The following is a 66106-nucleotide window of genomic DNA, read 5'->3' on the forward strand; positions in this document are numbered from 1 at the left end:
TCTTGCACAGGTGTGTGACCTCTGCCTTCTAGTCTGGTCAAGGTCACAGCTTGGAGAAGCAGGTACCTGCTACCTGAAATGAAGCCCTGAATGAAAACTAAAAGATTTGGGTTCTAATACTGTGCCTTTCTGACAGTGACGTCTTTTCAGGGGCAATTAAATGCTAAGCATCGGTCTGTTAAATTTAGTGGCAATTTCAGTTGTATGTGGCACCAAGCCAAGGACAATTTCAGTTTCAGGGCAGTTTGTTTTGAAACTGCAAGTGCTTTTTATTCAAGAGCAGCTTTTGTTTGAAATACTATAGCCTAGCTGTTTCTCTGTGGTCCTGAGCCTGCATCTCAGAAAGGACCTTTCTCGCAGCCAGAATCCTACTGATAATCAGGTATTTTCAGCAGGGAAACTGACGTGCCCAAAGCAAGGGCTGGGCCTGCTGTGCATGTCTGTCTTAGTGTGGGGTGGGTTTTTAAGATCCAGGTGTTTTCTTCCTCTAAGGTCCCCAACCCACCTGTTGACTCTTTGGGAGAAGAGTCACACGAAGGATTTGACTTCAGATGAAGACCCAAATCAGAGGTTTGCAAAGGCATTTCATTCAGGCATGTCATTGGGTTCCCTGTATGAGAGGGTTTGTGTATCCACTCATTCATGCCTGCATAGCCATACTTCATCTGTCTATAGGCAACAGTTTCCCTGAGTTGCCTTCCTTAAGACTCAGGTTTTATATTACCAGGTAAATTTCCTTTCAGTTTTATTTGCATGGAGCAAGAGTGACATTCTGTGGCCAGTTAGATTTATGGCAGTATTTCCTCACTGTTTTTCCCATCCCATAAATACCTCGGGGTATAAACCATCCTCTTTTGTTTCATTTGTGGCTTCTATCACAGTTTGTGAGAAATAAATATAGAGGAATCCTCAAACACATTTCTGTGGCATATAATCCTTAGGGACTGCTTTACCATGAATTCCTGACAAATTCAGATGTCTATGTACTGATTACTATTTTATGAGAGCAATGCCCGATTATAATGTAAGAAACCAGAAGCATGAGGAGACTATGACATGCTCCTCGGGCTCCACTCTATCTGGCTCAGCCTGTTGTACTTGGAAGGGATGAGGAAACCATGTTCCAAAACCCATAAAAAAATAAAGCAGAGTGCTGTTAAAAACAAAGCAGTGGGCTTTTTAGGTACTTATGTGCTCCAGATAATAGACCAATGACACTAAATTGAACTCATTTAGCTGTAAACATGATATTACATTTGACAGCTTCCAGTGGTAAAATACCAGACAGTCCATGCTGAGGAGAAAAGAAACAATATGGAAGGAGAAAAACTCATCAAAAAAGAAGCCACAAAAGGGCCAAGAGGGGAAAAAAATACCCAACAAAACCCCAGCATTTTTCAGTGGTTACAGTCATAACTCAGCACAGACACACATGGTACCAAATGCAACCTGCCCAGTTTAAACAGCGGAGAGCAGGCGCTGGAGTTGATGTTGTTCCCCTGTTTATTAAAAACGGATGGGAGCACTTGACAGAAAAATCAAACTTCTGGTCACAGCTCATTAATCTCTGTTGTATCTGTCAGATATGTGTGTCTAGAGTTTCAACAAGGCTCTAGAATCAAGATTGCTGCTGAGCTCTGTTGTTTTCTCTAATTTTGAATGAGGGGAAATGCTGCCAATCACCCTAGGCAAGAGGCGAGCGCAGGGCCATGGCTGCAACCCTTTGCAGCCGGCATCTCCCTGCCCAGTGGTTTGGATCTGATTTCAGAGGCAGCAACTCCTCTTTCCCTTCCTCACCACAGCCAGTTTTGGCTGGCTGCCTCCTCTCCCTTTCCCCTGAAAACCAGACTCATCACCCACCACCAAAGCACATGGCTGTCAGTGTTAAGGTGATGACGAGGTTGATCTGAGGCAGGGTGGATGCTCCTTCATCCCTGAATTCTGCTCTCATACACAAAAGTGTTAATCCCATTAATCCACTGAAGACAGTGGAGCTCCTCCTGCGTAAAACCAGGGTAAGTGATGGGCTCAGCAGGCTTAGAGTGGGCTCAGCAGGCCTGAGACAAATATGGTATGAAACAATTAGCTGCAGATGGTATAGGAATCTCGTTTTCTGGAAATACAGATTTTGCCTGGAGATTTTTCTATATATATTGGATTTGTCAAACTGATAATGACTTGAACATTTGGAGGGAGAGGATAACCCACCGCAGGGCCAGATGCAGCTGTGATGGGGAGGATGGAGGATGTATATTAGCCTCAAAATGTGTCTGTCTCCCCATCACATTCCCTTGCCAATCTATGGCAGTGGGAGGATGGATGAGGCCCTGAGCAGAGCAGGGCAGAGGAGCTCACCCGCTGCCTCCCCTTATGCCGTTACTTTCCTTATTTGTTTTGGACATTGCTCATTTCTTCACTCATTCTTTTCTTCCCCCCCTTTCCTCCTCTTCAAATCGTCAGTGTTGCTGTTTCCAGAGACAGAAAAACTGATGGGCACTGAGAAGATGAGGCACAAGATTTAGCTGCGGCTTCGCTTAAGCGCAAAACACAGGCAGTTGTTAGAGGAGGCTTCCAGCTCTGCCTGCCAGAGGACAGGCTGGGGATTCCTTTCAATCTTGATACCACAAGCACTGTTCTTCAGGCAGGAACAGTGGAATCACATAACACAAGCATAGACACAGACAGAAAAATAGCAAAGAAAATATGATGTTTTATGACTGCAGGTACACCACAAGCAGGCAGCCTGACCCTCACTGCTCACCAACTGTAAATGGCAGTAACAACACTGTGCAAAATCCATGCTTGCCAGCTCTCTTCTCAATGAAACACATGGAGGTTTCCTCCAGGGGATGTCTCTCCTGCCTGCCAAAGTCTGCCCTCAAGATCAGCCCTGCCTGCTGCGCCAACTGCAGGATTGCAGGCACGGCTGCCGCATGGTGTTTCAGATCATATGGAAAGCCATATTCCTGGGGATGTTCAGACATGCCAGAGAGCCTGTCTGCATGGCAGTCAGCTGGATTGGGAGTGGGCAGTAGGTAAATGGCAAAGAGCAGCACTTACTGCTGTGCTGCAGCTCGCTGTTTTGACAAGCACAGGCATAGCCCTGTGTTTGTTTCAGCCTTAGGAGAGATTGCCTGTGCAGAACACTTCCCAAGACCATTTTGAAGATCAGATTTAGAAAGTTAGACCTACTAAGAAACAGAATGTCTTATTAGATCTCAACAGACAGGATGAATCCAGTGGCCTGCTAACCTGCCTGCAATGTGGTGGACCCTTATAATCCCAAGAGCAAATTCCCATTGTTTTAATGTTAGGTCCTACCACTTAAAATACTTTTCCAGTGGGTTTTTAGGAATCTGGGTTATTGGGCCAAGAAATCTGGGCCTCCTGACCTGTTTATTCTTGCAGACATATGAGTGGCTATACTAGGTGGTATAACTTTTGTTGTTGCTCGGACAAGACTGTGCTTCTCTGTCTCTCTCTATACATATATATGTGTTTTCAGCATTTCTGAAGCTTCTCTGTATTTAACACTTAATTGTTACACTCCTATGATGTAGGAGTCATTTTTAACAGTGACATCAGCAATTAAGCCTGGATCATTTAAGCTATTCAAGTACTTATACATATATATACATATATCTTATATATATACATATATATCTTATATATATATATCTTATATATATATATAAGATATATATATAAGATATACGTATAAGATATATATATATATATATGTGTGTGTGTATATATATACACACCTATATCTCTTGGTGGAAGTGTTTCAGACATCTCAGTGAGTTAGATGAGTAGCTTCCAATGAAATCTGCCCCCAGTTCCAGCTTCTCCTCAGTTGCTTAAGTTGTTTTTTTGGATTTAGACACTGAGATGATAGGCACCTAAAATATACAATAACTGCATGACATGCATAAGGTAAAGATGGGTGTTTGAACACTGTAGGATGCAGGATCATCTTTAGCTGAGGGACAGCTCAGGAAAAGGCCACATGGCCCTCCTAGGTATCCCCTGGTCACCAATAGCCCTAGAGTAAAATTGTCAGGCAGCATGTGCTGACAGGTATCTTGCTACATGCTTGGGTATGTGAAATTTCTTGTGCAGATACAGAAGGCACAGCACAGGGAAAATCTCCTTGCTAGGCAGCTTATTGGGAGCCAAGTCATAGTAGTGAACCTCTATTGAGAGCAGTGCAGGTCAGCTCAGGTGTAACTGAGAGCAGAGAAGGTTGCCACACATCAACCTGGCCGAAATAAGGGCTGGTTTCATTGAAATAGTGGGGACATTTTTAACGGCAGCCTGTCAGGAAGCTATACTGTATTCTTCAAAGAGCAGTTGCAAGGGCTGCAGGTAGGCAATAGCTGAGTGGGCTTGCTGGGTCTTATTTCTTCCTGACTTTGTGCATTGTTCATGAAAAGTCACTAACTATGAACCCAGCATGTGTTATCTTCTTCCATCCTTTCGAGTATTAATTTTTTTTCTAGGAGACAAAGAGAAACCTGAGCTAACAGACCTGCTCCAACTCTACTCCTCTCTCCAGGATATAGACATTACAGGAGTCCTTGGTGTCCTTTACTGCATGGTGTGACAGCAGCATTCCCTTGATGTGACAGCAGCATTCCCTTTATTCTCAAAAAGACTTTGTGTCTCCTTGGACAGAATCACAGAATCTTAGAAGGGTTTGGTTGCAAAGGACCTTTAACAGTCATCTAGTTCAATCCCCTGCAATGAGAAGTCAGGAGGTTCCTTTGGGTGGTGTAATTTGGTACTGCTGTGTACCAAGAATGACATTTTAAGCAGCCATCATGTCCTTTGTCTTCGCCATTTCCTTTCTCCTCTCTATTGCTGGTAATTTTTTTGCATGCATCTGTTATTTGAACAAAATAAAATGTTTTCAAGTGAGTAAGTCTATAAAATCAAGTTACTTGTAGTTTGCTAGAAAGGTTAGTGGAAGGCAATTACAAATGTTTTAATGCTTAGTAAAATATAGCTGAAGATGTTATTTGCTTTGAACTGCAAAATCAGAAAGCACAAACCCTTTTTCTATTTGAGATGCGTCACTAAATAAAAAATCTTTTTATGAAGGGAAAGCTAAAAAACCCAATGATATTCTATTCAGTTACTCTAAAACTGCAACTTTTCCCTCTGAATCTCTGTTTCTACCATCAGCCATAAAAAGCCCTTCTTCTTAGCACAGAATATATCAACTGCAGGTCTCCAGTTAACTCATGTGTGAAATGTGCTTGATACTAAATGAATGGATGATCATAAAAACAGTGTTCCTTTTCCTGGAAACAAAAAGCAGTGGTGATACATATTGCTTCTGATTTCAGCCAAAGACTATAGTACCAGATGGCTAACACAACCGTAACAGCTAGCTGCATCTGGATTAAAAAGTTTGAAGGGTGTGAGTTAATCTTTAAAAAATGCCAGATAACTTTTGCCTCTTTAAATCATGCTACTGCTCACACCATCCTAGGACTGCTCAAACATGCCTTAGTCATGTTCATTCAGCATAATTAAATTGAACAAAAGGCTAGTAACTATCTTGGTCAAGTCAGAGGCCGTCTTTTGGGATATGATCCAAGATCCACTGAAGGCAAAGGAAGATGTCGCACTGGTTTTTGTGGCTCTGAAGTAGGAGCGTAGTGGTTATTTCTGCTTGTCCACATTGATTACGGCTGCAGATGAAACTTATACTAGTTAAGGTTCTTTTCCAACTTTTTTCTCTGTATGACATGACTTGGTTTTTCAAACTCAAATGTACTTTTTCCCATAAAAGCAATATGTTTGGGTAACAAAGGCTGTAACCCAAATACTGACCGCCTAGGAAAGAAATATATCTTTTTGCTTGATATGATTATGAGATACCTGAAACTTGTAGTAAAGTCCTAGGCTTAGCTACAGGTACTTACATTGCAACAGTCAGGTACCATTTCAAATTACTTTTATTTCAATGTCTTTCATAATCAGCTAGGAATGAAATTAATACACTGTTGTACAGGAGACTTTGCAGGGGCTTTAAGGGAAAAAAGCATTTTTATTTTGTGAACACCAAGGCTGAAATGTGTGGATACAGACTAGATACAGAGCAGCAGTTCTTTTTTTCCATTGACTGTGCCAGGCTACCAAAGTTCTGAGGGCTAGCTCTTGGGTTGGTTTTGCTTTTCTTCCCTCTTTCATTTTCTTTCCTGTAATGGTAGCAGCATACCTTAAAATTCCACAATTTCCCACCCTAATCTTTGCTATATTGTCAGACAGTCAATGGGAAGAGTTTCACAATTGCTCAGTGTTTCATGGTGTTAAAATGTCATAACCATTCCAGTGTTTTTTCATGTGAGAACATCTACAAAACTTCTTGAGAACATCTACAAAACTTCATGACTCACCCTACCAGGACAGAGAAAGAGAACAGCCTTGCAATACCTTATGCCATTTCTAAAATGTTTGCTATCTTAATGGGGTCAGCACTGACATTTGTCTTGAAAGCCACCCAGCAATAGCAGGAAGTTCTCACACAGTCTTCCTCACAGATGGTGAGACGTGCCAGCAGTTTTATGGCTCGGCAGTGAATGGCTCTGCAGCTGTACGGGCATACCTGCTGGAAGGCTGCCCGAGTGATGCAGGCAACACGAGCAGCAACACCCCCAGCGCCACTGGTGGCTTCCTTTGTTTAATCTTCCTCCAGCAAACAAAAAGTGACGTGGCTTCAAAACAATGGGAGGGAGCGAGAAAAATAAGGGGAGAGGGTGCTACTGAAAGATTTAGTTAAAGTCTATTCTTCTCTGGTATTTCTCAGAGTAGGGGTCAATGGTTTAAGCACAACAGGCTTGATTCACTGCCTGGGTGAAGCAGATGGGGCAGATCACCAGGCCGCGGCTTCCGAATAAAAGCCATGGAAGGCAGCTTTAACTTTCCCTGCAGACCAAAGGGCCATTGTAACAGTGAGAATGTGGGACCTGACCTGACTCAGCCTTCACTGCCATCTGCTCCTGAGAATCCTTCATACAGCAGTTTGGGTCAGAAGGACCACCTGGACCATCCCTTTCCTCATCCACCAGCATCTTGGAGATCCAGTAGAGGAATTGAGAGACAATCTGCACAGGAGAATACAGGGATTGCCTAAGACAATCAGCCCCAGTGTGTTGATTTATACTCTCACCTGGAGCCCACAGCTCACTGCAAGCAAAGGTGCTGCACCAGCAACTCACAAAAGGTCCTCTTGCCTGGAAGATGAGAAAGTCTAAGAATGAAACTAGAGATAGAATTGGGAACACAGACACTTAGAGAGAAGTACAAAGAGAGAGCTGACATTGTTCAGCATCATGGCCAGCAGCCTGACTGTTGTTGTAGGGGTTGCAGGCCTTGAGATCCTTTTAAAGCAGAGAATGAGGTAAGCTTGCAGACATTTGCTGGGAATTCTTCCCAAGAGAAAGATGAGCAAAAGGGTAAAAGTACTTATTTGGAAGTGAAATAAGTGGGTAATAACTGTGGTTTTATGGGACAAGGATGCAAGATTCAAAACAATACTAGGCAGTGAAGATCCAAGAAACTGGAAACAAATAGTTTATATCAAGAACCAAGATGGAAACCAGAAGAGAGAAGCAAAAATATTAAGTAAATATGCCGTCTAGAAGAATTATTTTTTTCAGTAGAAGTCAAAATATGTTTTTGTGACATTCAGCTTTCCATGATGTAGCTATGATGCCTATAGCTGTTTTCCAAGGCCCCTTTCCCTTCTTAAACCTGGAATAGACCCTAGGAAATCCTTCAGGGACCTGATAGAGGAGTACCTGGAACTAAGACACACAGACAGTTACTTCTTTTTGAGGTTTTCATCATTGGTGGTCCAAGTGTCACCCTCTACCGAGGAGTCTCCATTGTATACCTTTTCTAGGTTTTTTGAGACCCTGACTTTGAGCTACTAGCACCCATGTTGTTTTCCAAGCTTTTGGGAAGCTTGAGTTATGAGTGTGCATGGTGATACACAGCTCTGATGAAAGGGTATTGTACACATTCCTATCCCATGTATGGAAATGTGTGGATAAATCTTTCCATGTCTCTTTGGGCTCATGTATTATTAGCAGATAGTCTGAAAGACAAATAGTTAAAGCATTCAACACGTTGTGTCCCCAGAATATTCCACTGTCAGTAAAGTAACACATATTTCTATAATATCTTTTTTTCATTTGTTGATTCATAATTTTTTCACTTCTTTCACACCAACCTCTGCTTGTTTCTCGAGTCTCTAAACACGCACCACATAATTGGCTTTGAAATGTCCAATATCTACCACTGCCTTTGCTTTCAGCCACAAAGTTTCCTAGACACCAAAACAAAGCATTCTTCAGTACATGCTCAGGAGCTTTGCTCTCATACATCACTAGCTGGGCATCTAGTTCCCACATAGTTCAGTGCTCTACTAATCGTGAAGAAAACTACTCTTGCCCAACTCCAAAAGGATTTTAATTTGGAATTCCTGTTTTCCATGGGAGTTATGTATGGATCAGGATACAGATATTCAGCCACAATGAAGAGAAATGTGCAAACTACATCTACAGGAGAAGAAAACAATGATGGTTTGATTCCATAGTCCTGGGACAACAGGAATACTAGAACTAGGTAAAGTCACAATTTCTGCCTTCTGCCCTGTCCCTGTGCCTTATCATTAGCATGTAATTCTTCAATTACCTATGTATTGCAGTGATGAAAACTTGACTGTTTTGACTTCAATGGATTTTGAAGAACTGGGTCAGAATGTGTGTATGACAGATAATAAGCCTTAACTATTAAAGCAATAAAAACGCAAGAGGTGCTATCTGTGTAATACAGTTCCATTAACATATCACACTTGAAATCTTAATTTTGGAATTTCCTGAGGTAATTTTAACTATGCAGTCTTCACTTTACATTAAGAGTCCTCCTTGTATAACACCCAGGGTGGCACAGCAAGTGTAGCAGGAGCTGAAACGTGGGTTTCTGAGCTTAGTGACTTTAACCTCTGCTGCCTGAGCTTAAAGTTGGCAGACAGGAGCGACACAGAGTGCCAGCGTGGGTTACAGTAGCATATTCTTTCATTTTCTGCTACTCACACCCTTGTTTTCACAGCAGAAAAGGAAGATCAACAGGCCTGAAGGAAATTGGATGGAAGTGTTCCTAGACTCAAAATAAAATAGTAAGACTTATTTTGAGTATTAAGACACATATGCATAGATGGGGGTTGGGAGTGAGGAAAAGAAAAATACTCAGCATGGGTGTTAAGGAGAGAAAAACAGTGTCTGCTTTGACAGTTAGTATTTGGTGCCCTCTTCTGCACCCATCCGTATTTCTGAAGTTGTGTAGAATGAGGAGAAGAGCATCTGTCTGTCGTCCATTTCTGCATAGCAGCGCTTTGCTGCGAGGGGCAGGGGGTCAGCCTAGCAGATGTCAGCCATCGTGGTGATGGGAAAAGTAGAATCTTTTTTTAGGTGAGAGGAATGAGTGTGTTAATAGAGAATAAAAGGCTGTGAATAGAAATTAAAAAATATTTAACTGAGATCTCAGTTATGACATCTAAATTATTATATTAATAAAAGAAGGTGGTATTTTGATTGTGACTGAAAAAGAATCACACCATGTATATAAGGTATATAATCAGTTTAATCATATGCTGATCCCAGGACAATCTCATTCCGACATTTTATGAAACTACAAATAATATATAGCACACACAATTCTTCATAGTAATTTAAATGTCACTTTGCTAAATGAACTTGAAGACAGATTTGCACTTCTTGAATGCAGAATCATTTCAATATTAATTTCTATTTTTTCCATTACTGAAAGATAATTTTATGCTAGAATTTCAAATACTTAAAACCAAATGGTTCACTAATTCTGGTCTCAGCTTTTGAGTCTCAGTTTGAGTTTCAAATTCAATTGGAAAGTTTCCTGACTACCTTTTTCTGTCTTCCTTGAACGTCACTTTATCCACAGATGCACGAAGCATTGCAAACATATTCTTACAGCATTCTCTACCAGTCTGCCACAGCCTGGGCAGCTCTTGTTTCCTGCAAGATTATTCATTTATTTTGAAGAGGAATGGTAAGGAGGTTATAATTGTGCCAGCTCACAGCTCCTCCACTCAGAACTGAAGAGAGCAGTATCTAAATTATAGATGCTGTTATGAAAATGACAAGCCTCAGGTTCCTGTACAACAGTCCACCTGAGCCCCTGACCCTGGACAGAGTTACTCAGAAACATCATATGAGCAAGAAACAGCAAACTGAGGTCTAGTTTTACCCTTCCAGGTATGGTTCTGTTCCTGTTTATTGCTGGTTGACTTCATGAGAAGAAATCCATTTGACATTTTAAGATTTTCTTTCTTGGATACATAGGTTTGAGCAGCTGCTGCTAACCTCCCCTACAGTTTTGAAGCCAGTTTGTTTTCAGTCAAGTTAAACCTTAGAGCCAAAACTGTCAAACTTGGGTGACTACATTCCACAGAGAGACATGAAAGCAATTGGCCAGATTTTTGAGGATGGAAAACATTCTGAATTTGGATCAACTTAGCACCTCCAAAAGTCAGGCCATTCATTTAAGTGAGCAAATATGTATTTAGATTCCCAAATAGATTTTTTTATTTGGAATAGCTGGCTATTGTTTTCAATTGAACTGTCATTCTCAGTAACCTGTCCTGAAAACTGTTACCTTCTTTCTTATTTTCAAACTTTGGAGTAGAGAAGATATGTCTTTAGTGCAATGACTAAGTTTTATACATATGTCAGAGGATAGATAAAATGGGGTATATCACAGGAAAAGGCTCAGGAAAATATGAAGACTATTACTGTAAGCAGGCACCTGACCTCAAAAGCAGCAGTCACAGTGCACCCAGGCAAGCTCATCCTGATCTGACATATTATTGTCACTAAGCAGATCTGAGCAATATAAGGAAATCTTGTTATACTAGATCTACGTCTTACTGTGCAGGAGTGCAAATTCCAAATGCAAGAACATCTCTGCAAAGCTAATTTTAGCCTGAATGTTGCCCAAGTTTAACCAGGATCCCAACTTCAGTGTGGTGAAGCCTGTGGCTCTAACTGGCTGGCCCAGTAATGGATGCAGTCTAACAATTGATCTCCCTGTAGCAGGGACATATGTTTGCTCCATGGGAAAACTTCAAGGATATACAGTCCTTCAGTGCCTTCTGCTCATCTAAAGAGGTCAGCCTTTTCTTATAAACAATTAACTGGGGATGTTTTGTTTTGTTTTGTTTGGCAGCCTGCTCCAGTAAAGAAATCCATAGGATGCCCATCCACAACTGTTAGTATTACATACAAGCATAGCGCGGACAAAACAAACTCTAGTGTTATTTCACAGTGTGGTTGCTTTCATGCAAACAGAGCTTATACAAACAGAGTAACTCAAGCACGGATAATTCATGTTAACTCTTCACTGAAGACACATCCATCAGTGGTGCATAGGAAGTGATTTTACCCTTGCTTTGTTTTCACTTGGGTTGCTAATTAAGAGAAGTTAATCTAAACAAGTTTGAACTGGATTCAAAGTGTCAGCCTCATGGATTTTTTTTTCTAGTTTACATAGATCAAATAAAATTAATTAATGTAAACTTTTGGAACTTTTCTACTGAGGACAAGATCCTGTGTAATAGAAAATATTAGCACAGACTGCAAAGATAGATTCCAGAGCTTACAGCACCTCTTTTTCTGATGTGTTATACTTTTATATCATATGACTGTCTGCAGCTAAGTGGAGCTGGCCATTTAACAATGGGACTAGTCAGGTCACTGAAATATGGAGTTGCCCTTTGCTTGTATTTGGATAACTCAGATGGATAAAACATTGCTGAACATTATTCAGGAATGACACCAAACATTTTGCCTCTGTATACAAAAAAATAGCAGTCTAGACTGAGAGGAGACATTCAGCATTCTTATTTTCTACTCAACTTTGCAAAAAAATTTTTTTTAATTAATTATTAAATGAAGGCATTTAAAAATAATAAACCAAAGCTGCATTAAATTTCAAACAAGGATGAAGTACCTGTGGAAAGAGGAAGGACATTTTCCTCCTTTTACCGTGGTACCTTAAAGTTTTTGAAGGTGATTAACTATTGAATGCTCTAATATTAAAAGGATTCTTAAAAGGCATTTTATTGTGAGGATTTCTGATTTAAAGAGGTGCTTCAGGAAGTAATCAGCTGTTTTACTATCCTGTTGAGATAGCTATCCCTGACACTGTAAGCTCAAGTAGTATTCATATCAATGTAAGCAATGTTATGGCATACAATCTCAGATTAAACTGTGTGGAAAGCAGTTTCTAACATTGCATCATCTACATAGCAAAAATATATGCCATTAATAGAATCTACTTACAAAGGCAACAAACAAATATAATAGGTAGGCTGTTTAGGAGAAAAAAGCTTCATCACTATGTCATCACCATATTCCTCTAACCTAACAAAACAAAATAACTTTGATGAGTTAAGAACATGATTTCAGAATAAAACCACTTGAGTTTTCTTTTTCTATGTCAGTCTGCGCACATCAGATCAACTGCCTTGGCATTTAAACTGCTTGCCTCGTGTCACACTGCATCCACCAAGACAGGCAGAGGGACTTGTGCTAGAAATCTCTTCTTTGAAAAGGAGAAGCCTTTAAGGGGGTGAATTTCAGAGGAGCTACCCTGATTTTGGAAACCATTCCCTGTACCAGCTGGTTTATCTAGGATATTTTTGAGTCTGTCCTTACAGATTTCAGAAGCTAGTTGTTCTACTAGACCTGACAACAAGGCTCTAAAAAAGCCCCTTTTTAACTCAAAACCTCATCTAGAACAACCAGAATCCAAAAGCTAGTGCAATATTCTCAGCCCAAAACTCATGAGGAAAACAATCTGACCTGCTACCTAAGGTGACTCAGCACTGATCAAAAAACATAGGCTCCTGAGGAGAAACAGTTTAATTGACCTAATTCTAAATCTATAGTATTCTGCTTACATATTCAGATAAAAGGATTGAGCCCAAGATCAAGTGTCTAGTAGCTGCATATTCTGAAATTAGCTTGGATCTCATCTGGAACTCATCTCATCTGAGCTCTGGAAGTGTGTGCTGTCACACAGTTCCCCACAGCTCAGGGTAACTAACACCTTATTTAGTGTAAACGACCTCAGATCTTCAAGGGAGACTGGCATCCCCCTTCCAAGCCCAGCCCACCCAGCTTGCAGCATGGGGACAATATCTCCAAGCAGAGGCAACACCTGTGCACAGGGACCTCGGTGTCATCATGAGTCTTAAAGTCAGCAGAGATTTTCTCCTAAATGTCGTAGAGCCAGGGCATAGAAATCAGATTCCTTGGCCTATGTCTATGTGACTCTTGGTACTCTCTTACTGATCCAATATCTAGGGTTATATACTGTTAAGTTAAACAGTGTCAGGCAAAGTTCTTGGGTAGGGGAAGTCCATCAGCTATACTGTAAAATTACAGTTAGAATAGTTGCAACAGTTGCAATAGTTGCAAGCACAGCTTTGGTCTTGCCATATAGGACTTCCCCAGCCATAGTTCAAGAATTAGTACAGCCCTGGCACCACTCCAAGAGGTGGCATGGATGTGGATGCCCTTTGCTGAAGGGTAAGACTTTATTAGTGCAGTTGCAAGCCACTCTGTGACAGCTGGCCCTAGTGCCAGAACAGGGCCCCAGGATGCTTTGCTTAACACCAAACACAGTTTAAGCATTTGCCAGGTGAAGACATACTTGCCCTCTTCACAAAATCAGGACCAGGTGTGAGGCATTCTCCAAAGGTCTGGAGACACTGAGAGAGCAGATGATGAAGTGGACCACTTCAGTCACCCTCAGTACTCCAGGCAGTCTCTGACACACCTCTGGAGATCAATACCTTTTCATGGCTATCAGAAATGGAAGTGGAAGTACCACAAAGCACAGGTTTGCTTCTGTTATAGGCAATATAAAAATGAAAAGGGTTATACATCTTCCCACTAGGTGCTCATTTCCATATTTGTAATTTTCAGATGAAAGGGTATGTCCTGTTGCAGTCTTACCTTCCAGTAAACAGAGATATGGTTTTTAATAGATGCATACTGTGGCCCATGGAAAGTACAAATCATGTCCCTTGCTACTATGCAATAAACCTTCTGGATAACTTTTATTTAATTAATCAATGCATAGTGAGAATTTTATTTTAACATCAAGTCACTCCTTAACTATTAGAGTTCACTCCCGGGAGAGAAATGCCCCCAATTATCATAATTATCATATAGTTCAGCTCCTGCAAATTTTATATTATGCATTTAACTTCTGGCATCATAAAATGTGAAGTGCAAAGTACACATGATGTGCCTTCCTTCACAGCTTAAGTGTAGCATCACCTACTTCCTAGATCTGTGCACTTTTTGTACTTTTGACAGGGAATTACATTAACATTAGCCATTCTTCTCTGTTGCTAAAGTAAAAAACATTTCTTTGCTTCAAAACTACTTGCTATAAACCTTTCCTTCATGATAGCAAACATTCAAAAACTGTATATTGAATTTTTAGAAAAATTCCTGGAGAAAATTCTGAAATCATCATAACAGGCTAGTTTGTAAACTTTTATTTTGGAGATTACATGTATAGAAATTTCTCAAACAAGTTTCCTATCTACAGACACATTTGTTCAACCTGCCTGATTTTCTCCTCACTTATTTTTAAGAGGTAGGAGCCGTCTCTGTTACAGTGGCACTGACATACCAGGGCTACTCCCAGCAATGGTGATGTATTAAATGCTCCCCAAGAAAGAATGTTCTCTCTGCAGTAGTAGCCTACTTACCTGATAAATTATCCCAGAAATTCAAAATGTTAATATGCTTAATCTTCAGGGATTTCTTCAGAAGTTTTTCAAGATATTTACTTGAGGAAAGATCAAGATAGATCATAGTTGGAAATTTTAAAAAAATCTCACCACATGAAATTACAAATTGTTGAGTTGCATTTGTAATTAAAAATAATTCATCTGCATTTGGTACTTTTTATAGTATATGCTTTGAATCCTCGGATAAGCAACCTAAGGATGTATTTAAGATTTTTTTCCTTTGCATTTAAGAATAAGAGCTTTTATTCTCAGTCTTGTTTATTTAGGTGCTTTGGACACATTCTATAGCTTCCTTTCTGCCACAGGCTTCTATCCCACCATCATCATCCATTTATTTTTACTCCTAAATGATCATTTGGAGTTGTCACTTAAGAGAAAGCACATTTTGTCAACGTCCTTCTTTGTTCTACTTTACTCAGTTCTGTTTATTTTCTTGTCATATCTTCACTTACATTTCTTTAAATATTGACTTAGAAATTCTTTAAATCTTAACTAAGAAAAAAGGCAGACTTCTTTATTGGTTTGTGTTAGAATTGCTCATAATGTACTATATATGCCCATGCAATAAAATAAATTTTAAAAAACAGATTTTGTTCTAAATCAAGAAAATCTACCACAAATAGAACCATAACAGCTTGTTAGCAGACAGTGAGAATATTGCTGTGACACAAAGGTTTCTAGATTTTTCCAAAGACAAGTAAAACAATGAGATAGTGGTGTGAAAAGGAAGAATCTTCAGACATGGATTATGGAAGAAAGCTCAAGACTGTAGGTTCACTTGGAGCTACTAAAAATATTATCATATTCCAACAGTAATGTTTTTATACATTAAAATCAAAAAGATAACTGGCATTTTAAGGAAAAGTTATTTTGAAAAGATGAACCATCTCATTATAAAATTAGTTTTGATTCTTTAAAAACATTTGGCTTCCATCTGCTACAAATTATAAGCAAACAGAATATAGGTACAGAAGAGAGAATATTAATTACTCTTTTTATCCTTTTCTCTGATTTATGGATATGATCTTGTTTTAGTACAAACAAACACTATATATTTTGGTATAAGGAGAAAATTTTCAAGAAAGACGATATTTCCCTGCCCACTCCCTTTTAGAGCTCCTCTTTTGGGTCAGCTTGTTCAGACATCTTCAGCAGAGTTTAAAAAGGCTGCAAGCTGCAGGTACATAACTTCATGTTCTAACCCAACTGTGTATTGGCCAGCACCCACAAAAGGTAGCTAGATTTAACACTCAATCACTGTTGTGCTTGCCATCCTGACAAAGCACCTGATGACCTTCTGCTGGCAAAGCAGGCATCAGACACAGGGGAAAGGCCAATCTCCAGGGCTCCTGAGGATGGTCCCTCAGCATGGCAGAGCTGCCATCTTCTACCACAAGCTGAAAGCCCCTGGCCTGAAAAAATTCTATTAATTGATCATGAAAATTTTTAGGACCTTATTTTGAAATTCATTCTTCTGGTTCATGGCACTGAATGGGGTGCCATTAATGGCAACAGCTTTGTCCACCAGGTAAGAAGTTCTTTAAAGACATATGGCACCAGAATCCTGGCCTTGGCTCAGTTCTAAAATGAATTTCAAGAGAGTGGAATCCTCCCATTTTTGCAAATATGTCCAGGTTCAAAAAATGCAGTGCTATTTACATTCAATTTTCTTATAATCTTCCAGCCTAGATTCCCATTATTTTGCTTCACTGACCTTAACTTCTGAGGATTCCTAAATTTTACATTTTTCTGAATACCATGCCCCTGACCAGTCACAGCACTGCCACTACTTAGTGGTAGTTATAAGCTGTTCTCTGCATTCTATCAGTTAAATCTAGAATTAAACCTTAACTGGGAGATTAACTGAATATTGAATAGAAGGTTTGAGAATTTGTGAAAGTCCTCTAATATCTGAAAGCAGAAAATTAATTCATAGACATTGATTTATTTTGTTAGGTTTGTTCTACTACTGGAGTAAAGAAGCAAAACATCCTCTAATTTTCAGCGTGAACATAAGAAGAAAAAAAAATTTATTTTTCTCAAAAATTTCAAACTATTCCAACTTTGTACATCAAATATTTCCACTAATCTGAGAAAAAATCTGAAGACCAATGTGTGTTTGCAAACATTCTCAATATAATTAGAAGGTGCTTAACAATCATATGCTATTAGAGTACAAAAACCTCTTTCAATAAACATAAATAGGCAATTTAAAGAAATAAACTACATATAATTTGCAGAAAATTTAAACCAGAAAAAGGCAAAACAAATTCTGTTTCCCCAAGCCTGTTCTTTATTGCAACACCAATTTTCAGGCTCCAATAAGGTGTTTAAAATTTGATCTGAGCACTATCCCGAATGTACTTTACCAAATAATTACACGTTTAATTTCATGCAACAGAAGAATTACATATAGTTGACTCATCTGCCCTTTTATTTTTAATGTTTGAAACTGTAGTATTTATTTTGAATAGTATAACATTTCCCCTGACAACTTCACTCAGAAATAGACCTTCTTCTGAAGGCTTCTTGCATTAAAAAATCTGTATTTGCTCAGAACCTCTATATTCCAACAGAAACTCTACTGAAATTCCAGTCTGATTAACTTTTTTTCATGTATTCTGAAGAGTGGAAAACTAGCAGTCATATCCCAGGGGATAGTGAAGTCCTTTCCCAAGAGATATTTAACAAGCTTATTCATTTTGCTGTGCTTTAAAAAAATATTTATTTTTTAAGTAAATGGAAATAATGTAATCTGGTTAAATCATATTGTATCTATAAGTAGAGATTGACCTTTCCATGTAACTTTATAAATGACTGAGAAGCCTTGGCCAAAGAGACAAAATGTCTGGCATCTTTAAAATATGCTGGAGCCTACTTACCTCCACAAGGTTCAGCATAATTTGCTGCCAGCCAACCATGTCCAGCTGGATTGTGGCAGCACATTATAAATGACACATGACTTATGTCATCAATAAGTAAGTAAATCAGTCAGCTTGTGACTATAATCACAGAAGCTGGAGTTTCCTTCTCTTTTCCCCCCTCAAAATCTGCAAACTTTCTCTTCTGTCTCACCTCCCATTTAGAAACAGATTATCAGAATATGAGAAATACAGTTGCTAGCTGCAGATGTTCAGATTTAGGCTGACATGCAGTATTAGATTCTCACATGCAAAGAGGTGATGATTCAGACAGTTTCTACTGATACTTATAGTAATCACAATTACATGTGCTATTTCATGAGTGAGCTCCAGACTGTATCTTAAATGATTTCTTTGATGCCAAAAGATGGCAGAGCAAGAGATGTCAAAACAGGAACTGCCTTTCTACCTGTAGGTCAGGTTGAGAAGGGCAAGTATTCATTAGTGCTTCCTACTCTTCTCAGCATTATTTCCCACAGTTGGAACTTGGCTCAAAGTGGTCACTGTCTGACAGGTTCTCCAGAGGCAGGCAGAAAACACCTGTAAGTAAAACTACTTTCCAGGTGCTGCTTAGCTCTCCAAGAGCAGACTACTATTTCTGCATTTGGGTTACCTCTTGCACTGATGTGGTATACTAAAGAAGCTTTGCATGCTTACTTCCCTCTCCAACCACATTCACACAAGATTATTGTGGATTAAGATCTTTACTTGTGCAGCAGAACAACTTCCAGGAGTCACATTGACTGGGTTTTCAGTACTGGCACCCACAGGGCAGACTGTAGGTAGTGCCTTGTTGCTGCAGTAAGAAAGCAGCAAAAAATGACCAGTTTCATACTCAGAACATCTGGGAAAGACATCTGCAATATGTTAGATAGGTGGTTTTGCTGGGCACTTTATGTCTTGACATAGATTCAATACAGGCACATGATTTGCTTGTTTTGGTAAGAAGTTTTACAGCAGACAACTGCAAATTATTTTCTTTGTTATTTGAATATAATGGTCAGAAAGTAAGAACAGTGATTTGTGGTGGTTTTGAGGTTTTTTTTTCCTTAATCCAGATCCAATTTGTCATTTTCTTTCCTTGTTATTTCTGGTAAAGATGCATTGTATTTATTTTTTTAGATTTTTCTGTGGAAGCCCTGCTGACTCAGAAGCTTCTGCTGCTACAGCTGTTTTAAAACCTGAAATAATTTAGGTCATAATTTCTTGTATTTCATTATTTCAGAGTTTAGTTCAAAGCTTATTAATGTAAAGTTAAAGCTTCCTTTTCAGCTCCGAATTGGATGGTATTTTAGTCATTAGTTTCATTTTGAGGGGATAAAAAATTTCCTTCTGAATAACCACTTGGTTCTCTTCAGAGCATCTCCAAGAAGCATGGAAAAGTGCACAGTGCTGGATCTGCCATTTCCAGAACTCCAAAGACACTGAGAGGACCACTTCTATTCTCTAACTGTTCAGCCCCCATCCAATTCTCAGAAGGTGAATGCAGTTTTCTGTTAGACTAGTTTGTGGCCAAGGTGACCACAGCTTCCACAACCTGGCATGCTCAGCAGGATCAGCTGAGTGTCTGGAACCACAGCACTTTCTGGGACAGTTCCTGCTCATTGACCATCATGCACCTGCATGAATTTTAATCCAGCAGGAAAGATGCGAGACCACAGGAAGAACACGTGCCAACCTTCAAAAGAAATGAGAGCTTGCAGTCTGACAAAGATTCAGATGGAGCTCACAACCCCCAGCAGCATCCATAAACTGCAGAATGGCCAATTCCTCATGTTGTCCCAGGAGGATGGGATGTGCTCTGAGATGTATTTTCTGGTTATCTGGTGGGGCAGACAGGACCTACAATGTCTACTCCCTGCCTACAAATGAATCTCAAGAAGCACACACAATCTGAAAAACTACTGTTTTCACATATTTATTCTGAATATATGTTTGTACCTAGCCCTTAAAAGAATCAATAATGAAAACTTTATAAATCTGAACTGGTTCAGTAATGGGAATAGCAATATATTTCCTTCTGTGGGATGAAGGGATAAAACTACCACTGCTCTGTGTCCAGATAAGGGAGATTATTTATATTTTTGATTCTATTTTGGGGTCTTCCAAGCAGCTGTGCTCTACAGGTAAGGTGGCCCTAGTCAATGCTGATGTGACTTGATCGTGGTCACTTTGTCTCTGGGCCAGACCTTAGGCCTCTTTTATTTAGAAGCACAGGCACGGCTTCTGGATATAATGTCAGCTCTGACTCAAAAGATGCTGCTAGGATCAACAATGACTTTCGTCTAATTATATTGAGACAGAAAAGTCTGATGCAAACCCTAGGCTAAAGAACAGCTCCAAATGAGTCTATTATTGAAATACTGAATCAGCAATAGCAACAGTGATAAACATACGGAGGCAAAGTGTATGGTAGACAAATGACAAAGACACACTACATAGTCTAAAAGCACTTGCCAGCTAAAAATAGGCATAGACACTGCATTTATATATCTTTTGGGCTGACTCTGGCATTCATGTGGGATTAAACTGTCTTCAGATGCCTCTTAATTACATCAATATAAGTTCTCTTTCTTTCTTGGAACTGTTTGTAAATTCAGTGGGGTCTACCCAAGCACATAAATTAGGGCAGAGCTGGAACATCATACTGCAGAAAAGAATGTTCCCCAAAATTCCTTGCAGTGCTCAATGATACCCATAAACTGTAGGGGGAAAAACCCCAACCAGCAACCTTCAGACCATGAAGAAAAGACAAAACAGATGCAGGACTGTGATCCAGAGAGCAATGAAAATCTGGGTAACACCTTCTTCCATGGAGAAAGAAAGTTGTGGTAAGGAACAAAACAGGGGACACTGCTTTACAAGTAAAGATTTCTGGCTACTCTTGATTCATTTTTACTAATTCTATGCTCAGTCCAAACCACTTTCACTATAAAATGAAATAGGATGCCTCTGTATTTGGTGTTGTCAGGTAAATTAGCTTTATTTTTATATTTGATAGTGTTGGAATAAGATTCTTGAAATCTCTCTCACTACAGAGTTGACTGACAGCCCCCTAAGTGCTGTGCCTTTTATAGCGTAACATAATTGACAACCCTTAGGTAGCTGGCATATGCAGTCTATGAAATGAAATGTGCTCGTTCCACATCTGAAGAAAAGTAGGTGCAATGAAATAGCTGTTGTTATTATTAGCCTTTTAAAATAGAATTTATGTGTTTGCATTAAAGAAAGCATGACTTCTGGATATATCAGCCTCAAGTCTTTCAATAGTGATGAGGAAGATCAATGCAAAACAATTTCTGTGTCAAAAAGCACACACATGTCATAAAATATCTGGAAATTACTTAACTGGAACAGAGTTAAAATACTGCTGAATTGTCTGCATTTTTAACATTCATTTTGGTTTTTTTTCAAACACATACTGATCAGCTGAAACACAAAGCTTTCAGTCAAGATACTCTTCTCCAGTGCTCTCCCTAGAGAAAAACTCCCAATTTTTTGTTCAATGCTGGACCTGGGTGTTCCTAAACTTCCCTGGGCACAAAGGCAATCCAGCAAGTGCTCCTAGTTAGGCTCTGGGAAATATTCTATGCATAAGGACATTGTAACATCCTGAGATTCTGTCACCCAGTCAGCCCCTGTTGATTGCTGTCCCTTTTGGCTCATCTGCCCCAGAACTTCAGCTAAAGTACTTACAGCTTAAGGAAGAAAGGCACAGGGGAAAGGGAACAGAAAACAATTTATAAGAAGAATAACTTTAGTTCAGAATTCCAAAAGAAATCTACTCTTTTTTTTTTCTGTTTATGAAAAACATAAAATTTTAGGCATCTCTGCAGAAAGGGGTTTAGATTAGGGCATCCTGTGAAGTTTTAACCCTCCTACAACCATTTGCTTTGTTTTCTGACAGATGGAGTCCCCCATGTCTGCTGCAGGTCAGCTTGTTCTGTTGTAAGGCAGCAGATCTTGCTTCATCAAGTTCTGACCTCTTCTCCTGCGTGAGTTTCTCATATCTAAGCCTGAATACACTCTTCAGCTCATTACCAATGAGGAGACATTTTCTCTGTATGTCTGCCCTGTCTTTATGCCTCATCACAGTCTACAACTTCCTTGTGAGGGGACAAGGATGGGCAGGCACTGATATCTTCTCTCTGGTGACCAGTGACAAGATTGGAGGGAATAGCCTGAAGCTGTGCCAGGGGAGGGTTAGGTTGGTTATCAGGAAAATGTTCTTCTCCCTTAGGGTGGGGAATGCCCTTTGGACAATGCTCTGAGGCACATGGTGTGACTCTTGATGATGGTCCTGTGGAGGACCAGGAGCTGGACTTGATGATCCTGATGGGTCCCTTCCAACTCAACATGTTCTGTGATTCTGTAAGCACCTATCACTGGTAGAGTGATGCCATCAGGCTCAATTGATCTTTAGGCTGCCACAGATTCTTGCCAATTTTTGGGCTGCTTCTATGAGACAGTGAGCTGGAGAGCCATATATCTCCAGCACTGCCACTGGGATACCTGTTCCTCAAGCAACTGGTTTTCACACTACCCATACTAGCAACCTGCTATCTGCAGATACCCATACTAGTAAGCTGCTACCCATACTAGTAACTCATGCTATCTACAAATCCCATCTCTGATTACAAAAGAAGACCCCAAATCCCACTTCAGGATTGCCTGCATGTAGGCTGGTAGCATAAGCAATCAGCAACTTTGGACTGGAGCTAGCCCTAGGTTTGTGCTTAAGAATTTGCATATAGTACAGATGTGCCCCTCCAGCTGTGCCCGACCCATGCATGTGACAGGCTCAGCCTGGTTTCCTTATTCTGCTTTCAGGGATTTTTCAGTTCAGAAACCTCAAGCCCCACACAGTGGCACCCTCTTCTTTATGTCAGGCCATCCTCAAAGACAGCACTCCAAAGCTTCGAATAGTCCCAAATGATACACTTACCCCTCATTATCCAAGTCTAAAAACAAAAGCAGGTAATGTGCTGCAGGCAACAGTCCCCAGTTCTGTGATTGCACAGAGCATGAACAGCAGGTTACACAAGGACATGGGTAATCAGGCTCACAATCGAAACAGGTCCCCAGAGCAGAACATTGCCCAGCTGGGCTCAAGAAGGACATCCCTGCCACACAAGTGACTAAAGTTCCTCAGAGGGCTTAGTGAAGCATTGGGGTAGTTTGCATGGATTAGGTAAGCATCTGCAGTCTGTCAGCTAAACACAGAGACAGAAAGAGGAGCCCTTTGGAGTTAATCTTGGGATAAGTAGATTAAACATGGTTTTCTTGCATTTCCCTCCACCTCTGTCTTAAATTTTGACAGAGGGATGGGGTGCAGGGGGTTGAGCATGTAAATAACCTCTGCTCACTTTTATCATACCTTCATTTATGCTAAAAATTTATTTTGAACTGGCAAACCCAGACCTCTGCCACCCAAACAGAAGCAGAATCTTTTCACTAGAAGGAATCTTTCTGGAATATGCTAGCCATGCCTACCACAGAAGTATATTTCCATTTCAAAACATCCAAAGTAATAGCTACATGCACTCCTGATCAGTATAGAAAATGGTCACTCAGTGACCAGTGTACAAGTGTCTCCTAGGGGCAGGCAAACTCTTTGGTAGAAGCAGGATAGTTGGGCAATACACTTGAAATTTGTGCAAAAATCTTCCACCTCGAAGGGGCAGCTATCAGTTTCTAAGGGCTGACAGCTCTAATGATCTAAGAGAAACACAACACAGCCCTTAATTGCTGGACTTCACATACACCACAGTCTCTATTCAGCAATATGCAAGAGCAATTCTGTAACCTCCAGCTGAAACCATGGGCTGTATGAACCCCAATGTCTTTGAAATCACGCTCCAGATTGCAAACGCATTTAGGATTTTTTCACAGTGAGCATAGGAGTAGAAAAATGTAGGAAATCACAGAAGCTGTATTTAGATCAACTAGTTACCAAGAATAAGTGGGCGATATTTTATAGGTGGCCTGCTCCTCAAGCTTAATTGGTGATTAATTATATGTGGGGAATAAAACCCATTCACTCCAGCGGCGCTTTGTTTCTGTAGAGCTGACAGGGGTGAGAAGTAACAATTGCTGAGCACAGTGAGGACTGAAGAGCTCCTCTGCTGCTGAACAAAGCCAAGCTGCGGGGCGACAGATGGCAGATGGGATTCACCATGGGCCGCAAAGAGGCCATACTCATTGCTGGCATTCTCCACCCCTTCAGCTCTGCTGGCTGCTCCAGAAGGTGGGTCAGTGGGACTGTGACCCTGAACCAACCCCTTTTTCTCTTCTGAGAAACAGCTAGCAGCTAAATGCCATCCCCACACACCCCGTGACTGAGAGCGTGACTGCAGTTCCCAGCGCTTGGCCAGGTGTGCACAGGAGAGACACTTCACTGCTCTCCTTCAGTGCAGTGCTCATGGCAATCATTTGCACGTATCCATGTCAGTAAAACTGCTGATGTTTTCACTTCCACAGCTGGCAACTGCAAGAATGAATGCACCTTTTCAGGCAGCTCCTCCTTGACCTCCCTGCATGGATGACTTTTTTTTGCCCATGGCCAGTTTTCTTACAACCTCTTTTATAACCCAGAGAGGAAATCGTACTTTCATCTGCATGCGTGGAAGCAAGCCCCCCCCCCCCCCCCCCCAATAAAAACTTAACAGAAAAATAAACCTGGAAAAGCAGAGATTCATTTCCAGAATTTCCTCTCAAATAGTTACTTCTCTTAAAAAGAAGGTTGCTGTAAGTCCTAAAGAAAAGCTTCTTAAAGCCAGTTTTTAATTCATTTCCACTTCTCCAATGGTAGGAAAAAACTACTGACAAAATCCAATCACCTATAAGGGTATATCCTATGTAACTCAGAGAAACTTGGAACATTCTCAGGCTCCAAAGTTCAGCCTCCAGAGACACTGCCATCACCTTGGGAGATGACAGGATGGACACCAGCCTCCCCTCAGCAAGAGATGACCGCTGTGTCTCTAAAACACGTCATCCAGAGAATGGCAACAGAGCTGGTGAAAAGTCTGGGGCACAAATCCTATGAGAGGCACTTGCGGGGGCTGGGGCTGCTTGTCCTGGAGGAGAGGCTGCTCGGGGGGGAAGCTGTGCTGCTCTCACTCTCTACAAGCGCCTGAAAGGAGGCTGCAGCCAGCTGGGGATCAGCCTCTTCTCCCAGTAACACGCCACAGGACAAGAGGACATGAACTTAAGCTTAAACCACCAGGGGAGGTTTAGGTTGGACATTAGGAAGAACTTCTTCCCAGAAAAGGTGATTAGACATTGGAACGGGCAGTGCGCGGTGGTGTGGGGGTCGGTGTCCCCGGAGGTGTTTAAGGAAGGGCTGGACGCGGCACTGAGTGCCATGGGCCGGCTGGCACCGCGGTGACTGCCGCGGGTTGGACCCGATGACCTCAGAGGTCTTTTCCAACCTACTTGATCCTGAGTTTCATTGATTTTTTTCCCCACAGGAAAAACCCAAACAGACCAGTTCAGTGCTAAGGTGAAATCTGGTTTTTGCTACAAATGTCCAGAGCAATGCGGTTGCCCAGACACTGGGGCAAGTCCCAGCGCTGCGTACTCAAACAGGAGTCCTGCTTTCAGCGCTGTCCCTCCGAGACAGGAGGCCGCGCCGGGGGTCTCCTGCTGTGCTGGTGGCCACTGTGAATGTCGCTCCAGGTATAAGCCACCACTCCCCCGACAAGACTGGATTTCAGGAACACCGGGGCGCCGCTGAGCCCGAAGCGGCGCCCGCTCCGAACCGCGTCCACAGGCTCAGCCGCTGTGGCAACGCGCAGGCGCGGCCCGGCCCCGCCCGCCAATGGGAGGGCGGAGCGCCGCGGTCATGGCGGCGGCGGTGGGGCGCGTGCTGCGGCTGTGCCGCCGCTGGGGCGCGGGGCCGCGCGCGCAGGTGAGAGCCGGGCGGGCGGTGAGGGCCGGGCTGGCGTCCGGCCGGGAATGGCCCCACGGGGGCGGCCCCAAGGGGAATGGCCCCGTCGGGAGCGGCCTCACGGGGCGACGCTGCTTGGGAGGCCCCGCTGTGCTGCTGCCCCTGCTCTGGGCCGGCGGGGCTGAGCCAGCCCTACGTGGGTTGGGAGTGTCGAGGGCTGGCGTCGCGTTCAGGCTGTCTGTTCCGTGAGCTGTGTTTGCTTCCCTTAATGTGGAGCAGAAGAAGCTTGGTTAAGCCTAGAATTAACAAAGCGGTATATAGAGCAAAGCCAGCGCAGAAGATGGCAGGTTTTAGGTTGATCATTTTGAATGATAAGCTAAAACACAAGAGGGTCCACCTCAACATGAAGAAGAACTTGTTTACATTGATGTTGGCAGGGACTGGGGTCTCCCTCGACGGGACCTTCCAAAGGCACCTGGAAGCATTCCTGTGCTACCTGCTCCAGGTGACCTTGCCTTGGCGGGGGGTTGGACTGGATGATCCCAGAGGTCTGTTCCAACCCTGACAATGCTGTGATTCTGTCAATGGTGTTAGATCAGCAGGTGAGTAGATCAGGAGGCACAGAATCACAGATTAGGGTTGGAAAGGATCTTACAGAGCACCTGGTTACACCCCGCCCTGCCGTGGGCGGGGGCATGTCCCACTAGAGCATCTATCTCTGAATACCTGCAGTGGAGAGGGAAATGTGCTCCACAAGTAAGGTAACTTATGATTAAACAGAATCATTTTGTTTTCGGGGGTAGTAGTGTTCAGCTGATTGCCATTTAATTAAAAGGCTTAGCTGCTGTCAGTATTATTTGTGCATTGCTATTTGATACACCTGTATATATATTTAATCAGTGAGTAGCAAGTGGATAAAAAGGCCTGCTGGTAATGCTTTCAAGTTACAAAGTAATTTAGGATTATATGGGCTGAAGAACTGTTGGTGACTGAATTAAACCGAGCTATGGGGTAACAGAAGATGCAGTAAGAAAATGAAATGTAATGCCAGAAGGAGCAATTTGAGCTATTTATATTGGTTACATCTAGATTAACTTGACTCATTAGGGATAAAGTCCTGGTGCCCATGTGGGTATTTCTTTATGCAGCAGTCAGGAATACATACTCTTAAGGTGTGCAAGGAATGACAAAGAATAAAGCTGAAAATGTTCTAATACTTGATTTCATTCTCAGTTGGAATAGTTTATGTTGCTTTGGTTGCTTTGTGTCAAAAGTATGATTATGACAGTAACTTGATTTTCCTGGCGAGGCACATCCTTAAGTTCTAAGATTTGTATTGTAAATGAGAGAATGTTCTCAAGGGAGTCACAGAGGAAGGCAGGACTGGCAGGGGCCTTGAGGGATCATTTACCTATTCCTCTTGCCCCCAGAGAGGGGATCAGTACCTAAGCCTGTGGCTATACACAAATTGTCTAGCTGTCTGTGAACCAAAGGATATGAGGAAAGCCAATGGGCCCAGAAGCCTTAGAGACTCTTCTGTCCATTAGGTGTAGTTAACTTGTGGAACTGTTGGGTGACAATGTTCAGGATGGCAAGCATTTATGTGAATACAAAAAGCAAGTTGAGAAACTTGGAAGAACATTCCACTGAGCACCATTAAAAAAGAAGATAGTGGCATGTCTGAACTACAGATTGCTGGAAACGAGGCCAGTGCCCTAGGAAAATGATCACTACCTGTTTGTCCTGTCCTTGTGCCTCTCATACAGGCTGTGTTTGACAACAGGGCAGAAGTTGCTGTATCAATGTTCTGACCTGCTATGACAATTTCTTACCTGTCCTGACTGTTTGGAAATTTTTTTGCGATCTTGTCCTAAAAATACCTTGCAATTGTTTAGTTCATTACTTCTTGTCTGTCTTAGTGGGAGAAAGTATTTAATTTCCTAACTTTAAAGTTTCTTGCATTGAGAGGCAAAATGGAAGAGGAACTTTGTCATTTCAGTTCCCTTAGCACTGACTGAGCAAGAGGTGTAGTTTCCTATTCTTCCAATAAGCAAATGGCAAAGATGTAGTGATATTTATAAAGAAAAAAAGAGTCTAGCTTAGTTACTATCTATCATTGACTCTGATGTGATTGAATAGCTATTCTCAGCAGAAGAGTTCAGAGTTCCTTTTTAATTTGATTGGGTTGAGTACTTTATCTAAATCACTGTAGATGTTAAATGTACCTATATCAGACAGAGATTATGGTACTTTGGGGACAGACTTTGAGAACTACAACCTTAAAATGTAAGAGAAGCCTTTCTTGCAGTTGTTATACAACTGGAAAGCCCCTTAGTACTTGAAAATTTGAGCCTAAAAACAACTAGATCTGAATTCTGTTCCCTATTATACACATCTGACTTTTGCCATGCATTGATGCGTTTAGAGCTATTTTTTACTTCCCCACTGTACAGCAAAACTTAATATGTAGATTTGGTTAAACATGCACAGAGAGCATTCTGAGTGTTCTGAGCAGGTGAGATGCAGTTCTGTGGTGACCTGCCAAGGGATTTAATTTTGAAAAAAAAGCTTCTTCTGATAAAATACTTTGTGAAATCAGGTATAAAAAAAACCAGCAAATCACTTATGCGTATTTGCTGACATCTTGTGATGCTTTCCAGTGTATTTTGCAAAATGCTTCTGAGACATCAGTCTGATACTGGTTCACATAATTAGTTTGTAGGCCAACTAAAATCTAAGATTATACCAATGTTGTTTTAAATAAATCAATTAAAACACATTTTTGTGAAACAGAGCTCTAGAAATCCAAAACTCACTTACTGAGGAAAAGGCAATTATTTAGAAATTGGGATGGCTCTGAGCATTTTTATTCTGTATAATTGCTATGTAAAAAATGTTTCTTCTTGTGCAACAAGTTAACAGAGGACTGTCTTGCATGTCTGCTGGGTTCTGTAGCAGCAGCTGTGCCCATAGCTGGAGAATTGGACACTGGGCAGCTTTAGTCCAGCATCCTGATGTGGTTACACAACTCCAGTTCCACATCTCTTAGTGAAGTCCTATCCCAGAGGTAACTTCTTGGTACAAATTTGTTTGTGCACTGCGTGGTTTTTGAAAAGGAGGTGGTTGAAGTCTGCAGTTTAGAGCATGGAAGAATCATGGAAATGGTGCAACAGTCTATGTGCCATGTCATTTGGTGTCATCTTCTGTCTCTGTTCCTGTGTCTTGTTGTAAAATGAACAACCTTTGGGCTTGAATTTAAATCTCTTGACTCCCGTCCACCTTTCTTCCCATTCCACAAGTACAGGAAACTTGACTTCTCTGTTGGTTTGGTTTATATCTGTGTAACTCCAGTGAAGCAAATGAACAGGATGAGTAAACACAGTCCTAATTACTTCTCTTCTTGGAAGAAAATAAGCCAGAGAAGTTGAAGTTCTCTGAAAATGCTAATTTTTTTTTTTCTAAGGCAAATTTAACATAAGCTGATTTTCTCTAAGTTTATGGTCTCCTGTAAAATCAGGATTTGCCCAACAGTTCTAATTCTAGGTTGCTCAGAAAGGAGTTGGGAAGGAAGGGTTAATCACAATAAGTTGTGTCCAGAAGTAAAGGCTTTCCTTTCTCCCATGTTCTGGTGGAAGAGCATATTATTTCATGACCATTGCTAATAAGCATTAATATTATTTTTAAAATGGTGAGGCTGCAGTCTTCAGTAGTGCTTTATGAAATGTGTGAGAAGTGAATGCAAACCTCTGTGGTTTCCTCTACAAAGTAGAGGAGCATGCTTTCTTGTTTGACTGAAATGCCAGAAGCATTTAGCTGTGCTTTGCAGTTTCTGCCTGTGCCACCCATGAAACAGTGCTCTTCTCCCAGAAGAGGTACCAAATACAATAGATATTAATTTACATAAGAGGCTGTTTTCTAATTATGAACAGTTTGTGTGTCCAGGGACTTTTGATTAGTGACGAATTGAAACTAGGGAAGCATATGAATAGCTTGAGGGAAGAAGGACAAAAATGAGAAAATTACAATAGAAATTGACAGGAATAAGATGAAAGCAATCTTTTTTTAAAGTATTCTGTTTAAAGCATACCAGAGAGAAAGCTATTTTGGGCCAAGTAATAAGGAATCGTATGTTCATTAACAAGAATTACAAATAATTAGTTACTATTAAGACAAGTTAGAAGATGAATTGAATTCTTTCCTGAGGAGTGACTAGGAGAGAAGAATAGGGAATATGTGGAGGTACCTTTGCTTTCCTCACTGCTTTATAAGGAAATCACCAGAGCCTTGCCAGTGGAAAATGTGTACATTTAAAATTTTGATTATTTTTCTTTTCATTCTGTCATTATTTCATTATTCATTTATTCTTTTCATTATGCCAGTGCTTCCTCACAGGAACATGAGTATTAAAGAGAAAAGTAAAAGGAAGAGACAAACCAGGATTAGTGCTACATGCAATATGTATAAGCTGTGGAGAAAAGGAAGCAGCAACAGGCTCTTAAGCACCAAATTCTACCTTAGAACTGTTTTAAAATCTTTTCTAGCAGAGATATATGTTACTTTCTTGAGTTTCATACCCTGAGGGACAAATCTTTGTCTGTCAGGTGAAAGCATAGAGGGTCAGTCCTTTCTGACTTGAGTGATCTTATTCATATATTACTTTACCTTCTATGTCAAACCTGATTGAATTCATGGGACCTATCTTGCAGCCCAGGCTGTATACAGGTTTAGGGCAGCATGTTGTAGTCTTCATTTCAAATTGAAATTTCAAGGTGAGTTGTTTTGTTATGTAAATGGAACACTGACACAGGCATGGATGAGTAAATTGTCATGAGCAGCTTTACATATGTGCAGCAAATTAGATGAGTTGGATCAGTCCATCCTGGACTGCCAGGTGTCCAAAATACCAACTGGGCTCTGTGAAAGTAGAAAGAAAAGCTGTTTCATTTCTTCTTAATGTAGGAAATGACCATGGAATGGAGAGCACCAAAAGCTTCTTGTCACAGGAGAAGTTCTTGTAAGCTAACTGAAGGTACAAATTTGAGCTGCTTTTCTGTTTGCCTTGCAAATAAAGTTATGTAATCTTGTTTTGATGAGGTGTGTTTATGTTGTGGTTATAACTGGGTTTTGAGATTACTGTTGTATTTGTGTTAGTTACAGGAGGGGTAGCAAGTGTTTTATTTATATTAGCTGAGCTCAGAAGGATGAAATCATCAAAATTCTCAGCATGTCTAAATTGTGTTCTGAAGACAATTCTCATGACTTAGAGAACATTGAATAATTTTGAATACTACCTTTGTTCTGTTCCTTGTAATCAGAACCCTAACTACTTCACGTTGCTGCATGTGTTTGGTTTTTAATGTTTTGCTAAAGGTAGACTGAGGCTGCAGCTCCCAGAGCATCAGGGGCAATTTAATAACTTGCTGAAGGAAATGAAGGTAAAGAAAGGACTCCCCCTCTGCTTTCTTTCTCCCAGTTCAGTGTTTCAGCCATCTCCTTGTTGCAGCTTTGGCGATTCTCTGGAAAGTGAGCTCGGAGCTGCTCAGACTTACCAGCTCGGCTGAGAATTGCCTGCTTGTTGGGATGAAGCAGAAGTTAGTGTTGTGCCCCATGTAGGCAGCTGAGCTGGCTGCAGAGGAGTCCTGGGCCAGAGCTGGCACAGGGAGAGTAAAGGGAGTGGAGCAGAGAATGCTGGCAGGGCTGAACTGTGCCATGGGTGCTCTCTGCCTTGTGAGGCTGCACTGTCTCCTCACAAAGCCTAGCCGTGGCATGTTGAAGGGGTGGGGGTGAAGTCTTTCAGGGTTCTGTGTGATGAACAAAAATTGGCATTTTTCTGAATCAGAAGTGGTTCTTTTTCTGTCTTTGCTTTTCTGTCTCACATTGCTTTCTTTCTTGTGATTCCCTCCCTCCTCCCACCCACAGAAGACCACACAAATAATCAGTTCTCATTCAGTTTGTAGAATAGTGAAGCTGTAGAGAACTTTAATACTAATGTTGAAGAGCCAAAATAGTGCATAATATTGACTCTAGGCCAGAATTGAGACATTACAGCTCTGTCAGTGAAGCTCCTGTTAGTCTGGCAGAGAGCATCAGTGAAATTAGTCATCTTAACAGCCAATTGTCTTGATAGAAGTGAGACCAAACCTGTGTGCTTGAGAAGGTAACTGCCCTTTGGGTTATGACTTGAGCTGCTACAGTGCTCAGTAGTATTGCCTGCTGGACTGCCCTGCTAGTTTTCTATTAGGTCTAATTGAGACAGTGAAGTAGCTTAAGAACCATTCTGGCACCACAAACAAGGAAGGAGCATGCCTTGGCCTTTCCAGAGCTTTTATCAGTATTTGATTGGTGGCTTTTGAAAAGCCACTAGGCAGCTGCCCCACATATTCTTATCATACTTTGTTGTGGACTGCCTTTAGGTGAAGGCAAAACCTGATTATTTGCTGATAGTTTTTGTTTTCTTTTGTGATGGGATCTGTTGATCAGTACTGTTCTTTGCTTTTGCTGGACGTTCCTGACTTAGGATATACTATGTTTATTTCCATCAAAAAAATCTTCTAAATTAATACTAATGTGTGAAAATGTGAAGGTTTTAGACTGTGTTTACCTGTTCATGGATGTTAAGCCATTGGAAGAAAATGGTTTAATGAGTAATAATGCTTTTCCTCACTTATTCCTGTGATGTGTTGAATCTTGTAATAGGTATGAATAACTTGCTATAGTATTCATGCATTCATTTTATTTAGTGCTCACTGTGCCAGAAATGTAAAATAAATCTATCTTTTTTTTTTTTTTTTCTGTTAGACATTAAGGCTGATCTGTACCACTACAGCAGTGCAGAAGAGAAATGTAGGAGCCTCAGGACCTGAAAAGTACACGGAGGCATTTATTAAAAAACAGATTGAAGAGTTCAACCTAGGAAAGAGACATTTAGCCAACATGATGGGAGAAGATCCAGAAACTTTTACCCAAGAGGATATTGATGTAAGTACAGTTGCTCTGTTGGAGAAGTAATTTACTGTAGAGTTTCAGATATTGAAAGCACTTTACTTCAGCATGAGCCCCTCAGCTCTCTGTGAATTTTAATCAAACTGTCAGAATAAGCAGGAATGCTGCTATACATTGCAAACATTGCAACTGTGACTGTGAATAGACATTCTACTTCTGCTACCATGTGAGGTCACAGATCCCTGTATAGAGCTGTATACCATATCTTGTTAAAGCACAGTGGGTTCTTTTGAAAAGTGCTAATGGATAATCCCCTTGATCTCAGGTTATAAGAGGCACTGTAAAGGTTTATGTAGCATTTCAAAACGTTTACTCACAATTTGACCTGCTGTGTATATTTAGGGTTTTCTTGCATGATACAGTGGTTGTTGGTAACATATATTAAATTTTATAGGATATTTTATAACCAATGCACTGGTTTAGCTTGAAGATTTTAATGTAGAAGTGAATTTAAGCTCATATCAATATCTACAAACATACTGTTTTATTGTCATTCCCTCTCATGACTGGCAGATGGGTGGCCTCCTCTTTCTCTCTGTCATTTAGGCTCATGTAGAGATAAGCTCCCTTTCACTCAGAAAAATGTTTTGTTGCATGGATGTTTCATTTTTTTTTCTTTTTTCTTTTTTTTTTTTATGTCTCACCTGGCCTTCAATTCTGTCATATCTGTCTTATTTTATCATACATCAGAGGCAGGAAGGAGAAACGTCATTTGGTGACATTCACTCTTAGGTGAAGCTGTGTGAAGTCTCTTGGCTGAAGTTTTCTTTGCACAGCAGCAACTCTACTGCTGTAGCCAAGGCAGCCCAGTGGGCCAGCAGGGTCCTTAAGGTAGAGGTAGTGATGTGGAGGTGCAAAGCAAGAGGTGTCCATGGTTTAGTTTTCTCAGGGAGAGGAAATTTGTTTATTGCCTCTTTCAGTGGCAAAATTCTGTCTGCATGGCTGTGTCCATTTGAAAGGTCTTGGCAGTGTGCTTATGCCAAGAAATAATATGTAGGTTGTGATACAGGCTCGTTTCAAACATGTTTGACAGGCTTCAAAACTAAGTTCTAAAAATAGGCAGCAAGGTAAAACGATCCAGAGTAACGGCCTGTTGAGAAAAAGACTGAAATGAGACTTGAGTTTTATCAGGTATCAGAAAATCCATAAAGGCAGCTTGAGTTCAGGTCACAAATCCATAGGAAATCAAGCTTTGTGAGTGCAAAGCTATGCCCTGATACTGTGTCTGTGTAGAGATGTAGGAATCTCTCTGCCCTTCTACAAACAAGTGCCAGTGCAGAGACCCTGCCAGTCTAGGTGTAAGTGGGTATGGTCAACAGTGAAGCTATTCATTGAGGTCAGCAGTAACACCAGGCTGTTTCTTTACATTGGCTATTTTATTTCTCTGCAAACTGTAAAATTTCCTTTCCATGTATTTTTGAGGTTGTTTTTTTCTTACTTTTAATGACGTTTATTTTTTTGAGTTCCTTTCTTGTAAAGTAAACACGCACCAATCTACCTTGTCAGAATACCTCCCATGTTAATACAGTACAATGATGATGCTGATCGTTCAGTTTGCCTGAAAGGTTAATGGTAGGAGAATGCATTAATCTGTAGTCTGGCTTCCTTCCTTCCTTGGCAGGGTCTAGGGGGAAGGCTTCTAGAAAGCAAGAAATGCAAAATGACTGTATCTATGTAGTGGTTTATTTTTAATAAAGCCACAGCACTATGATCATTTGCACAACGTTAACTAAGCTCCACCATTAGTAAAAGCAGATTCATTCTGGAAATTAGCTTTTACAAATGCAGTGCAGGTGACAAGTACGGGACTGCTTTGCAGACTGCTTCTGAAATGATGGAGAAGTGGGGCCAAAAGAGTAGTTTTGCTTGGTGATACCAAGTATCTGTGATTTGATTTCTTTATATTCCATCAGGTGTTGGGAAGTAATTAGAGTGTGTAATAGTGTCTGCTATGCATAATTAAATTTCTGTTATAAAAATATAAAAGCTCCTTAAGCACTGGCAGGAGAATTACCAAGCTTTACATTTTGAACAGCAGTAATTCTTTCTGATGAGTGCTTATATACCTCCATGTCTTCTGCTGTTAATCAGTCTTTGCAGTGTATTTCAAAAGTAGACATCCTAGGATTCCAGTCCTTCACTGGAGTTTTAGGTAGAGTTTAATAAAAGCTAAACCTTGTGAAGTTTTAAAAAAGGAAAATAAGTTGACTTACTTGCTAATCCTCGGATGTTGTGCAAGCAGAATTGCCTCTTACTGATACTTTCATTTAGGAATGAAAAGTTAAGCTGTGCATTACAACAGTATTTCTGGAGGAGAAAAAAAATCCAGCAAATTGATATATAACTCTGCACAAGTCTACCAATTGCTTTTTAATTGGTATTATAGACCTCACTCTGAAGCTAGAATGTTTTATTCTCCTATGTGTGAATATGTGCTATGAAGTTTTTCTAATTGATTTGCTTTGCCCATTCCATTTGATGTATCATTTTTCACAATATTTCATAATTTGTGCTCATTTCTAATGAACAGAGTCGTTAGGACAGGCATGTCTAAGTACAACTGACAGCTAACATTAGGTGCCAGATGCAGTTTATAAAGCTATGTAGAACTGCAGAGAACAGTTTAAATAAATTAGCACCTGTACATTAGTCTCACTTGCTGGTAATTTATAAGCGAATCAGTAGAGATGACATTTAGGTAAGTCATTGATCAAGTTAACAGCTGCATACCCACTGCCCAGCTGGGATACCTAATTAATAGAGATTGCAGTCCTGACCTAGTGCTTTTCCCTGTTTGAGTCTGTAATCCTTTTATTTTGTGATTTAACTTCTAACTTACAGTTGTGGTAAACAGCCCACAGCCATTTTCCACTGTCAGTTCTGTGATATTCCACTTTAAAGCCCAGGAATCTAAGTAAGATTAATACAAGAAGAGTGTCTTAAGCTTCATGACCTATTTATATGCCAGTATTTTTATTATTCATTTTTATGCAGTCTCTAAATGCTCTCTCAGATACCAGCTCATCATAAAGGAATACTCTTTCCCTGTAAGAGTTAGTAAAACTCAAAAGCTAAACATCTGCATTCATTTTTGCTTGTTGTCTGTCTTATAATCTAATAGATTGTTGTCAAGCAGATGGAATCATTTGAACATAAAATATATGTTTTCCTCTACTAGCATTTATACTGTTGGAAAAATACCAGTAAGATAGTTAACTGTGAAAATGTTAATGTTGAAAAACTTAATTCCTCATCAGGTTTCTTTTAAAAAAATAAGGCTTATTTCATGAAAAATTGCTTGTATCCAGTTGCTTTTAAAGGTGACTTGGCACATCTAATTTCTAAATAATGTTCAAATTTTAGCAACACAGAGTATTAGAAATGAGTGAATATTGGCAAATGTGAAATGTCAGAAATGTTATTCAGAACAAAATGTGTTTCTGAACTGCCTGTTGTCTGCAAGAAGAATGTCTTGTCCAGCATTGTCCTTACAATAAATAATAGATTTTGGATTTATTTAAATAGTTGAAGCTAGAATGCTTTTTTCAAATATTTTAAATTTTTTTTCCCAGTGGAAGCAAACTCTGCATCAGTGTTTTTTTTTTTACTTCTGCATCAATCTGAGCTGATGACTGCTGGATTTTTTTTTTTACTCTTTCTAATACTGTTTCATATTTTGAAAAAATGAAATTAAGATAGAAATAAAGACTTTCAACACATTTTTTGGGATTATTTCTCTGCAAGCTCATGACAAGATATTAATTTTCATTTTGAAAGTGATTACACAGTATAAAAATAATGTAATATTAAAAAGGTGGGGTTTTTCATATAATGACTGTGGATTGTTTTGCTTGATTTGTTTTTTTTTTTCAAGTGATAGAGTTAAAATGGTATGTCACTTTGGATTTGAAACTTCTTTCTGTGCAAGCTAGAATTTAGCTGTAGATGAACAGTGGTGGGGGTGGTTTCAATAAAATTTAGTAGTTAGTTGTTAGAAGAGAGATGTGTTTTGAAATATAAGCTTTGTTTGTCACTTTTTTGGGGGGGCAGGGGGGCGTTGTGGTTTGTTTTGTTCTTAACCTTTTCTGTCCTGTTAAATAAAAAAGAAATATTTCAGAATTCAGAATTAACATTTTGTGTCCCATTTTTGTTTCATTCATTCCTGGGTTTACCCTAGATATTCTGGATTTTGCATGCTGAAAACTGCTAAAGAATACTGCTAGTGTGGTTAGAAGGAAAACAGCTGTTCCAGAAAACATCTCGGTCTAAGAGGTGATGAAGTACAGTGACTAAATGATGTGATTCAAGAGGCACAGTTTAAGAAGGGAAGTGGCTCTCTTATGATCAAGTTGAGGAGTAGAAGCTGAAACAGCTTTTGCTCAGGTGTTTCATTAAAATGTTATGGCATAAAGTATCACTTCTCACTTCAGTGTTTTGATGATTAAAATCTCGTGTATATTTAAAAAGGAATGAGCTGGATTCTTGAGCCTGCTGCCAAAAAGGGTGCTGCTGCAAAGGAGCCCCAGGGTAGAGGTAGTGTTTGTTTGGTTTTTCAAATTTTTTTTTTCTTCTTTCCTTTTCCCTAAAATACCTTTTTTCACTGGATGTTACTTAGATAACTATCTTTACACATGTTTTGAGCAATGGGAATTAGTGGAATGTTTTTTGTTTGAGCTTCAATAAGAACAGGCAAGATCAATTGAAGAACTGAACTGTTGAAGTCGCCTATCCCAATATGACTCAGTCAACTCTATTTGAATTAAAGTATTGAATTCTTAGTTTCTCAAGACATTGGGAAGTAAAAAGCAAAAGAAAAAGTAACTCTGACTGACCCAGCTGAATTTATTTGATTCAGAGTTAGTCTCTGACAAATGAGAAAATGAGCAAACAACTTCTTGGCTTGTAGGGAGGTGGTAGGAGGGGAAGAACGATCAGCAGTCAGGATGTGCAACATCCACAGGGAGGAGGAAGGGTGAGGATGTGGCAGGTACACTGAATTTACACGACATACCCATGCAGGGCTGGACAGATTATTTAATTAATTTGTTTTGTGTGTTTGAGGGAATGCCAGAATTTTGGGTTTCTCTGGTTTTGGGCTTTTTTCTTAATTGGGATGGAAGGTTGTACTTGTTATTCCAACTGGCTTGAATTCAAACCTAAAGCTGCAAGTGAAAGACATTTTCATCCTGAGAGCAGTATGTTGACTCTTCTGGTCTCTCAATAAATGATGATATAACAAGATTTCTTCTAGTTTGGTACAGGAAAGTTAAGTTTATCAACTGTACAGTTTAAGGAATGTCAGACGTAAACTACCTTGTTGCTAATGTGTTCATTATGATCTGCTGCTTTTAAAGGTGTGAGTACTGGGTATTTTCCTCTTCTCTGTGTGTATCAACAGTGAAATTCAAAAACAAAGATTTTCTTTAATCTGGAGTTCAAGTCCAAATAATTCCAAAAAAAAGGCTATGAGCCAGGACCCTTGAGGTGAAAACCACTTCTGGAATGGGAAACTGCAGTTAATGTAAAGATTTCTTGGGAACTTTACTGCTGGCATTTACACCTTGATTATGAAGTCTTAAGAGGGACATTCACCTGCTTTTTCTGTTCAGGAAAATGCAACTAACATGCAGTTAATTCTCTATGGAATTTTGGTTTGAGACCTAGAGATTCATGAAAGGAAACCTACGTTCCATATCTGAAGACATTTTAAAAAGATTTCAGGAAAATAATTTCATGGTTATGTGCTTCAGCTGCAGTTTGGAGAGACTAATTCTGATGTAATTCCTCACATTGATCCGCCATCTTTTTATACTGCTAGTACAGGGCTTTTTTAAAAGACTTTTCTACAAAAATGAAACATTTGCATAGACAAAATCAGCTTCTGTAGATGGAGCTCCCAAGAGGCAGTCTGACATTCTATGTAGTTGGTAAAGCACAGCCTGAGAACCCAGCTATGTAAAAGTAAGTAGAAAATTCTGAATAAAGCTGAACTGAAGTCTGTTGCATTCCCAGATAGTTCATTCTTGACTACTTTTCCATAAAAAGAGAGGTCAGGAAGACTATTTATTTCCATTTTGCAACAACAAAAAAATAAGCTTATAAAATGAGCCATTCTTCTTTGGTTGGTTGTTGTGTGGAGATATGAGAGTAGATGCTAGGATTTCTTAATACAGGATGTGTTCATGCTGTAGTGTGAAAGACATGAGTATACACTTAGCAATAAAATAAACTTTCCAAGAAGTAGAAGGTCTCAGATGGCAGCTACTTTTTTCATTGTAAATGTTAACTTGTTATGTTTGGCATTTATTAAGATGTGATAGTTACAGTAACTGTTTTGGCTGAGATTCCTGAAATGCTTGTATAAAGATTATGTCTTAAATACACACACAGTCAGTCTCAGGACCCTGTAATAATTTCTATTAATATATTATATAAGGTGTTGGTTTAACATCATTTGGCTCACAGTAGATTTCTCTCTTGTCATCATAATTAATCCCCATTTGTTCATAAATAGGTGTTCACCTACTGTGTGTATGCATAAAATGCCCATTGACTAACAAATGGGAATACAGTAGTCACTAAGAGAAACAAAATTACCATTTTATAAAATCAAGTTAAGCCTTTTGTTTGCTTCAGAATTCTGAAAATTTCTGTTCAGAATGCCAGTAGGGGATTAATGAAAGTAATAGGTTAGGTCTTTTTACACTCCATGCATATTAAATCTGTTGAAGCACTGACAAAGCACTCCAAGTCTATGGAAAAAATTATCAGCAAGTAATAGCCCTAAGGTAGCCTAGCTAACAAAGAGCCGTTCTTCTTGAGAGAAGATTTTAACCTCAGATTTTATTGTAATTCTACTTTTCTGTACTGTCTAATGGAAATATAAATGAGACCACTGCCAGAAGGGTTTATTTGGTTGGTCCATTTTACTGTGCAAGCACAATATTTCTGTCTGAAGCTCTGCTACCCACTGTCTGAAGTTGGCTACACTTGCCAGACTCTTACATCTGGGAGCTTTTGGTGGCTAGCTTTTTCTGGTTTGTTTTTAGAAACAAATTAAAATAAACAGCTCTGATAAATCCATGTTTTTGCATTATTAAATTATGGTTTAGTTACATTGAAGAGGGAGAGTAAGATGATATTAAGCAGAAATGTGTGTCATTGGGCTTAACTTTGTAAGGTGCTTTGCCTTAAATTTTGGCCAGAATGGTTTGGAGTATTGGTATACTAACTTCATTTGTTGTAGGCAAATAATGCTCATTTTATATATCACATAAATACTGGTAAATATTAAGTCAAAATTCAGTATGTACCTTGTACTTAGTGAAAACAGTAAACAATGAGTGTGATGAATATCATGTATTTTTCTAAAGTGTTTTGTCAAACCGTCAGGTATCTAAGGGAAAAAGAAAAAAGATGTCACTTGAGTCTTTCTTCTCTGGGCAGTTAGTTCAAGTTCAGCAAAGATTTTAGTGATTCACAGTTGTTTCCAAATGCAGTGATCAGTGAAATGCTTATTTAGGCTATGTAAAGTAGCTATTACTGGCACAACAAACATGGCTTTTTAGACTTGAGGAAACTATGACTGGAAATTGTAGAAAGTGGGATTCCAAATGTTTAAAATTTGGCTTTTTCCTGTTGCCTTAAATAAAATTTCTATGCTTGGTCTGTCAGTAGGCACTGTTAGGAAGCACTGATATTTTCAGAAATATAAATAAATAAGTGTTGTGATTGTGATGGAAGTCACAGCACTTGAAATTTTACTGGAAAATCATTGTGTATAAAGGGGTTCTTTGCACTTGAGTAGTTCAGATAAGTTATGATAAGTGCGTTCTATAAAAACTAAATTTGGCAGAAGAAAGTTCACTCATTCTATTGCAGTAGCATACAGCCTTCAGAATGAGGTTTTACCTCTGAGGATTCCAGAAGAAATTATCTGCTTTTCTTTTCAGCACATCACATATGTGTCATATTTTCTTACTGATTTGGTTGCCTGCTGTACAAAAATTATGCTATTTTTTGCATAAGAAGATGCATAAGAAATGTTTTTGATGATGCTTTTGTGGGAAAAAAGTCACATACAAGATCTTTCTTCTTCTTTTCAGAAAGCCATTGCCTATCTCTTTCCCTCTGGCTTATTTGACAAACGAGCCAGACCTCTGATGAAGGTAGGATTTTTTGTTGCATTTCTGAATATCTGTAGCATGTTACTTTGAGTAACTTTTCCCTTTTGCTGATATTTTTCATTTATTTACAGCATCCTACTGAAGTTTTTCCAGAGCAGAGAAGTAAGTGTTCTTAGATACTTTCTTTATTATTTCTAAGTATTAGGATTGTTGCATATGTAGAATGTCTTATTTTTGTGGATTGGCTCTTTTCCCTGTATTCCTAATGACTACTAAAACATGAGCAGTAAAAGTCTATTCTGATATTCTGTGGTTTAGGATAAAAATTATCAGTGTATTCCAGAGTACCACTGATCTTCTCAGAAATTGTGTTAACTGACTAAGAGAAATGTTTTTCATTGTTTAAAAATAAGCAGTAAATAGAATGATGTGTAGAATTCAGTAGCTTTTTGTCAGCGCTATCACCTCCATAAAATATTCATTAATACTGTTTTAAACCAAAAGTTTTCTTTGTAACTTTGTTGCTCTAGAAGATTAGAAATTACAGGTTTGAATTTTTTTCAAATAATAGAGTGGAACCTCTCCTAATTAGTTCTTTGACCTTAAAGTCCTAACTCTGCACGTCTGTCCATACTGTCTTTGGTCTTTCTCCTGAGACACAGTATAGAGTCCCAGATGTCAATGATATGCCAGTATGTTGGTCAGTTCACTAAAATCAACAATTTAATTTTAAATAGAACATTTGAAAGATAAGGTCAAAACCTGTTGTCTGGTTTTGACTAGTATTTGATATCAACTAGTAGCAGAGGTGTGAAATTCTACATTCACTGAGCTATCAGGTCTCAGATAAACATTTCTGATTATCATTAAAATCTTAAAATTTTCCTTCTTTCTTCCTGTTGCTGGAATAATTGATGCTTGTTTTTTGGGGGACTTCATGTCTTTAGAAAGCAGTCTAAATCATCCGAAATTCTGGATTTCCATCTTTCAAATGTTATCATGCCTCATTTTTCAACTTCCCTGTATTGTGAAGTAAAAAAGTAGAAAGCGAAAGGGTAGGAGAGAGTTAATCATTTAGTAGTTTTAAAATCCAAGGGCTGTTTTATGGAAGAACTAAGCTACTATTCTATATGCTTTCAGGACTAAAGCATTCTTTGAAATGCTAGCAATATCCTGAGGACTGTAAGAACAAATTAGTATGAATGTTTAGTTTTGTATTTATATCTAAAAATAACACATTCAATAAGTATCTCTTAAGGCAGCTTTGTCTTGTCTATGTATTGCGTCTTCAATAACTTTGAAGTACAAAAACTTAACTTTATATTTTGGAAAGTTTCCACAACAGTTTTTTTTCAACAAAATATGGTTTCTCAACTGCATACATGAAAAATCACAGTAGTAGTATATGTGGGTAGAAGTTCCCTGTATTCTTTATTTTCTGCCTAGTTTTGCATCTTTACATTCAGCTTCTGAATGTATACATATATCTTGATGTTCCAATCCAATATATACTGTGCTTATCAGACAGGTTTCTGGAGTCTTATCTTTGCCCTCAGTTTTCAGGTAGCTTTAATTAACTTCACTGGATAAAATGGCTGTGACTTTCTCTACAGTTCAATTTGTAAAAAGCTCCCAGGTTTTTATTTTTGTAGTTTTTCTTTATTTGAAAGAGATCTTTGTTATCTAAGTTTGCCTTTTTTTTCCTCCAAAGACAAAATTTGACTTTAAATAATATTTTGTAATGAATAGAACACACTGGATATTCTGAATTAATATGAAACATTTGTTTTCTTGCTTAGCCAATTATGTAAACTATAGGATAGGTCTTTGTATTTCAATATCCCAAATTTAATAACAAAAATGAGTTCCAAACTCACCCAAGTTCTGAATATGGTTGTTGCCCACAAAAGACAAATGTACACATACTTAGTTTAGCTTAGATGTATTATAAATAAAACCCAATAAAATAAAAACCTTATTTGTTTTAGCACTGTTTTTCCAGAGCTGCTAATCTTTCACTTTTCAATGTAGATTTCAGTTGTCTCTTAGTTTGTACTTCTTTTTACACTAAAATGTATACTTCTATTTGTAATACCACCTATACAATCTTTTAGAATTGTACATGATGGATTTCCTTATGTAAAAGATTATTTACATTTATAATGTTAAATATTTTCTTCTAGTTGCAGAGGGAGATTAGCTTTAAAAAAGATTGTCTGAACTATTAGATTTCCAGGCAGATTGAACACCTGTAAAATGTCTTTGTTCTCTGATATTTAGAAAGACAGTCAGTATTATGAAAGAGGTTTCTAACTGCAGTTAGATACAAGGGATTTTTTTTTAGGGATTGTATATTGCTTTCTTGTCTAATCTTGCCTTCCATTAGAAATCCAGTGGGGAGAAGATGGCCGACCATTTCACTTCCTCTTTTACACTGGCAAGCAGTCGTATTATTCATTAATGCATGTAAGTATGTTACTTGTAATAAATAATGTCAGCTCCCAGTCAAGTGCATGTTATTCTGGAGGTGCCACCCAGGATCTCCTGGGTTTAGTTATGCTTTCACAGAAGGCCATATTATCACATCTGAAGCTACATGCAATGTATATTTTTGTGTTACAATATTCATTATTATGAACTTTTTATGTCACATTTAAGAGAACACGCTACATAATAGTTCTTCCTTTAATTTTTGTTTCATTTTACAGTTTTGACTATGGACTGGTTTTGAATAGTCTGAACACTTTCCTGTAGGCTCGAACTGTAGTTGGTAGCAAAAGATCAGTAGTGGAGAGTGCACATACAACAAAAATGCCTAGTTCTAGCAAAGTTCATTGTAGAATAAAAAATAGTTCTTTTTTTTCCTCTGTGAAGGGCAAAGCTATAGGAAATGTTATTTGTGCTGACATTTAGTGTGAAGAAAATTTGCATTTAAACTGCTTAATTGATTTTTCTAAGATGGTTCCATTCATGCAAACTTAAGGCTTTTTCTGATTAATATGGTTCCAGGAGTAAAGGATCTGCATCTTTTACCTTTATGAAAAAAGCTGTATCTAATAGGGCACCGCTAGACCCTGAGCCTTGACATGGGTTGTGAAGAAACAGACTTTTCATATCTGTGACCCTCAGTAGCACAGGCATTATCTGCATCTTTAGAAGAATCTGTGTGAAGACATTAATGTTTCTTACGTGTACTTATACATGACAAAAGCATTAATAATGCAGAAATATTTAATTGGATATTCATATCAGATTTTGTTTCCTCATAAGATAGTTTTAAGAAGTTAGTTCTGTGGTTAGTCAGTTGTCAGAAAAACAAACTTTATGGTCACAAATTCAGTGCACAGCTATACTGAGTATAGTGTTTTTATTAGAATGATCTGATATTTATTTGAGTTCTGTGTACCCAAAGGACAAAATCCCCTCTTGTCAGGTACATTTATTTCTTTGGGAGAATAAAAAACGCCCCCACTTTTTTTTTTCTTTCTTTTTTTTTGTTGCTGACCTTGGGCAAATGAGCTTCTTGCCCTGGCAGAAATGAAATGAATGATAAATGTAGAGAGTGTCTTTGCTGAGTAATGGAGCTGCAGCATAGGCTTTCCACAGAGGTTTTCTCCTGCACAGCCCGAGGCAGCCCGAGGACCCCCGCTGTTCATTTAAATAGGTATGTCAAATCTGCCTCGAAACGCCGCTGGTTTGATCTGTGGTAATATTTGTGAAGGTTCCATATGGACTTGAGCCCCCTGCAGTGCTAAGAAATAATGTACAACGCTTCATGGTGCAGACGCAAATTTTCTCTGAAAAGGGATGCAATGCTGCGTTTTAGCTGTCGGAGAGGATGATGGAGCTGACGCGCTAGGCCTGTCAACTTGTTACACGGATGGGTTGCACACAGCAAGGCTGTGGAAAATCTGTGCCTTTTAACTTTTCTACTTAATCACGGTTGTAGCATTGCCTTTAGACTGTATGCTACATTAATTCTCTTCCTGCCTTCTGCCTTTCATCCCAAGTTTCACGGAAAAAAGTAAAGCATGCAGGTCTTGTAGAGGAGCCTTATCAAACAGCTGTCATCTGACAAGCCATTTGCATTTGTTTTGGCTGAAACAGAGCAACCCAAGGGCAAGATGTTTTGTTGCATTCCATCATAATGAAGAAATTACAAATTTTACAAGGAGCACAAGTTTATTTTTAGCTCTTCCAAGCAGTTAGCTTGCCTTGGAAATCTCTGAAAGTATAGTGCGCGTTTTGTTTCTAAGAGCGTGGCAACCACCTTCAAACAAATGGCCTCGACAAATGCATTTTTCATTAGTATAGGATACTTGAGTGTTCTTCAACTGTTTCTGAATATTTTCATTAAATAGGCTTCTTTAAATGTAAATCCATTAAGTTAGATTTAACAGGGTTTTTTCTAAGTTGGCCAAATGAAAGCCAAAATCTGCATGAAATTCCAACATTGTTTTAAGCACTTATTAAACTAATGTGTATTTAACAAAATGTGTTCCTTAGTCTCAAAGCTAATTAATTTGTCCAGAAAAGAGTTGCATATTAATACAGCCTAGTGTAGGTAATCAATCTGATTTGAAGATGTCTTTTAAATTGCTACATTAAATCTAATAAACAGGATAAACATATTATTTAGCTTAAACTTGTATGCTATTAATTACATATGCTCGTGTGGAACCTGAATTTTATTACCTGTTAGTTATATAATGGGCATAGCATTATTGTTTAGTTAGCACTTATAAAAAGTATTGTCCACTTATGAAAATAAACTATCTTTGTCTGTATTGTAATTGCCAATATACATGTTTGGCTTTCAATATTAAATGAACTATTATATTAGATATTTGTTACAGGCATTATTGTTGAAGATGTCTTTTGATGATATTGTTGTTCTCCTTGTTGAATAAAGTTTAGCTGTAGGGAAAAGGACCATTTATTTTTCTTCTGATGCACAAAGAACTGTTTATTGCATGAAACGCCATTTTGCAAATATTTGATAGTGCATTTGATCATCATTTCACTTAAAAGTTTTTTGGAATAATACCATTTTTGTAATGTGCAGAACAAGACAAAATGGTATCTTCATACCATTGTGCACAGAAGAATAGTAATTCCATATAATCATGCTTGTACATTTTTTGGAAATATCAGGGCTTATGGATTGAGGTAAATACTCTAAACAACTGAGCATTTTAACTCTCAAAAATATTCCAAAACTTAAAACCATTCAAAGTGTATGCTGAACTCAAAGCACAAGAAACAAAGTAAAGTGCAAACTGAGGTAAAATGTGGGCTCTGCAGCATATCTTAACTATAATGTTGACAGAATTTTTTTTCCCCATAAAAATCTCTTTTAGGGATTCATTTGCTGATTTCTTCCCTATTTTTTAATGCAGAGTAAAATAATTTTTAATTATTTTAAAGTTCCTTGTAGAGATCTGAAATTTGATCTCTCTATTAGAAATGAAAGTGTTTCAGTACATAGTCAATCTTGTAAAATCAGCTATTTTGATTGTGTAATAGCTGAGTTTACAAGACACACAGATGTGTACAGTCATGAATTGGACTATTGAATCCTCAAGTGATTAGTAAAATCTTCACCTGCCAGCTTTGAAAAAGCAAGTGTGTCTTCAGAAGCTTTCTTTAGCCATTGGGGAGTGAAGATTTGTCAGATAAATTATTGGGCATTACATGTGATTCCTGATTTTGCAAAGGCTCATCCACATACTTTACTTCACACGTGAGTGGTTCTTTCAGTCTGTTGGCTTTATCTCTATACAGAGATAAGATACATGCATCAATGTTTTTATTTTTTTTTTTTTTTTTAGTACTTCAGACCAAAATTTTATAAAGAGTTCTAAGTCCACTTTCATTGCCAGAAATATGTAGGAAATTATATTTAACATTTCTCTTATGCTTGGAATTACTTTAAAATGCTACTTTTCAATGTTGCTTGACTTCATCTCCTGAGTAAAGGGTTCTTTGTCTGAATAGACATGATTGCTGTAATTTAACCAGAACAGTTTAAAGATATAATTTTAATTCTTAAAAGTACACATTCTTAAAACTTAAACAGGCTGTGGAGTGTTGGTGTTCTTTGGGATTACCTAGGGAGGGTCTTCAGGAAAATTTTATTGTTGCTGCTGCTCTGAACCCTTTTGTCATTGTAACTGACAATTTCTGAGGCTAGAAAGTGGTAGATCGTAACCCATATCTTATTTTATTTGCCTGTGTTTATCAATCATTTCCAAATATGAAAAAATCCTTAAGTCTTCTGACTTGTGTCATGTTACCTGAAAATTCTTGAGTTGCTGTTTAGAAGCAATTCTGACTGTAGTATGTCTCTTAAGGTCACAGCTGGGATTTCTTCCAGGTGTCCTTTTTTAAGGAGCTGTGTTGAGCTCCTGTTCATGTATTTTTGCTGACCATACTAATAAATAAATATGTATGCCAGAATGCATTGGAGGAGGATGGGTGATTGTGAGGGGGCAGACAGGAGACTGCTTTTGCAGGTAGAGTGGTGACACTCTCTGCCTTTGAAGGCAAGAGGTAAGTCAAGAGTAGCGGTAAGGTGAAAAACCTCCATACACATTTATAAGACCTGATAAACCAGTATGTCAGAATTCTAAGCATCTGACACCAAAATATCATCTTTGTGCCTGGCTTGACTTCTTCCAGATGCAGACACTCACAGAGCTCACCAGATTCAATCTCTGACTGTTCCAGCTGAGCTCTCCCCAGCTTACTGAGGGACAGACACAGCCCTCCTTCCCCTTCTCTTCCTTCACTCTGTGGTCCCAAGCAGAAGCTTCCATACTCATTCTTTACCAGTACTTAACTACAGATACCTAAAAATTGCTTGGTGCAGGCACACCTCATGCTCTCTAACCCAAACTGTGTCAGCTTTAATGTATAGGCAATAATTTTTGAAGCCTAATGCTCAGCTCTGAATGAGGTTGTTAAGATTACTAGAGTGATGTTACATAAATCTTGCCCACAGTAGTAATACTCTATCCTGTTTCCTTCGAGGACTATGGTTATATTTGTGAGGTTTGGAAATACATGAAAATAGGCTTGCTGCTCTTTTATGTAATATTTCCTGTGTTTGAGGATAAATAAACTTTTTTTTAATTTGACATTTTTTCCTAGTTCCTATCTGATACAATTACCTCACGAAAGAGAAAAGATTTCTGAAAGGCTTACTGCTATAATAAATGAATTCTCATGCTGTCTCAGAAGTGAACAATTTTGTACTTCAAGATTTTTAACTGTGGAATTATTTTAAAAATATTTTGTTCTGTTGTGCCATTAAAAATGTCATCAGTGACCTGCATCAGAGACTTCAGTGAGTTGTCCCTATTTAAATGCTTTGAGTGCAGCTCAGATAACAATCTGTTCTTTGTTCATACATTTTTAGTACAAATATTTTTAGTGTATGTGCAGGTGTATTTTATATTAGTGAAAAAATCAGCTTGAACAGTAGGTGTTTATAACTAAGCAAGGGGCTTCTATTTTTTGGTTATTTTTAAGCTGTTGCAGATATTTCACTGCATCCTGTTATAAATCCCAGTTTTATGTCAAGAACTAATATTTTATTAGTTAATAGCTCACAGCACAGTGATATCTCATGTTTCTTTCTTTACTGGTTATTTTTAAGTAATACAAATAAAAATCCCCAAACTATTGTTGCTTTTCCCCATTAATTCTTACTCTTGTTTCTCTGTAGTATTTGCTAAAATTCATATTAGTACAGTATAGTAAAGTGACTATAAGCTTTCTATTTCACTCCTAAATGAAAGTAAATTATTTTGCATAGAAGTACTCAGTTGTAGTACAACTGTCCTGTTGTTTCAATATAATTTATAATTATTTCTTCAAATAATCCTATTTACCTTTGCATTTGGATCGTTGTTATAATTAAGAGTATTAGAGGTTATATTTAGAACAAGTAGTCTTTATAAGTTCTGAACTGAAAAAAAACCCCTAAAATCACTGTCAGGCCATTTTTTGAAAATAATAATATAGCTAAGAATTTTGAGAAAGTTATTTAAAAATACTGAAAATTCAGAGTAGGTCCATCTGCACAGTTGAAAGAACAGAAATGCTTACTGTGATAAATGTGCAACTTTTTATCCATGTAGACATGCCAGAGTAAGAAGTTGTGACTGATACAGACCACCAGTAAATCTGACACTTCTACATGTACAAAAATCCTAACTAAATGAAATTAAATACATCTTAAACCTTGTCAATATTTTGAGGAAGTCAAACCAAAATGTGAATACACTGATGAAATTATTGTGCAGTATGTTTTGGAGTTGCATTCATTATACAAATGTAGTTGTCTTTCTGTATACAGCTGAGATTTTTTTTTTACAAGCTTTTGTAAGAAGACAAAAATTGCAGAATTCAAAATCAGTCATTTTGAACTGCACGTGATTTTTTTTTCAGAGCTCTGCTTGTTTTCTGACCTCTGTATTTTAAGTGTTTGAAAAGTAAAACCATTTAAACATGTGTTTTAAGTAGCAAAATTTAAATATTAAATGAAAAAAATCTATTTAAATACTTCTTCCATATGCATTTAAGGAAACATATGAAAAATTTCTGAATGTTCAGAAACATCAAGACCAACTGACAGCTCAAGACCTTCCTCTTCAGAAGGAAAAAAGGTAAGCTTCCAATTGGAATGAATATTGGTAGTAGTTTTCTTAATGTGCTTTCATATTCTGTTTTGGCACTTCTGGTAGTTCCCCACGCTACCTGCCTTCTTTTCCTCAAACACATTTTCAGGCTTTTTCTCTATTCCTTGTGTAAGGAATAGAAGGTAATAGAAATTACCATATTTGTATGGTAATTTCATGTTGAAAAGTTTTACCAGATATGTGTGGAGCACTCACTTCTCATTGTTAGAGTAGAGAAATCCCATCTATTTCTCTTACTCTTTAAACTCTCTCTGTGCTTTTTTTTCTTTGCTTTGTAAAAGTTCTGAAGTGTGATTTGAAAATAAACAGAAAATATCCAGAATTCTATGTTTCTGTACAAAACATGTCTATTCATATATATGAATGTTTTAGATATATATAAAACATAAATTCTGTATGAATTTTTCTAATTATGTCTTTTATTAAAGCATTTTGAAAAAAGGAGGTAAACTTTTTATAAAAAAACATGGGCTTTTAAAGAACCAACTACATTGTTCCTGCTTTTAAAATCTCAAGATCTAAGGCTGAGCTCTTTAATAGTCTTTAATTACAGTTCTTGAGTATTTTAGCTTACCAATATTTATATTTAAGAGTCTCAAAATACTTAATTTCACTATTTTTCTTCTAATGGCTTTGAACAGAAATCATCAAAACCTAGTAATTTTGGAAAAGCTCATTTGGCTGGATTTCTTTAATTATTACCACTACTAGTGAATGAATTTAGTGTCTGTTTTTTTCTGTTTAACTTCCCTAGTATGCACAGCAAGCTCTTCATCTAGTTAGCCACTGGACAGAAGCTATGGGAAATCTACATTTGTTGGTTTCTAGGTGTATCCAACCAGGATATGCTTTTAGGTGCTGTTTGCTCCTCTTACACTGTAGTCTTGATTTTTTCTGAGATTTCTTGCAAGGATTTTAAATTAGAAAATTAAGTTAAGCAAGTGTTTAAAAGAAATGGCTGCAGCTAGGAAGTTTTGGTTTAGGCATTTACTGCTTTACTGTATAGTTATTTTTCCCAGTCCCAAGTTGTTTTTATCTTTGTTCTTGCTGTGTATTTTCTAGCCAGATTTATGCATTGCTCCAGGAGCACATGGTGTTGGTTTGTCACTTCTTCATTTCAGCCATTTGTTATTTATGTTAGGAAGAGAAAGGATTAATTTGCTGAGATTATTTCAATTTCTTAAATAACAGAAGTTCATGTTTCTTCATGATATAAATAGCATTCTGTGACCCACAAAATGTTTTATTATAGATTTGTGTTAGGTTCTGAGCAGACAAGAAAACAAATGAATTTAGTTTTTTGCTGCATGCTGCTGAAAAATAGCCTGACTCTTCACAGAGCTCAGCCAGTGGATTTACTGATGTGAAAAACTACCTAAAGCTAGTCAGAGATGAAAGGTTTTTTCCCTGTTAGGTTTGTAAACCTCAGAGTATTTAAAGAATTTTTGATACTTACTTCTCACACTGGATATGGTACTTCCTCTGAGATTAGTCTGGATAGGATAATTTATCTCCTAAGTATAGGTAGAGGGTTAGTGGGAAGGGCTGGTTTTTTTGTCTGAGAGGCATGGAGTTAGGGGTTTGGTTTAGGGTTTTTTTCCCAGAAAATAATCTATTGTGAATCCATTCTGTAATATTAACTGTAGGGTTAGGACCTGATCTGAACTACTTCAAGTTTATAGCTTTTCACGTGCAAGAAATTTTTTCCAGCTTTAGTGGAAGTAGCAAGTAACAGTATGTAAATGTAAGTATATACCTATATATACTAGGTCAGGATTGGAAGCGTTTTAAAATCATTGTTAAAATCTGCATTGTTTCTAAATAATCCTTTCTCACGTCCTGACTCAGAAAAGCATTAATATGCATGCTTGAGAAGTAGTACTCCTTAAAAACACCTTCAGAAGGAGTGTTTTACTGAATCACAGCTTCCTTCATGCTGCTGAAAACACTGTTTCTAAAAAACCCGAGGAGTTTAAGAAGCTAGTTACGTATTTGCTTTAAATTTACCTGGTAATGTTGGTATGTATTTTTATGGCTGTTTAGTTGGTCACTTCATATCATATATATTTCAAAGATCTACTTCAAGGTTTTTCTTTGCCTTAGCATCTCTCCTGTATGAGGCTGTTATCTTAGAAATTTCTGCTTTTGCTGCCATCAGTGCAGTCACTGTGCTGAGCAGCTCAAGATTACACAGTAGATAGAACACAGGGTGTCACTGCTACGTTAGTACTTTGACTATGCTTACTGCTAGTGCTGCTCTTTATATTGATCAGAAAAGTGAAGACCAGTGGCAAAAGAATTTGATTTTAACATTCTGCCTTTGATTTTGCTCTGTGCTGCTAGTATACCAAATTTTTCCTGGCAGCAGGCTTTTAAAAGTAAGTCGTAAGCTGGAGGGAAGATCACTTCCTATTACAGTATTACTCTAACTCAATCTCTGACTTCAATAATATGAATAATGCATAGCTGATACTCATAATGGTCAAGTGGTTAATTCAATACATGAAGTTACCACACCTTTCAAAAGGCAAATCTTTTAAAATTAACGTAGGCCTTCTCATGTTTACTATAGGAATGTGATCTGCATTCATTTGTAATGAAAAATGTATTTCTGAACAAAGATTGACTGTATGTGTGGTCTTTTGTGATGTAACTCTATTGCATGGTTAATTAAAAGAAGAATATATGTGATATTTTAAACAGAAACCTGGCTGGCAGCAGATGGCTGACTAAGATTGAATTGGAAGAAATGTTGTTAGAAAAAGTGTCAGATAATGATGTAAGTAATTAATCTTCCCAATCTTAAGGAGGCTTGTGTCTTAAAAATATGGACTCTGGGTGTGTTTTTTGGACACTGGAAAGGTATTATGCAGAAGGAGGTGCTTCTTCAAAAGAGTTTTCTGTCTTCTGATGAAGTCTGTGTATGTTCACAGCACTGTCACATTCATGTTGTTTTGAAGTGACTTGAAGTGATAAAAAATGTGTAGACATTTTTTATCTAGCACAATACAGAACTCTTAAGAACTTTCCATTGTTATTACCATAATTTAGTTTTTCTCCTGGCAGCATTGTGAGACCTAGAGCACTTGTTCCTTGTTATCTAATTATGTGGTCAGGAATGGGTTATAAGAATTTATTATAGAAATAGTCATTTATTGTTGTTACAGATGAAAAATAGGGCTAGAACTGCTGTTACTAACTGTAGAGAAGGGGTAAATATTCAACACAGGGAAATGCAATGGATTTGTACAATAGCTAACCTGCACAGAGTTGTTTAATGTTAAGGATGACATGGTAATGATAGAAAAATCACAGAGGGCTTACTAGAAATAAGGAGCCCTTTTTCTTAGTGATTGACTACAAAATCAAATAACAGAAACAAGACAAAAAGCTGTATAGATCTGTGGTTTGATACAGATATCTCCTGTTACATTTTCCTTGGTATGAATATGGTGGGAGGGAGGAGTTTTGCAGTTTCCTCAGTGTCTGCAAACTGTATCACTCTGTAGGTTTGGAGTCATCCTTTCCATCTATGTCTGGGTATAAGACTATTCATCCTAATAGTCATACACTTTTTTCTCACTCAGAGCTTTTCCCTACAGTCCCTGAAGAGCATTAGATCTTGTCACAGCAGGTTCCGTCTATGTGGCCAGCTTTTGGAAGCTTAAATATGACAGTACCAGGGAATGTAACTCTATTTGTCTGAACATTCCAAGTGTTTTCTCACCTAGAAGCAGTGTTCCTCAGTCTTGTCTGTCCTGTGAACAACAGCTTTGCAAAAATAGCATAACAGCAGCAAACATGCCCTTTGCTCAGTTGTCATCTGGAGCAGTGGCATGTGATGGCTTCCTTGTTTGTGGGGGATATAAAAAGGTTTCCAGCAGATTATGGTCCATAAGCATCAGTTAGAAATAGTTGTTGCAAATTCTCAATCCTGATAATACTCAGGAGACTTTCTCTACCTTACTTGCAGTAGAAGCCATTAAGACTTCAGTATTTTCAGTAGCTCCTACATTTGGAATGGCTATTTTTCCTCTCCAAGTGCCAGGTCTAATTGTACAACCAAACAGTTTGGTGTTCTTCACTGCTTGGTTTTAGTACACTCTGTACATGAGTACATTTTACATCTGTGAAAGTACATTGCAATAAACTTACAAAAACCCTAACCAGCCAAAAACCTGCACTAAACCTTTCTCTGTACTGGCCTCTCCCATGTAAGGCTACAAAGTCTGAGTCTATAGTAAAATATATTGTTTAAATAAATTTGAAATGTCTCAGTATAAGCTGCCAGTCTTTCCTGCTCAAATTCTTACCTTTTGCCACTGCAAGAAAAATTTCAGTGGTGTTTACATTATTAAACAAACTCAGAGCTATTGATTTTTTTTTTCCTTTTGCACTCTCCAAATGAGAACTGTTTGAAGTTTTCTACTTTTATAGTATCTATAATTTCTACATGTTTTTATTTCCATATTTCTGCTCTTCAAAGGCTTTACCACAAATCGGTGTCATATTGTTAGGTAAAAGTAGTTTTCAGGGACTATTGTTAAGTTACAAGAAAAGTAGTAATTTTTGCTAGAGAAGACTCTGGTAAAGGAGAAAAGAGCAAGTACTTGTAATAACTGCTTGTAAGTGAAAAAAACTTCAAAAATCAGGTTACGATATCTATATGAAAAATCCTTTTTTGATGGTACGATACCTTTGTATCTGGTGACAGCTGTCTGGAGCTCCTGCCTGTAACACTTGGTAACAGGACATCCCAGCTTTTGGTACAAATGGGTTAACACACTGATGTGTACTCTTTAATCACATGTTGGAGAACTTTGGAGGGAGGTATAAGGGGGAAGGAGAACCACACAGTTGCGAAGGATAATTTATTTCAAGAGGTTGCCCTTTAAGTCAAGTATCTCTTGAATTTTTAAATACCTTGATTGTTCAGTTTTAAAGGAAATCATAAACATTAAAGTAACTCAGCTTGAACAGCCAAAGATAGGCATTTTTTTGTATATGTTATGAAATATAATCATTTGTGAGATTCAGTTCAGTGAAATAAAATTATTTCCAAATCAGGGAATATGCTGACTTACCAAAAAACAAGTAAAAATCTTTTCCTGTTTTAATAAGACAATAATAAAATAATGAAGACATCCCTCCAATGTTTTTTCTTTCTTTGTTTTAAGTGAGATGAACTTCATTCTAATACAGTAATCCTTTATTGAAAAGGGGTTGGTTATGCTTTGGAGTATAGTTTAGCTGTTTTCTGAAGAAAGAACTAGATGTCTTTAGTCACACAGAAAATGATGCAACTGCTTGCTGTTCTTAAATCAGCATGTAGGTGCAAAAATGTCATCTTGTCAGAAATCATCAATAAAAGTGAAGTAGGAAAGATCCATTAAATAAAAATAGAAAGTTTTCGCAAATGCAATTACACTTGCATACTTTAATGAAGTCTTGTTGTCTTATAGTATTCAAGATTTATTCAACTCTTACAAAAATTGGCGACATTGTCATGTGCTGACATCGAGGAGAAGTACATACAGAAGTTTTCCAAAGAAGTTCCTGTGCAGTTGCAGAAAGTGGTTATTGAGCCCTTGCAGCATGATGAGCGAGGAGTGGCCTTCAGCACTGGGGAAGGTAGTCATTTCTTGTTGATTTGTAACGATGCAGACTTTAATCCTCTTCACACTGCTTTCTTTATATAATGTACAGCACTGCTGAAAGTGTCACTACTTCATTTTATATGCTCATATATATGTATACTACATGTATAGCTGTTAGTAATGTTATGGAACACCAAGTTAAGACATGGACTGGTCAGAAAGTACAAATTTTTGGCCCAGACTCCTATCATCTATATGTATTTTTATACAGTGATAGCTTTGTAGAGAGGACCCCATTGGGTTACAGGGTGTAGGATACAAAAGGACTTTGATATTTGGGCAGAGCTGACTGCTGAACATAAAGAGCAGAGGACTGCACAAACAAATAGTTCCATGGATGTAACAGTGTTGTTGCTTAGTATAAAAATAGCATGATTAGACTAGTGAGTAACCTTTATAATGATTTTTGTAGGCAGTCCAGCAAGGAGAAACTTTGAAGATGCAAAGAATAAATTGCAAGGCATTTGGATATTTACAAAGACCTAGGAAAATGTGAAGAGGAAATTTCTAAATATGGGACAGAGATGGACAGTGGGATATTGATCATTCATACTGAGATGGACGGGGTGTTAGACAAAAGCCATGAAGATCTCTGTATCTTCTAAACACAGGCTGTTATGTTTTCATTGGAGAGACAGCTGGAAAGCAATATAGAATATAGGATATGAGTGATTGCAGGGAAAAAATGTGACAACAACATGTATAGAAAAGGCTGATGATTTTCTGGACAAAGCATGTGTACACACACTTTATGCTGTACATTTAAGAGGAGTCTTAGAGATTATGGGTATTATGCAGCAGGCAGCAGATGATAATAAGAACAAAGGTCACAGAGAATTTGAGGGGCAGAATGGCTAGAGAGCTGCTTTACCTGGGTTGTTCTCAAGATTACATGACAGCAAAGATGTGAGAGCAGCAAACTGTGATTTAATTTGCACTGGTTTTCAGTAGTATCTTCAGAACAGTAGTTAATGAAGTTTGATGAGCATGCAACCCGTGTGATTTAAGAAAAGCCACCAGGTTTAATAAGTTCAAAACCAGTCTTGTTTGTGCCCCATCACCCCCAAAATGAAGAAGAATGTCTTATTTGTTTCATAATTCCTTTATCAAAATGATTGCTTCCTTTGTGCTGAAGGAGGTTGGTTTCACAACACACACTTCTCCCCTGCTTAACAGACATTGATTAAAATATATTGAAAGATAGTTGTCCTTTGTTTGCATTTTTTTTTTTCTTACCTCAGCCTGTAAAACCAAACAGCTGGCACTGTATGAATGTGATGAGATTTGTTTAATTACTTGGGCACTTGAAGTTCTGGAGAATATTGAAGCCTCATAAAAGATTTTGTTTAATTCCTTTAAGGTAAAAGAAAAACTGCCAGAGCTACTGCAGTAGTTTATGACAATGGGACTGGAAAAATTACAGTGAATGGAATAGACATTTTACATTACTTCCCAGTGCTGCAGGACAGGTGAGAGCACTATGAAATGCTATATTTTACTGTAATTAAATTATTCCAGCAGAAGTAATGCCATACAGTTACACATTGATGCTATGTTGAGTCTATGTTCTTGTCTCTGTATAACTGTGTGTTTCATAAAAATGTGTCTTGCATTTCCTCCTAATTTTCAGGAGTTTACTGATAGACAAACCTTGCTCTGTGCTCCTTGCCTCACCTTTTCTGAAGAGATGCAAAAAGCAAGAGGACGGAGTGTTCTGATAGTTCAAATTTTAGTCCCCTTAGAAAGGCTTGAAATTTATTTTAAAAACTAATAATAAGCATTATCATTTCTAAGTGTTTCACAAGAGATTTTCAAATTGCATGCATGTGTAATTACTCTGGTATACAGTAACATAGTGGAAGCAAACAAGGTGAGGTTTTTCATATGAAGCTTCAGATTTTGGAGGATGTGCACAGTCTGATATAGAGAAGACTTCTCATTAGGCTGACATAAAGTTTCTATTCCTAATGTGATTTTTACTTTTATTTCATATTATGGTTTTTAAGCTCAAGAATAAAGGGAGAGGTTGCTGAGTTTAAATATCCAGAGCTGATAGATCTTGGCTTCCTTAGAGAAGCAGTGGAATAAAAGTTAGTTGTAAAACTGATCTTAAAGTACATACCATTGGCAGTTGGAATATGCTCCTAGCTGCTAATTTCCTATTGATTTGAATGAGATATAAATGTCTTTCTGGATCTCTGCCCAAAAGTTATCTATGTTTTTTAATATACAATGATAAGAAATGTGCATAGGAAAGAACTTTATGCACATGAATTTTTAAAATTTTCTTCGTTTTTTTTTTTTTTTTTTTTCCCTTAGGGAACAGTTATTGTTCCCTTTCCAGTTTCTTGGCAGAATTGGAAAACATGATATGGTTTGCACAGTCTCTGGTGGAGGAAGATCTGCACAGGCTGGAGCAATACGTTTAGCCTCTGCAAAAGCCTTGAGGAGTTTTGTGACAGAAAAGGAGGTGGAATTCATGAGGCAAGGTAGGAATTGAAATTATTTCAATGTTTCTTAATGTGTTTCTGGTAATTAACAGAATTAATACAAGGATCATTAAGGATCAGATTTGAGTAAATAATCCCAGTGAAACCTTGTGTATTGTATGAAAGGGATGTGCATTGATTTATAGACTGTTTTCACTTTTTTCCTAGCATTATTTCTGTACGTATTGGATGACTTCTCAAGCATTTTTCCATCTGTTCATGACCTCTTTTAGGTCTGTTAACCAGCTTATATTGCCTCAACACAGAATCACAAAACATTAATTGTATTCACTACTAAATAAATTTGGATCAGACATTAGTGAGCTGTAAGATACCGAGATTGTGGTTTGTTTTGCTTTGCTGGTTGCATCTTTTTCATGTTTTAAAATGTTTTCTTCTCCAACATAAATGCCAGAGGGTTGACTTTGAAGAGAGAGTAATGAGCAACATAGTGCATGCAACTAGCCAAACTGAGGGAGCTTCTTTCCTCTCTTGCAGTATTTAGTGTGTACAAGTTACCTAGGATAAGATAGGATTTATTTAGATAACTGCAGGATTTGATGCTTCTTGGTGATGAGATGTCTGTGCTATTTCAGCAAATGCAGTTATTAACTGTGAGCTTTTAACTATGCTCTTTCTGGACTAGTAGCAAGAATACCTGCTTGTATTAGTGGCAGAACATCTGTGATTTTTTCACTCTATTGCCAGCCATGAAACAAAAGCTGTATTCATGCTTTGCAACAGGTTTCTTTGACTGTACCCTTTCAACGCTGGCAAGTATAACTTGCTAGGAAAACCCTTGTAAATAAACATTGAGTTTGGTATCTTTACTGAGATCAGGTAATTGTGAACATGTTTGGGACATTGCCAAGTATACTTCTAAGTATATTTATATATATAAATATATTTGTACTCACAAATAAATGTACCACATAACAGTGGTCTTCAGAACAGGGAATGGATCAGTTGATCCATTGGGATTCAGTAAGAATGTGCTGTATATAATTCATAAGTGAATAAATACATATATTTGGGAGTACATGCTCAAAAATGCTGCTAGGACTGCATGATCAAAAAAGTTTGAAGACCACTGCTTTAAGGGCTTAAGCAATATGGGTAGATAAGAAACAATGAGTGGTTATTTTAGTTGTCTGTAAAGGAAAATATGAATGAAGTTCAGTTACTGAAGAGAAGTTAGAGGATCTGATGACACATCTTTGAGTGTTTTGTGGTTCTGAACCTTTAGCCCTCTGGATGATACAAATTATGTTAGTGAAAGTCAGAGTTATTTGCTCACACAGAGCATACCTGTAATATTAACTGGTAGCAGTAAATAAATGGGTGCTTTTCTGTGTTTTGTAGCTGGATTACTAACAGTTGACCCACGTGTGAAGGAACGAAAAAAGCCTGGTCAAGAGGGACCCAGACGGAAATTCACCTGGAAAAAGCGATAAGTCTTGAGTATTTAAAGAGTGACAAAGTGCTACCACAATTTCAAAACATACTGATTTATGATTTAAAAGTGTATGAATATATTTAGTAATAAAGACTTTTTTCCCCTTTATAATTATTATGTCTTCTGTTTAAAGAGCAACAAACAACTCTAAATTTATTTTAAATTGTGGAAAATCATGGTGCAATTTGGTGGAGTGCTAAATCTAAAATAGTCACCTAGTGCCAACTTTGCATCTTGACTCCAATGAAGTCAATAACAATTTATGAAACTGTTGGTGGATTATAACTTCTAAAAATCAGTTTATTTGTTTAATGATTCTGAAATTAGGCTGCTCCTAGCCAGGTATTCGGACATCTTCAATGTGCCTCCCTTTGTGCTCGCAGGTATCTGAGGATAAACAGCAGCTTCCTGCCTAAATTGTGGTGGAGTTGAGAAGCCAGTGAGAATAGTACTGACAATTGAGGGGATGTTGAGAGAGGAACTGTTACAGAGGATAACCTTTGCCTGTGGAATCAGTTGTCTCCAGGATGCTTCCCCAGGTTAAGTAGGGAGTGATTCAGAACAAGTACCTAAATTTAGGTTCTGTGAATCATCCTCTGGAGGAGTCAGTTTTTCTGTTCTTCTCCCAAATGCAGAAAGAGCTGGAGGGATTAAGCTGAAGTTGTCTTTTGGAACACTCTTCTCCACCCCTTAAATCTCAAGGGGCCTGCTCAAGGAGGCGTGTTCTGAATATGGCTAACGCACAAAGATAGCATTGGACTCTTTGCCAAATACAGTCATAACTTTTCTGGTTTAAAATCAGAAGCAGGAGGTGATGACAGTGCTGCCCACCTCCTGTCTATAATTGTAGCCTTCCAAAATAGATTAGTGGTTACAGTGCTCACCCAAAAGCTTAAGATTTTGGTTTATTGCCAACTTCCTTCCTGGGATAGAGGTCAAATACTTTCAAGGAAGAGCATATCCTTCATCTGTCCTGTAGGAAGTGGACCACAGCAAAAAAGAAGATAAAGTTTATCTCACCAGGAAAAGTAGAAAAACACAACTCAGTAGTTTTAACACAGGGCACTTTCCAGCTTTCTTTTAATTTAGAACACTTCGGTACTTGGAATTCGTTCTCCCAGCCAAATTTTTTTAAGTGTTAGAGTACCTGCTCTGCTTCTTACTTGCTGTAGGTCATACCAAAAGCTACACCTTAGAGGTCACAAAAGGTGCCAGCAGGTCACTGCAGTTGATAAGCAACTATAAGTGATGTGTACAGTCATTATTTCCCAAGCATCATTCAGGGGAGCAACAAAGAAATAGACCTCACCAGCTGAGCAAAATGGAGGAGGTCAGAAACTGGGTATGTATTCTTGACTGACATATTTGTGATTCCTCTTCCCAAAGCCTATTCTTCTTTTTAACTTTTGCTCTATGAGAATACTCTGTAAACTTGGACAAGATTCCTCATTGCTAAGGTAGTACATCTTTATCAGAATACATGAGGCTAAAATTACCTGAAAGGATGTGGTAGTAAGTTGGGTGTTGGCCTCTTTTTCAAAGTAGCAAGTGATAGAATGAGATGAAACTGCCTAAAGTTGTGCCAAGGGAGGTTTAGATTGGATATTAGGACAACTTTCATCACCTAAAGGATTGTCTAGCGCTGGATCAGACTGTCCAGGGAAGTGGTGGAGTTTCCATCTCTGGAGGTATTTATAAGACGTGGGGATGTGGCACTTGGGGACATGGCTTAGTGGTGGGCTTGGCTCTGCTGAGTAAGTGGTCAGGCTCTGAATTTAGAGGACTCTTCCAATGCAGAAGATTCTGTGACTGGTTAAATTGAATTCAACAGCTGAGGCAATTCACCTCTCCCTTTGAAAAACAAATGGGGATTTTACATGAAAGATTCTACACTAAGGCAAATACAGAAAGGCTTAACTAGCACTTCTTTACATTTAAATCTGAATTGCTTGTGTGTAACAAAATAACTCTATGTCATGTATCAGTAGAAGTTGTGATTTTTAATAAAAACATTCATCCATGCTGGCACAGGTACCTAAGGATACTTTTGCTGTGCTCACATGATGAAATGAACATAACCATAATCACATGGTATTGAAGGTGCTAGCTGAACAAAATAATGAAAAAGATTAAATAGTAGAATTTGTATCATTTTCACAAATGAGAATTGGTCAGTTTGGCCACATTACTTGCCTCATTACTAGGCAAGAAGCTACAAGTGCAACAGCTTATCAGTGCTTAAAACATGCAAAGCCTTTTATTATCATGTTTTAAAGGAATTATTAGTGTTTTACCTCTCAGAAAAGTATAGCCGTGGCCTTTGATGTTTTAACTGAGCAAAGAAAATGAGATAAAGTTTCAGAATTTACCACTACTTTTTAGGAAAGTCGCTAGGAATACTAGTTAGTGCTATGCAGCCAGGTCACTTGATTAATAGCTACCAGCTCAGGCTTTCAACTAAATCTGAAAGTGAGCCAAAAAGCATTTTTAAAAGAGGAAAACAAACAACACAGAATTGTATAGTTTTTTCATTTGTAGGAAGTTCCTCTCAATCATCAGCAAAATATGTCAACATTTAGGAGTTAGGAAGTTAAATTGTTGTATTAAGAAAAATTACTATTATCTGTAGTGTTAAAGCTGATGAAAAGGTGAAACTAGCATTTTTTCACTCGTATTTGCAGATATTAGATAAACAAGTATCATGTGGGAGAACCAAATTTATCAGGGTCGTTAGTTGTTGCTTATGACAGCAGCACAGCAGTAGAATCAATTCATCAATTTGAATAATCTGTTTTAATTTCCTGCTCCTCTTACTCCATTGCATTTCCAAAGTTAGTGAGAGGAGCAGCCCTGAACACCTGGCTTCTGTGTTCAAGCCAGGCTTCTTAGGTCTCAGTTTTGAACACTTGCAATGTGGACCAATCCACCTCACGAGCAAGATTCCATAATTTACTGTCCTGTGACAGATGATTATACCCCGAACATTAAAATATTTTCTGAATGTGGGCAAAAAGAAATAAGCCCTCCATGCTTTTTGGGCAATGTTGATTCATCCAGGATATTTTTGTTTTTCGTTCCTCTCCACCAAATTGATGGTTTTGCTGTAAGATGCCCAAATTTTCAGTAAGGCAAGTGGAAGTTGTCTGTGTGCTCGTCCCGCTCGCTGGCTCTGCGGGCGGAGCTGGGCTGTGCCCGGTGCGGGCAGTGCTGCCGCGCCGCCACGAGGTGGCGCAGTGCGCAACAGAATGCGGAGCGCGAGTGGGATGAGGAGGCTTGGGGAGGAAAGGAGCAATCTTCCTCATGAGCGCTGCTTCCATAGCCACAGGTTAATATGAGGATAAGTGTATTGGCTTTCAAAAGGGTGTAGGCGAATTGTCTTTCCAGGACTTCTTTTTCTCATGACAAGAGAAAAGGTTTTAGTGAGAAATAATAAGTGCCAGTTAATATTAGTTTTCAGCAATCTAATTTCAATGTGTAAGTAATACCTTCAGATTATTAGTACGTTGTGCTAAGAAATGCCAGCTACTCTTTGAAGCCTGGAAATGGTACTGTAGCGTTGTGCCTGTCATCAAAAATCATGGAATAGTTCTGGTTGAAGGGACCTTCAAAGATTGGCTTTCCACTTGGCTCAAAGCCCCATCCAACCTAGCCTTGAATACTTCCAGGGATGGGCAGCCATGGCTTTTTGGAGCAACCTGTTCTAGTATCTCACCACCCTCATTGTAAAGAGTTTCTGCCTTATGTCCAACCTAAACTTACCCTTAGAAATCTCATACCAAATGTATACATAACATAATAAAGATAATTATTTAAATAAAATGCCAGAAACCAGGCTAAAGAGAGGGAGATTTGTTGTTGAAACTGTGCTTTATCTGTACAGTTTCATAAAATTCTTGTAAATATTTGAATTCATTTTCTGAGTATTCTCTGATATTTTATATGGATAAAATTTCATGGGCTGGAGTTGAAAGCATTTTTTTTATGCTGTGCTAGCACACAGTGGGTATAAATTGTGGTGTCTTACTAAGTGTCCAGACAAACAAGTAAACATAAATCACTGCCCGTGTACCTGCCCACATAAACAGTGTGGGAGCAGAACAAAGCAAGCAAACAAATGGGCAGTAATGGGTTTAGATTTCATGGTGCTTAGTATCTGCCCTCAGCCACTGTGTCAGAAATCACCTTCACTGTTAGTTCTCAGTATTAAATACCCAAATGTGGAAGTCTGGTGGGCAGTTCCGGTCCACCTGCCATTTCTTTCCTAGTTACCAGCCCCATCAGCTGCGAGGGATACTCTGCTGCTCTGCTGGGGACTTGCTCAGTTTGAGGGAAGGAAGAAAACCTTGAGTGCTCCACTCCCAGCACAGTGTATTTCAACACACTGAATCTTTGAGGTATTAAAGGTGTGTCCTGACTATTTCTTAATCATTTTAATAAATGTCACCTTCAGATGCTGATGATACTGACATAATAATAATGTATGTAGAGTAGTGTGTGCTTGTCACATGTCCTGAGCAGACTAATACATCACAGAAGCAACTTCAGACTGAGAGATAATTAGCAGGAGGTACAAGATGGTTGAATCTTTCTAAAAGTGCTGATTTGCCTCTGAGGTCAACAAAAGCAAACTCTCCTTGGTTCTAGAACCGGTCCTGACCCTTTCCTGGTAATACTTTACCTTAGTAACTGTTGTAACTGACATAATGCTAAGAAAAAATTGATTACACTAATTTTTATTACAAAAAAATTACAACATATCTTGGTGCAGTTCTTATTCCAAGTCCTAGAGTAGCCCTACAGCATTTGGATTGGTGGCACCACTAAAACTTGGGCCATATGTACCTAATTCCTTGAGTGCTAGATTGCATATGGGCAGTGGCAGCTGTAATGCTTTTGTACTGGTGGAGATATCAACAATATATTTTTGTTGTTTTAAACTTGTATTCATATAACATCGACTGAGGTTTTAGGGGAAAATGTTTTACAAAGCAAGAATGAGTATAGATTATCCATTGTCAACAATAAAATGGTGGGAATATTGTTACAGACTGTAACAGAGAAAGAAGTGGTCATTGCTTTGTAAAGGATCTTGTGTCTCTGTCTTACGAAATTCTTCACCCTTGGTCTGAGCACGGCATGCCCATTGCTGCAGGTGTGAGATGAGCCAGCAAAATCCTCAGAGTGCTCTTGGGCAGGAGCAGCAATGCCCCAGAAGGCCGTGACATGAATACTGACAGGGCTGTGTGAGACAAAAGATCTGCTTCCTTCAACTTCATTGCAAAAGGAGAATACAAGCACATGGTTGCACAATATCCTCCTTGCTCAGCTCACAAATAAAACCATAGGGCAGCTGGGCTGTCAGGATCTTACACCTTTCTGCTACGTGTCACCTGTCATGCTCAACCTGAGCTGGACACTCTCATCTCAGTCATAAACTTTGGGCAGAGCTGAGGGAAGGCCCAGGCAGCTGCTGCAGGGTGTGTCGCAGTTCAGGCACGCTGCTGGTGGGTTTGGGTTTGGGTGCTGGTGTGTTGGTGTCTGGGTTTGCTGTGAGAGGGAAGGGAAGCTCAGAAAGATCTCTGAGGAGAGGCTGAGGCTGGAGTGTCCTGGTGGGGAGGGACCCCAGCAATGCTGAAGCAAGGGCTGCCCCTGCTCATGTAATAGAGATCTAGGAGCTGTTATTGCCCACAGATTACATCACCTGCAAGGTAGTGAGGAATTTTCTTTTCTCCTCACTTAGCTGCAGTTAAATTCTTAGGAATTAAAAAGCATGTTCTTTAGTGAGACCTTGATGTGCATGCTGGCATCTCTTGGATGTTTTTGAGCCAAGGCTACAGGGGTACCTCCTGCATCTTTCATCTGAGATATCTCTGGTAGCTATTGCTTCTGCTAGGAGAGCTGAAGGTTTAACATTCAGCTTCCCTCAAAGAGTTTCCTTCCCTGTGAGAAAGTCACTTTGAGACCTATTCTGATTCCTCCCCCTGTATTACCTCTGAACTCTGTATAATTTCAGAGGTTAAGCAAGCGGGCAGATGATTTTCTTCTCTAAGTCATGCTTCCAAAGCTGAAAGACTCATTTGTACTCAAGTTGTGAAGATCCCTTAATGATTTTATTTGACTAAGGCAAAGTGAGAAAGGAAAACACTATCTAGAAGATTTCACTAGAAAGACATTTTCTTCTTTATTTCTCTAACAGCTAGATTTCTGTGTGATCTCTGCCTTAATTCATCAGGGATAGCTGGTTGCACCGGGTGTGCTGATTGAGCTGATATTGATGGGCTGAGTGCAAAGCATGCACTTCACCCTCTGGAAGACTCCTGCCTCAGACCAGGAACATGCAGAACAGCTGCCTCATGAAGGTACTCCAAAATGTGAAACCAGACCTGGGCAGGAGACAGAACAGCAGAGAGCAGCTGCAGAGAGTCAGGGGCAACTGAAGTTCCAGGAGCACCAGGCCAGCCCTGCTGCTGAATTCTGGAGAAGCCCTAGGAAAGGAGCCTCCTTGGGGGTGAATTGCTGTTCAGTGTGGAAGCCGTGGCACTGACTGATGCAGTGATGGTGTCTAGTGCTTCAGCTATTTGGGATATCACCCTTCATTCGTGAAGGATGGGGTTCCAAATCTCCCCCACCTGGCAGCTGGGCTGCTCTCAGGTTGGCAGGACAAAGTCAGGGAAGTGTTTCACTGTGGGAGAGAGGAACTGCTGGCTGAAACTCTCCCATTGTGTCAGGGCAGAGGATGTACCCTTTCCATACAGCAATGCAGCTGATTTTGTTTGCCAATAAAAAGAGGACACTGGCTGTGTTTCATGATCCACTGTGAGCTTATTTTTATGTTAAGGAACTTATCATTTAATGTAGCTTGTTATGTTAGCATAAAGTTTATCAGATGTTTAACATCAAAAGTCAAGACTTCCTCCACTGCCTAAATTTGGCATAAATCTGATTGGTTTCTTTTGTAGAAAGCCAATTTAGGAATCA

General features: G+C 38.6%; 1 protein-coding gene across 1 annotated transcript; it reads left to right on the forward strand.

Moving 5' to 3' along the window:
- Nucleotides 1-25540: 25540 nt before the first annotated feature.
- MRPS9 (mitochondrial ribosomal protein S9) lies at nt 25541-59239 on the forward strand. The gene is made up of 11 exons (XM_058799983.1): nt 25541-25714; nt 32492-32671; nt 40801-40863; nt 40953-40983; nt 43208-43287; nt 49411-49493; nt 52230-52305; nt 54989-55157; nt 56544-56652; nt 57503-57672; nt 59035-59239. Exons 1-11 carry the CDS (start codon nt 25625-25627, stop codon nt 59124-59126), a joined length of 1143 nt encoding a protein of 380 aa, XP_058655966.1. The 5' UTR covers nt 25541-25624; the 3' UTR covers nt 59127-59239.
- The last annotated feature ends 6867 nt before the right edge of the window (nt 59240-66106 follow it).

This window comes from Ammospiza caudacuta, chromosome 2 (assembly GCF_027887145.1).
Source record: "Ammospiza caudacuta isolate bAmmCau1 chromosome 2, bAmmCau1.pri, whole genome shotgun sequence".
Classification (NCBI taxonomy): Eukaryota; Metazoa; Chordata; class Aves; order Passeriformes; family Passerellidae; genus Ammospiza; species Ammospiza caudacuta.

What these genes read in the sequence shown, in the direction of transcription:
- MRPS9 (XM_058799983.1), top strand. Translation starts at nt 25,625, where the DNA reads ATGGGAGGGCGGAGCGCCGCGGTCATGGCGGCGGCGGTGGGGCGCGTG. An exon ending in GCGCGGGGCCGCGCGCGCAG is followed by an intron (nt 25,715 to 32,491) that starts GTGAGAGCCGGG and finishes TTTTTCTGTTAG; the next exon opens with ACATTAAGGCTGATCTGTAC. An exon ending in CGTATTATTCATTAATGCAT is followed by an intron (nt 43,288 to 49,410) that starts GTAAGTATGTTA and finishes TATGCATTTAAG; the next exon opens with GAAACATATGAAAAATTTCT.